The 63,091-nt window shown below is 42.6% G+C and overlaps 4 protein-coding genes across 6 annotated transcripts in view; 3 read left to right on the forward strand and 1 right to left on the reverse strand.

Annotated features, from left to right (window-relative positions):
* Positions 1-14,774, forward strand: part of pax5 (paired box 5) — a 39,853-nt gene extending 25,079 nt beyond the window's left edge. For both annotated transcript variants that reach the window (XM_028976470.1, XM_028976469.1), the window contains exons 8-11: positions 5,329-5,430; positions 9,677-9,763; positions 12,630-12,716; positions 14,293-14,774. In XM_028976470.1, the coding sequence (XP_028832303.1) occupies positions 5,329-5,430; positions 9,677-9,763; positions 12,630-12,716; positions 14,293-14,375 (359 nt within the window). In that variant the 3' untranslated portion in view covers positions 14,376-14,774. The remainder of the gene's footprint in view (positions 1-5,328; positions 5,431-9,676; positions 9,764-12,629; positions 12,717-14,292) is intronic.
* Positions 14,775-29,426: 14,652 nt separating this feature from the next.
* melk (maternal embryonic leucine zipper kinase) lies at positions 29,427-39,848 on the reverse strand. Its single transcript, XM_028977731.1, has 18 exons — positions 39,708-39,848; positions 39,400-39,478; positions 39,227-39,312; positions 38,952-39,068; positions 37,881-38,024; positions 37,743-37,811; positions 37,531-37,623; positions 36,964-37,062; positions 36,803-36,871; positions 36,506-36,604; positions 35,445-35,531; positions 34,969-35,097; positions 33,886-34,014; positions 33,447-33,702; positions 30,929-31,025; positions 30,092-30,251; positions 29,902-30,005; positions 29,427-29,821 (listed from the first exon to the last, which is right to left on the reverse strand). Exons 2-18 carry the CDS (start codon positions 39,461-39,463, stop codon positions 29,644-29,646), a joined length of 1,980 nt encoding a protein of 659 aa, XP_028833564.1. The 5' UTR covers positions 39,464-39,478; positions 39,708-39,848; the 3' UTR covers positions 29,427-29,643.
* A 258-nt stretch (positions 39,849-40,106) lies between these two features.
* Positions 40,107-46,100, forward strand: mmaa (metabolism of cobalamin associated A). The gene is made up of 7 exons (XM_028977798.1): positions 40,107-40,285; positions 40,427-40,842; positions 42,012-42,134; positions 43,436-43,606; positions 43,820-43,905; positions 44,524-44,673; positions 45,560-46,100. The coding sequence occupies exons 2-7, from the start codon at positions 40,458-40,460 to the stop codon at positions 45,845-45,847; spliced, it is 1,203 nt and encodes a 400-aa protein (XP_028833631.1). The 5' UTR covers positions 40,107-40,285; positions 40,427-40,457; the 3' UTR covers positions 45,848-46,100.
* A 5,165-nt stretch (positions 46,101-51,265) lies between these two features.
* On the forward strand, positions 51,266-60,727 carry LOC114788855 (RNA exonuclease 1 homolog). Of its 2 annotated transcripts, none has more exons than XM_028977782.1 (16): positions 51,266-51,392; positions 52,584-54,133; positions 54,222-54,332; positions 54,429-54,627; positions 54,745-54,884; positions 55,260-55,421; positions 55,539-55,653; positions 55,817-55,888; positions 56,151-56,291; positions 56,969-57,082; positions 57,895-57,968; positions 58,065-58,169; positions 58,296-58,411; positions 58,899-59,037; positions 59,144-59,264; positions 60,310-60,727. In XM_028977782.1, exons 1-16 carry the CDS (start codon positions 51,266-51,268, stop codon positions 60,399-60,401), a joined length of 3,378 nt encoding a protein of 1,125 aa, XP_028833615.1. In that variant the 3' UTR covers positions 60,402-60,727. The 2 variants fall into 2 exon arrangements, with proteins under 2 accessions (XP_028833615.1, XP_028833616.1); XM_028977783.1 differs by having other exon boundaries at positions 55,260-55,400.
* The last annotated feature ends 2,364 nt before the right edge of the window (positions 60,728-63,091 follow it).

A 63,091-nucleotide genomic window follows, 5' to 3' on the forward strand; every position in this document is an offset into this window, starting at 1 on the left:
TTCCTACAAAAGATACCAAAAGTACACGAAAGTATACTCTAAAACAGCCATTACACCAAAGGCATAGAGAATGTCAATAATATGGTCACTTACATTTCATTCTGACACAATAAAAACAACAGTCACACAAGAATTTTAATTCAAGTGCAGCGGCATTACGTATGGGTAGACATAACAGGAACTGACAAAGATTTGTATTCATTCAGATGGATGTTCAGAAAATGCATTGTAATGAGCATATTATCTCACAAGAGAGAGAGGGAGAAACATGTCTCCCTCTCTCTCTTGTGAGATAATATGCTCAGTATAAATCTTTAAAATTTTAATTTAATATAAAATTAAAGCTCACCTCACCCGCCCTGTAATTTGAACAACGACGAGCACCAACGTGAACAGTATGCAATGGACATTATCATCATGTACAAATGTACTCTGCGTATAGACATTCCGCCTCACTGGGAAATGGCATAAAGTGCGTGCACTTAAAGCTGAAAACAAACCAGACATTCTGTTCTTTCTAAAAAATCCTCTTTGGTCTTGCACCTTCATACACTGCTAATATAATTGTTAGGTCCGTTTGAGCTCGTTTGATTAACCTCTGGGTGATGCAGAAAATCCAGTTGAATGGGCCATCCATGCTGACCTCTCCCGCAGACCCCGTGCCACTTTTACTAGACGAGTAGTAAAAATGAATAAAACTGAAGAGGATTATTAACAAGCTTTCCTACTGTTGTGAAGCTCAGCCTGCCCCTGTCCATCTCCTCTTCTTCACCGTACCTTACCAAAGTCTTTCTCCCCCTTTCTCTCCTTATTTCACTCGTTCTTTTCTCCGCTGACCTGCTCTGTGACCCAGGGAGGATTAGCAGCCAGCTCACGTTAATGCTTTACTGTCATGTCACACACACTGTAAAACCCGCTTACCAGCAGATCTAGAGGGAGAGGATGAGAAAGCTTCATTTCATTCAGCTCCACACAAACCTCGGATGCTTAGCCAAACGTCCGGCCTTCTTCTCGACCGTTCCCCTCTCGGTCTGCTCTCTTTCTCTCATAACATCCCTGTTATTGGTCAGGCCGCGTGAGCCAGTGGGACTGATGCTGGGAGTGTGTTACGGGCTTATGATGACAGACTGCATGCCCTCACTCACTCAGTGTTCCTGAGTAAATGCTGAAGAATGATCCACCTGACATTTTGCCACATAGCCTAATTCCTCTATAAATCCTCTCAACGTGCTGGCAAGACAGTGGGGTGGAGACGCAAGAAAGAGAACATTTCAGCTGAAAGGGAAATTACAAGAGACACAGCAATATTAACGGAACTGCTAATTACCATTTTTCTTATTGTAACAAGTCTCATATCTTAGAAACATTGTAATATTACATGAGATATTATTATTGTTGTTAGTTGTTACTAAAGAAAAGTTTGAGAAAAAGCTGCATGTGTGTATTTGAATTTTGCCATATGTGATGAAAGCAGCTGACTTCCTATTTGTCATAGGACCGTACTTGTCTCATAATTCTGTATAAAAGAAATGCTGAACACGCAGGTTCATGATTGGATAGTGTGATAAGAACACTCTCTGCTTTCATTTTCCTGATTGCTTTGTGCACAAGACAGTGCTGAATATTTTATACAAATTCTGGAAAGCAAAATTCAATTGAATGCTAATAATGTATAAATTAACAATTGAACAGACACCTGACAATGCGCATATATATATTCATATAGCACAGTTTAAAGAAAAACAATTAAGTCAACTAAAAATACAAATAAAACAATAAATGGTGATTATGTTGCTTACATTAAACAGTAATGCAAATATTTATTTACAATTTAGAATTACAACATTTACAACAATTACATCCGTACTAGCAAATGCAGCAGAATTGATAATATGTAATCAAAATGAGAATTACACAGATCATTTGTAAATAAACAAAGAATAGATAAAATCAACTAATTAAATCATATTTAATACAAAATAAGCAATAAAATAAATATTTATTAAATTAATGTTTATACATAATATAAATGATAATATTGTGGCATTTTGGGCAAGTTACTCAGGAAAAGATTACTGTTTTACCTTGAGTAGTTTGTTACATTACTCTCTTCCTTTTGAGAATGATACAAGTCTTTACATTATTATTAATTTTATTTATTTTGCCTTTATAATTATATTTATTTTTAACTGACCTTGGGTGTCATATGCTTTAATAACTTCAACATTGTACATTTTACTGACAATTTTCTGAATGTTTATTATGAATGGTTCAAATTCAGACAAATTCAGCGTTCCTCTTTACATCATGCTCCATTTCCATAGTGTGCATACAGTCCTACTGTGTGATTCAAAACAGCCCTAAACCAGTGTTCAAAGATCAAAGTATTATTTCAACTTTTTAATGTTTTGCATGTAAATCTTATTTTTATTCACCAACAATGATACTTCTAGTACTACCAATGACAATTAGTACTAACACAACTAATGACACATTATTATTATTATTATTACTATTATTATTAATTATGATATTAACAACAACAATAATAATGAAGAGAAGGCATATAACACCTAAAAACACCTCTAAAAAGCTCTGAGAAAATAAGTGGTGGCATAGACTGATTAAACACGTGTATCAAACTGTTCCATATTTTGGTCTCATTTTGGGACAGGGATAGCAGATTATCAGATTTTACAGAGATTACAGATGTTCTGTAGGTAGACATGAGATCACTCAGGCATGCTGGAGCTAACCCATGGGTTGCATACAGTAGTACAGGCAAGAAGAAATAAAAGCATGGATGTTTGACCACAAATCTCAAAAACCATTACCAGAGACTGTTTTTTTTTGTAGCCCATGAACCCAGTCTCCTCAAGATGCAGAGACAAATAGAGGTAAATCAATCAGAAACAAGATAAGCTTGTGTGTTTCTATCACACTGACCCATTACAGTCCTGTGTGTTCAGCATTTTAGGCCTCTCACTAGAGAACATGGAATAAATGGGAATCCGAAGCCAAACGTCACAGCCGAGCCACCCACCAGCAGCCTGTTATTCATGAAAAAGTCCATTGTTCTGTACAGTGCGAGCCAGTTAATTAACTTGAGTCAAATATTCACTAGGAAGAATAATGACATCAGATGTCATATTAATGAGCAGGACACTAAGGGCTTTATTATTGTACCAGTACTGAGAGCCACCAGGAAAATGTTTGACATGTGGGACATGTTCACATCGCTACATCAACACGTCTTATGGGTTTTATGAAATAAATCATTAAACAGGAAAGAGTGGGGGCTTAAGGACAAATGACTGAAGCTTAATTGAGGGCAGGTGACTTGTAGAGACATATTGGAACAGCTCTATAAGGCAAAGTCAATAGTAAATATGTTACAGTGGGGAAAAACATATTTGTCAGCCACCAATTGTGCAAGTAGTCCCACTTAAAAAGATGAGATGATAGGTACACCTCAACTGTGAGAGACAGAATGTAAAAAAAAAATCCAGGTAATCACATTGTATTGTGTTTTAAAGATTTTTTTAATAAATGGTGCAGCTAAGTGTTAAGCATCTACAAACAAGCAACAATTTCCGCCCCCCACAGACCTCTTACTATCCTTCTATCCTTCACTCGTTACCTGTATTAATGGAGCCTGTTTGAACACTCTATCTGTATAAAAGACACCTGTCCACACCTTCAAACAGTCAGACTCCAACCTGGCCACCATGATCAAGACCAGAGAGCTGTCTAAGGACACCAGGTACAAGATTGTTCACTCGCACAAGACCGGGACGAGCCGATCTACAATCAGCAATCAGCTTGGTGAGAAGAGATCAACTGTTAGAACAATTATTCAAAAATGGAATCACTGACAATCTCCCTCAACCTGAAACTCAATGCAAGATCTCACCTTGTGGGGTACAAATGATCTTGAGGGGGGGGGGGGGGGGGGGGGTCCTAGTCAATGACCTGAAGAGAGCTGGGACCACAGTAACAAAGGTTACTATTTGTAACACACTACGTCGTCATGGATTAAAATCCTGCAAAGCTTGAAAGGTCACCCTCTTTAAACCAGCACATGTCCAGGCCCGTCTAAAGTTTGCCAGGGACCATCTGGATGACCTGGATTAGGATTGGGAGAATGTCATGTTTTCAGATGAGACCAATGGAGTTGCAAAAACTGTGAATCCAATAGAGAATCTGTGTTCAGTGACAGCCCCAAAACTTCACAGCTTGACAAGATTTGCTGGAAGAATGGACCAAAATACCAGCAGTCTGTGCAAACCTGGTGAAGACCTACAAGAAATGTTTGACCTCTGTCTTTGCCAACCAAGGTTACACTACAAAGAAGTGATGTGAACTTTTGCTATTTACCAAATACTTACAGAAATAAATTCTTTAAAAACCATACAATGTGATTTCCTGGATTTTTTTACATTCTGTCTCTCATCAGTGTACCTATGATGAGAATTACACTCCTCTCATCTTTTTAAGTGGGACAACTTGTACAATTGGTGGCTGCCAAATACATTTTGCCCCACCGTATGTGACCTGGCAATAAGAACCATGAAAAAATATATCAATCAACAAAAAATCAGTATTATGTACTTGTATGTCCTGTATGACACAATTTAAACACAAGACAATGGATTTCTATTTCTACAGCATCACACCTTCTTTAGCATTTTGAACATCTAATAGATTACCTCAAAGACAAAAAAAGATCCAAGCAGTCTTTTTATTGTTTGTACCAGTTTATTTTTTAAATATTCTTAAACTAGCTGACATTACATTAGCTAACATTCCTCATGTCATATGTCTTTTAGAATATGCCAATGCTTGAACCATTTGTTATGAATTGTAGATAATTATTAAATATTTAATTTGGACTTTTTGTTGTTGTTGTAATATTATTGCTAAAGACAGAACCAGGGGCAGTTGTGGCCTACTAGGTAAGGAAGCACACTTGTAACTGAAGGGTTGCAGGTTCAAATCCTGAACCTCCAAGGTGCCACTAAGGTCGCCTTCATGAAGGTACCATCCCCACACACAGCTCCCCGGGCGCCTTTCATGGCTGCCCACTGCTCTACCAAGGGTGCTGGGTTAAAAGCAGAGGACACATTACGTTATGTGTGCCGTGTGCTGTGTATCACAATGACAAAAACTCACTTTCACTGTTTTGAGCAAAAAAAAGTGCTGGGTGACCAAATTTTGGTTTGGGATTTACAATTGCACATTGTGTGCTACAAGTACTGCTCAACATAAACTGCACTGCTTTTCAGAGTCACATTTACACAAAGATGAATGTGGCTTTTCTGTTTGCAGGTCGCGACCTTGCCAGCACCACGTTGCCTGGTTACCCTCCTCACGTTCCTCCGACAGGACAGGGCAGCTACTCTGCCCCTTCACTCACTGGCATGGTACCTGGTGAGTCTGTCAGTGTGCACACACACACTCACACACAAATACCTTTATTCTAACTTTCATATCAGGTGAAATGTATCTTTTGGGTGCTTTTGTGCTTAATGCCTTCAGATGGTGGTGAGATGGATGTAGCTGTAAGTAGGAATGTGAAGAGGGTTTCACATTCAGGGGTCAGTTCCCTCACCTGACTTTGGACTTTAGTTTTGGACAAGGCCATGGTATCTTACAGTCAATAGAATGACATAAAGCAAGTGTGTGCATGTGTGTGTGTGTGTGTGTGTGTGTGTGTGTGTTTGAAAAGCCAGAGATAGGGATTGAGAGAAAAAGAACAGGGCTGCTTTTTCCCCATAGGAGTGAAGTGTCCATTTGAACTGTGTACCTTTCATTTAAAGCCCCTGATGGAATAGTCTGGACTGCGGAGCTGAGCTCAATCAAAGGCGCCGCTCTCCGTTTTCGAATGGGGCACAGATCAGCCTCAGATTGATAAAGATGAGGTGCAGCCGCTCCTTTCCAAACTCGCTCTCCGCCGTACCTTATTTTTATCTTTCTTTTCTCTCTCTTCATCATTGTCTCTTTCTTAATCCAGCAGTCCCCATCTCTCTCTCTCTCTCTCTCTGTGTGTCTGTCTCTCCCTCACTCCGTCTCATGACCCCCCCCCCCCTCACCTCTTTACCCCTCTTTTATTCTCTGTTTAAATCCCAGTGGGGGGTGGGTGTCTTTGCCACTTCCTCTCTTCCCCTGTCTGCCAGGTTGACAGAATTCCCAGGGGGGAGTGTGTGTGTGTGTGCGTGCATAGTGGCATATTGTTGGTGTGTATATGCAGAAGCATTGTGGCATATAGCTGGTGTGTGTGTGTGTGTGTGTGTGTGTGTGTGTGTGCGTGTCGTTAGAATGCAACTGTAGGAGCACAGCTGTCCCTTCTCAACACCAGTAATTTGTTTTTAATGAGAATCACCGCTGACCCCTGACTAATACATTCAGACACCCCCCAAACACACACACACACACACACACACACACACACACACACTAGACCTGGCCAGGATGAAGGGAAACCAGAGTTACCCTTTTTAGGGGAAATTTGATTGTCCATCTCGGGAGCATGTCCACAAGCTCCCGAGTGGAGAGGGCCACCGCACTGGTTTCCGGACGTTTCTCTCAGCTACTTAGAGCTGTAGCCAAGACTGGAACACAGGGGAGATGGCAAAGCAAAAGAAGGATAAAGAAGACGAGAGTAAAAACAAGCTGAGAATGTGTCAGGACAGCGGCGAGACCGGCCGGACCGCTCCAAACAAATCCCCCGGCGTGGCTGAATGGGAGAGTCGCGGTTGTCAGAGGCCACGGCTGTCACTGTGCGGCTGTAGTGTGTGTGTGTGCACGCGCGTGTCCCTCACTGAGGATGTGACTCTCAGGGGGTGTGTAGGAAGCGTTTCTTCAGGAAAGGAGGCGTAACCTTGTCTCTTGCTCCTGGCAAGAGCGCGCCGCGGTGTTTTCCCGAAGATTTGACAAGTATTCGTGACCTTGACATGGAGCGGCTCGCAAGGGGATCACCTTTCTATCCATCACACACACACACACACACACACACACACAAACACACACACAAACACACAGGCCCGTTCCCAAAACAACCTGACGCTCCGCAGTCACTGCAGTGATAAGATGACAAGGGAGAAAGCATTAGTGCGCTGGCATGTAACCGTGGCAACGACCCCACCTGACAAAGCACTGAAGGTTACTGGAGGGGTCTGAGGGGAGATGCAGGCACTGTCTGTTTATCCTGTTTACCACCCCCCCCCTTCTTTCTGGGCGTGGCCCCCAGAGAAGTTTCCAGAGGGGAGACCATGGAACCAGACACTTTTCGCTTGATTTTCTCGGGTACGAGGTCAGCCAGTCGTCTGCTCACTGTATTCTTATATACATCAGACACGCACACACACACACACACACACTCCTTAGCCTCCACTTTTCCTGCATTTTATCTTTCTCTCCTCCTCCTCTTTCCTTCCCAACTGTCTCCCTCTCTCGCTCCTTCTCTTTCGGCAGGGGGCCTGACACAAAGAAAAGGGGGGCCACATAAGCGCAATGGAGCAGAACCGACAGAACAGGGGAGCGGGAGGGAGGGAGGGAGGGGAGGAAGGAGAGGTCTGGGATTTGAGGTTTGTGACAGTCAGCACAAGGGAGAGACGTCCCGAGGGACAGGGAGGTTGGAGGAGGGGAGCGGGGAAAAGGCGGAAAGCGAAGTGTTTATACTTTTGATGGGTCAACTGTACATAACAGATATGACCTGTTGACGCGCAGCTGTAGAAAAGGAATAAATAAAAACAACGCAGCGAACGGATACGAGCGCTTCTTTCTCCGGGATGGTTATTCCGCGTGGAGTCATTTTGAAAGTTGAAATCTGTAGCTTTTCTCTGCCTTCTGATTAAATGATGTAAACCCCCTGAACTGAGCACCATAAATGGCTCCCTTTTATTATACATGAACTACCTGTTATTGGTGCTGTTAGTGCATGCCCGAATTTATGGATTGTGTCTTTTTCGGGACCCACCAATAGTCCTGAAGAAATGAACTTCACAAGCTTCACAACTCGTTCACACACATTCCCAATGGGACTTACTTTCATGCCATTACAATGGATGAAGTGCATGGAGAGTGTTTGGTAATGGAGCAGCAGCTATCTTCAGGATTTTTAGAAATAAACAGACAGAAACAAGAAAGATGAAAATAACCACCAACCCAGCCATTTGTGATGGGTCGTAATTATTACCCGGAAGATGAACTTTATTTTATGTTTAATACGGGAGGACCCACTAATGTTGAATTCAAAACCCTCAAGTGCCTTACCTCCTCATTCTGGACAACTGAAGCCCCCTTCTGTCAATAAATGTTTAGTGTGAGGTCACGTCTGATTCTGTTCTGTTTCCATTTCCCTCCGTTTTCTTTGCTCCTATTGCTCCAAACCAAACATGAGGAGAATCAGTGTTGAAGAATTCTCATTGGTGAACCAACCCTGGTCTTTGAGGACATCTGCCTAAAAGTCTTCATTCCAACCCTGCCTTAAATGGACTCAGGTGTTTCTTATTGGCCTGATAATGAGTGTGGCAGGTTGTGAAGACATGTGGGCAGGAACGAATACTTACCGGCAGACGTTCTTCCAGGACCAGGGTTGGGAACTAGTAAATCTGATGATCATGATGATCATACTCCCCACACAACCTTTTTTAGCACGTCTGACATTTTTGGTTTTAGACACGAGATAAGTGATCTTCATCACCTTTTCTGCCAATATTGTGTGCTAATAAATAATGAAGTATGATTGCCTGATGGAACAAGCAGCAGACCGATGAGCACAATGTCACCCCAATCAGGTCAAGACAAGCCCAGTACTGCTGATACCAATACCATTTTTTTTGCTTTTATATAGGTCTTGGTGGTCCCCTAATACTGTATCTGAAGTATGTTTCATAAATTCAGCCATGGTACAGAATTACAGCCACTTAGCAACCATCCCACAGTGAGATTTCCCCAGGAAGCGCTGTTTCAGTGTCTGTAGCTTTAAATGCTTATGACACCTTTCCCTGTATGGCGTCATAAGGGGACAAAATCCAGATCCTACCACTTCTGAATGGTGAAGCAGAATGGCCAAAGCACCTTTACACCTATCACCGTTTCTAGCCACTGCAGGACCATAGACAGAGAAGTGGAACTATTAAATATTAATGTTAAATAATCTCACAAAGTGAAATTTTCATAATAGCAGACCTAATCATCTGCGTTATAAAACATTTTAAGATTGTAAGCTTCAGACTTTTAGACTATAAAATCATGTCAACATGAAACAATGATGGCTTATGATCTGACTAGTGCTGCTGCAGTGGTGAATATTCTCAGTTTTTATCATGTAGAGCAGTAAAACATCTCCACAAGATGCTTCTGAATGGAAACATTTTTTTTATCCAATAGGAGCAATGTGTTGAACCTAGAGTAGAGAATCTGTTAGAAAATTATTGATCCCATCATGCAAGTCTTGATATTATCAATATTTGGATTGAGTCGCAGCCCTCTGTTATGTGCTTAAACATGGGCGGAGACAACAAATACAACATTGTACCTTTCTATGCACTGCTCATTTAATGTCATATCAGGGTTTACATGGCTGTTTGAAGGGATGATCACACATTTGTTTGAAAACGGGACTGAAAAGAAAGTTGTTTTTTAAACTGCATGCTTCTGTTTGTTCCTGCAGGTGGAGACTTTTCAGGCAGTCCGTATTCTCACCCTCAGTATTCTACATACAACGAGTCATGGAGATTCCCAAATCCCAGCCTGTTAGGTGAGTCTGCATCTCAGGCTGCATAAAGGTGCTGTTTATAGAGCAATTCTGTTAGTAGTAGTGCTACTTTATAATTATAGTAAAATATATTATAGTAAACAGGAGTAAGAAATATCTGAAAAATTATGGTTCAAGTAATGAGTAGCTTAGTATTTTGCAATTTATTAAACTGTATTGAATTAAAATGCAGTATTTAAAGTTAATAATACAGTCAACAGGCAAAATACAAGAACTGTCAAGATTTCAAACATCAAAACAATTTTTTTGGAATCTGAGGCTCATACCTTGTGTCAGAAACCCATTCCATATATATTGCAATATACATTGCTGTCTCCATTTCATGTAATATTTAAACATGTAGTATATAACAGTCATGATTTCAAGGTGAAATCAACATTACTTCATGTCAGTATACAATGTAGGACTATTTAGATTACAGTTACAGTATTATTGTACATGCTACTCCTCAGCAATCTGTCAAATAGCAGAGTCTGTATTTCCTTGAATCTTATGACATGGTTTGCTATGACCTTAGACCATAGCCTCTTCCTGTTGAGGAATGAACACCGGCCTGAAGTCCTATGTGCCACAGTGATTCAATTCAGTGACTGAAGACTGGATTCACAACAGTAACTTTCAGCATGCAACCAATGCATGCTAGCATGCAACTAATGAAAATGGGATTTAATACAGAAAAGCACGTACATGGGAAAATGACCAATGACCGGACAAAGATATGACAAATACATACATTTATACACATGAACACAGATGCATACAATCAGGAAATCAGGTAGACGACTTCAAGGATGTGAAACTCTGGACTTGAACGCAGAACTGGAGCATGCCCCAGAGTCGGGATTATACACCTCTCTGTGAAATGAACAATTGAGGATAATGTTGTTCTCACCAAAGATTTGGCTGAACCCTTTGACCTGCTTCAAGCATTGAAAGCCCACGATGTATAACATGGTTCACAGTTGTGGCCCTTATTTCATTAGAAACAGACCTATGTGTTGAACCTCTTCTGTTTTGTCTCCTTACACCACGCACCACTGCTTTTCTTGGTCTGGGCTGTTGACCCTGTTCATTTTCTTGAAGTTCTTTTATTTTTAGGTTGTGCTTCCTTGATGTCTTTTACATGTATATGCCATTGATTATTTTCTTGATTAATCGAAGATCTCACACATGCCCTTAATAATGTTTCACTTCAGAGCAATTGAAAAACTTTTTGTAGAAACCATTGATATAACCAAAGCCAATGATATAACACTTTTGACTGCAATGACTTCAATATTCATCTGGAGCATATGGCTATGCAATAGATGTCTAGCACAATGCATTTTGGATCATCATGACATAAGGAAACACTGATGTATGATATTGCTGGGAATTGTACATAAGCATCTGCATTAGTGTGCTAAAGCAATTGCTAGAAATTGCTGATATGATGTGCACAACTAACTAGAGGTTGTGGGAATCAAACAAGCAGCTCTGAGAACTTACATTCTCAAAAGCAACTAAAATGTAATAAAGTGATTACTGGAATGACTGAGACTTTATTATTTAGGAGGAATCCTAGTTTTTTTTTGACACTGTTTGTACATTTTGATCTGTTTGTACATGTCTTTTTGTAAATGCCTTTTGACATTTAACACTGGCTTGGTGTGTTTATGCTCATTTCTCCTCAATAGCATTTGTGAGGTCAGGCTCTGATATTAGATGAGAAGACCTGGTTCTTCATTTCTGCTATAATTCATCCCAGAAGTGTTGTACAGGGTTGTGGTCAGGGCTCTGTGCAGGCCAGTCAAGTTCTTTCACACCTAACTCACTTCACTTGCTTATCTCTGCCGTTATGGACATGGCTTTGTGCAATGGTGCACAGTCTTGTTGTAACAGAAGGAGCCGTGAGAGCATGAAATTGTCCAAAAACTGTTAATTTCACTGGAACTAACAGGCCAAGTTCAACCACTGAAAAACAAGCCATCATAATCTCTTTACACAGTCAGGCAAGTACCGTTCTCCTGGCATCCGACAAAGACAAAAAAGTGTGATTCGTCACTGCAGAGAACACGTCTCCACTGCTCTAGAGTCCAGTGGCGGTGTGCTTTAAGTCACCGCATTGAACACTTTGGATTGTACTTGATGACGTAAGGCAGTTGCATGGCCATGGAAACCCGTTATGTGAAGAAGTATACACTAATCTTTAGCTACTGTATGCAGTATGTACTACTACTGTATGCTACCCTGTCATTTTATGCAGATGAGTTACTGTTGATCCGGTTTGCTTCCTCTTGGTTATGATACCACTAGGAATTTTTAATAGTGAACAAATTGACTTGAAAAACTTTATTGTTTTTCTAGTTTCAAAAGAAACAGGACAATATATCCCAAAAAGGTGTGATTGTTTGTGTGTGTGTGAGACAGAGAGAGAGACATATTCTGTGACAAGATGACAATTCTGTCACTGCACTTCACAGTGTCCTATTTTACAATGGTATGTGTGATTTTATCCGGCAAGATCACATCCTCTTCAAAAAGCTTCATGTTGACATGGATGGACTAGTTCTTCCTACTCAGATGTAAAATAATTATTAATTTTCATTTCATTCAGTTTAATCCATTTATAGTTTTGAACGTTGTTTTTTTTTTTTTTACGCTGATTAAAAGTCATTTAATACGACAAATCCATGTATTTGTGGCATTTGAGATCTGCGTGTGTGTGTGTTCTGCAGTCCTCATATTTGTGCATTGGCTGGAAGAATGAGAAGAAGTGTGTGTAGCAGGTTTATTTGATATGTAAATGGTGTGTGTGTGAGTGTGATTGATCTGACCATGTGATTTGCATGTGTGTTTTCTTCCACAGTGTTGCAGCAGGACTACGGCTCCCTTCTGGGCTCTGAAATGGGCTGCAGCTCGGGTCTGTTCACCAGCCAGGCCACACAGATCACAGGTATGTTGACTGGTCACTAGTCATCCTTGCTTTGTGTCATTTATCATCCAACTCTACATTTAGTCAAATGCAGAACTGGATATTTTATTAAGATTTTTGAATATTTGGCAAATATTGTGTCAGTTACAAAAATCTAACCTTTATTTATATCTTAGAGTCGACAAAATATCCTCACAAAGAGAAATAAAACACATATTTCTGTCCCTCACTGGTCATCAGTTTTTTATTAACAAAAATAATGTCAACTAAATGAACTACTGAGGTTTAGCTTAGTTTAGTATAAGAAAAGTCTTCGTAAATATATAAACGTGTCAATGACATTGTGTATTTGAGGTACATGTGGTTCTAAAATGAAGCATCTCTGTCAGTGCCGCCCCGTTCCACATGTCCAGACACAAGTTTAAGCTGCAACATGAACACTGCTCTCCCCCTTTTCCCATTTTCCTTTTTTCTTTCTCCCCACAAGCCCTTTGTTATTAGAGACAGTCCCTCCCTTCTGTTCTCCTCCATTCAGTCTGCCACCACGTTTTTTCCCTCACCGTCCTTCCCACTCAAACTAATGAAGAAAAATGATCTGCTGCCGCTTTGCTGTGATACTTAAAAGGCTTTTCATCTAAAGAGACCCATGAGCACTAAATGCCAGCAGAGTGTGATCAAGATGAATCTCTGTGCAAGTGTGTGTGTGATTGCTTGGAAATGGCTTTTTCCTGCTGAAGAGAGAGAGAGATGTAATTTCAAATGACACACACCACATCATTGAAAAAGACAGCTTGAGTTCATAAAAATCTATAATGTCATCACTTCACATTTTTCTTTATAAATAGATCTATCTATCTATCTATCTATCTATCTATCTATCTATCTATCTATCTATCTATCTATCTATCTATCTATCTATCTATCTATCTATCTATCTATCTATCTATCTATCTATCTATCTATCTATCTATCTATCTATCTACCTTGTGTGACAGGTAAGCATGAATATTTGACTAAGCATCATGCATTTACGCACCTCAGGCAGATTCTATAGGCAGCATGAAACTGGCTGAATGTCAAGAACTAATGTGACTTGAAATTTTCTGGATGTGTGGGGCCTCAGGCTCACCTCAGGTAGGGTGGTTAAACAGTCAGAAGTTGTGTCAAGTTAAGAATGGACATTAGGATGTCTCTTGTCCAGTGTTACCGGACTACTTTGCTCAAAAGTCATAATATACTGTATGGAAAATGTTTTGTGCTTGTATTTAGCATACTTTTCATATAATATGTTTCTTCATAAAAAATATTATTATTATATTTAGTGGATTAATGTAATGTGCCACCAATCAAAGAGTATACAAATGTATAAACATCTCAGGCTAGATAACATCAATTGATGTAGTATATTGTTATAGTAAGGAACATTTCCAGTTCAGTAATAATGAAAATAATGAAACTTAAAATGACAACGAAATGAATTAAACATATACAAACTAAGATAACATTGCTGACGTATTGCTGAACTTTTTTATATTATTATGTTACATAAATGTATGTAAAAAAACTATGTCAATGTCACACTTGTCTGTTTTGATAGGGTCTCCGTATTACTACAGTGCAGCCACGCGAGGGGCAGGACCCGCAGCCGCAGCCACTGCCAGCGCCTACGACCGCCATTAACCAGAGTAAGACAGAGCACGTGTAGCCACACACAGTACGCCGAAATGCAACCAGAGGAAGGAGGAAGAGAGGAGGTGAAGCAGTGAGGGGCAGAAGAAGTGAAGTCTCTCTCCATCTGCAGACAGACTCGAACCATAATTCTGTGCTAAAAACACACACACACACACACACATACACACATACACACATGTACAGCCTTACATTATGAGACGTTAGTGTATTATACCACGATTGTTGCAGCATTTTGGAAGAAACAGCTTGTATAAAAGTATTTTCATACTCTGACATTTTGTTCATTATGTAATGAAGCTGTTTTTTATTTATGACACAAAAGACATATTTATTTCCCCCCCAAACCCCTTTTTCATGCAAATTCTTGTTAAATATCTTCTTTTTAAAAGACAGCTCATGTTTTTTTGTCTTTCAGACATGTCTGCTAAAAAGCAGAATGCTACATTAATGGTTTTACGTGTGTTAAACATGAAGGTAATGCTGTAATCTCCACATGGCAAATCCATCTTTGAAATGCGGTTTCAGGACAGTACGACACAAAATGTGAACTTCAAAAGGAAAAATTTATTTTGAACATTTTTGTATTTAATTGGAACAAATCGTAATTTTAAACAATTCAATTAAATAGTGAACAACTTGACCGAAATGTATTCATTACTTCATAAAGAAAACAAGGCATTTTTTGCATTGTATCAACAATAAATCAATCAATCAATCAAGAGTTAATATAAGACAATTTGAGTCAGTTGAAGCTACAGGAGATGCCAGAGACAGCAGACCTCACCTGTGATCTTACATCAAGTGGGACATTTGTACAGTGTGGCCCTCATTAGACGGCAGAAAGCCGGAGTCGGCCACTGCCATCGATTTGTTCGTCACAATGCCAGGACCCGCAGGCCCAAGGTCCATCGCAAACTGTACAGGTCACACACAAAGTGGTACTTACATATGGAAATGTGTGCAATCAGTTCTGTTCACATGTAATATTTTACTCAGGTTAGACAAACAGGCATTGTTCCCAGAACTAATCACATTGGAGGCGGAGTGCAGTAAAGGTGAGAGGAGAGAGGCGTCTGCATCACCATGCTAAAGGCCGTCTGCGTTGAACTGAAGTGTAAATCAGAGTGCCTACGAGACGAAAGCACAACATGCATATTTCACTGATGAGGCGAAGGAGTCACAGCAGGAGTCACAGTAGATGTGGACTCTATTGGCTTTTGGAATCATTGTGACAGTAGAAAGTTAAGGGGAAAAAAAGACAATATCTAGTAATATTTAACTCTTGTCGCCACGGCAAAGGTCATGTGTGTATGATAATATATGTACATTCCTATGTAGTCATGAACTTGTGTGTTTTATGCCACAACCTCTGAACTATGTGGGCATGATGGAACTGAAGTGTCAATAGTGTACAGAGATCCCCTTGCGCTTTCACTGTGTACATAGAGATGCCTATGTATCATGGGTGTGTGTGTATGTGTGTGTGTATTTGGTGTGAGTGTCAAACCACTAAGTCCACAGACAAGAGCTGATGGAATAAATCAAAGATATTTATTGGAGGAGAGAGAGATTAATATATGCTGTATAGGGTCAACACTGCCAAACAACCCCGTTCTGAGACAGGCTGACCAACTGATGGCCTGACCGATTTGATTAGGTGCTGTTTCAGGATCAGCTGATTCAACATTGACAGTGACTACAATTTGGCGTCAATGTTAATAAAGTTATGATTAAAATAATACATTAATGTGAAGCATTTTAACTGAAATTCTTAAAAAAACATCAGCCGGATGTGTATTACAATGACAAAACAACCACTTTTTAAAGGTCCCCTATTATGATTTATTTTTTTTGTTTTTAGATCAGTCTGAGTCGTCCCCTAATACTGTATCTGAAGTCTCTTTACGAAATTCAGCCGTGGTGCAGAATTACAGCCACTTTGATCCAGTCCCACAATGAGATTTCCCCAGGACGCGCCGTTTCGGTGTGTGTAGCTTTAAATGCTAGGAGGAGAGAGGCGGGACGAGGACGAGAGTGGCCTATAGAAGTGATCAATACCATTCACCAACCACAATGTTTGAAGTCATGTTGTCATCCGACCGTCTGAACTAGTCAATTCTAGAGACTCAGTAATATTTAAAATTAGAATTTGTTGTACCATTTTTAAATATTCACGCGTTCACTATCCTTTACCCGTTGTTCCTATTCAGGGTGGGGGCTGTCAGAGGGCCTGGCATCCTGGGGCCCTGGGTGTAGGGCAGGCCCCCTCTTACCCAAGGCGGGGCACACACACAGAAAGTTCACTCACTCACACACCTAGTGGGCATGTTTGTGAACATCGGGAGGAAACTGGAGAACCCGGAGGAGAGCATGCAAACACCACACACACAAGGTTCGAGATCGGATTCAAACTCACAACCTTCAGGTGTGAGGCCACGGCACTAATCAGCGCACCACCAAGTGTACACTTGTCAAACATTATTGAAAATGTCCAGTCTGCAGGTCAATCGATTGCTGTCAATGTTGATTCCATATTCAATGCTGATCCTGTCTCAGATGCCTCACCCAGGAAGTGATGTGTCCCCCTGGCCCAAAGCCCCCGTCTCCCCATGCCCCCAAAGACCACTCTTGCAAAGCACAATGAGACGCAATCAACTCTTACTTTTTTAAATTGTAATTTCACTCTACGTCCTTTGAGTGTTCACTAATTTGTCGTCCGCAATGCGCTGAGACAATGAATGAGGTGGTGGAGGCCTTACCAAACTGTTTGTGTGTCTCTGTGTGTGTGTGTGTGTGTGTGTGTGTGTGTGTGTGTGTGTGTGTGTGTGTGTATTTGTGTTATGCTTGTGTTGCAACAATCTTGCAACAATATTTTTTTGACAAACACTGTACAGTTACCACGATCAGTTTTCCTTTTTAATTCTGTATCAATCCCAATATTAAAGTCTACTGTAGATGCTAGTGAATGGAGGCTGAGGAACTTTAGCTGTTGTCTGTGAGTGTAATGAGCTCTTCTCTTTCTTGGTTTGTTTTGATACACTGTGGAAAGAAAATTGTAGTTTTAGTAGCGAATCAACGCACCAAAACTTCGACATGAAAATTAAAAAAAAAAGAAAAGAAATAAGGTCAAATATATGACTATGTCTAATAATCTTTTTTCTAGTTGTAATAGAATTACTTCCTGCATTTGTAGACTTCAGTTGCTCCTTATGCAACTCTAAAGAAACCCTTAATAAAAAAATTCACCGTAGTGCTACTGGTGATGTTTGTCCTTATGAACATTTGTAGTCCGAGGCATTATGAACCTGAGGTACACCAGCTGAAATTGAGGACAGTGCCTTTATTTTTCTACTGAGTTCTCCAGTCCTGACAGTGCGGCACTAAAAACTAATGTCTGTATGTCTGCGGTAGGTCGTGACCCCACAGACCAATCAATGCCACCAACCAGGACCAAGGCCAAACCAATCGATGACAGAACCTACAGTCTTTCTTAGAAAAAAAAAAAAAAAAAAAAAAAAGATACAGAAAAATGAATAAAAGAAATGATAAAGCAGTCTAGGCCAACAACCCGCGTAGCAGTCCAGACGTATCACCACAATCATCCAGACACCTCCATGCCCAAATGTGATGCAATCGAACAGCAAGGTTGCAATAGTTCTGTACAAAAAACACACAATAGAACAAGCCGAAACAGATGATCTCTGTAGAGAGACACGATGTACTAGGTGCACAAACATTAATAACGTTTCATAGATCTTAAAAATTCAAGATAAACTTTGTGAGCATTTGAGCACTGACACACACACACAATGTGAATTTCTCTTTGAATATTTTTTTTTGTGTATGTGTGTGTGAGTGTGTGCATGTTCAGCCAAAAGTACAAAATGTCAAAATGATCCAATTTCTCTTCATGCATATTTATTTTACATTAAGGGGAATTCTTTGTCAGTGAAATGACCTCATTGGTTAAGAGACGAATTTGATTTTGGAGATCTGTGATTCTGGCACCCGCTTTAACACACACACACACACACACACACACACACACTGTAAGAATATTGGTGCCTTTGTCCTCTGGGGGTACAGTCATCCCAGCCGCTAGTTGGTGAAGGGGATCAAACCTGCTGTGCCATCAGAATCCCCTCCCACCTCCTCCTCCACTATTAATCTCATCAGAAGACCAGCTTCTCTCTCCCACACTCCCTACACTCTTTACCATTTGGGAGTGGGAATATTAAAACTCGGCTCCATTGATCGCATTCCCTGACCTTCTGCAGAAATCCTCTCCTCTGTGAGCAGAATTACCTTTCAGTATCAAGATTGTTGAGGTCATTTCAATGCCAAAACACAAAGACCGTTCCCTTACCTTCTCTAGAACAAGCTAACAGTACATTTCAGTCTTATTCACATTCAGTTTATACTCGTGTGTAGTGTGTAGTGATTCCAAATTCCAGGCTCTCTGGACAGTATATTGATAATCAGTCTTTTCAACCTAATTTCTCAATGTATTTTATTATACATTTCACACACACACACACACACACACACACACACACACACACACACAAATGAACTGTGACTTAAACATAAAATGTCTATTCAAATCTAATCTTTTGAAAATTGTCACTGACCAGTGTTTAATCAAAAGCCTCTTCTAGTCTTATTAACACCCATCACATCAATACACCATAATTCCGAAAATGCCTTTTTATAATTTACAGGTTCATAAAAAAAAGTTGGTATTAATAGCTGTTTAATTAGGTTCCAGTGTCTACTGCACTTCAGACATGCCTTCGTTTAGCGCTCCTGTAAAGAATATTCCGGCAAGATCTTTGACCTTCCAGTGCCGTACCACGGCTCCCTTTACTAGATGCAATGCACTGGACTTTCCTGAACGTACTTCAGACTGTGTCATTCTTTATATAATCCAAATGTAGATGCAAAAATTGTACAGCTCTCATGATGCAATGCAAATCAAAATGCAGCATTTGAAAGAGGTTTTCCGTCAGGTCTGTGATGACTGTTTGAGAATCTGGACGTTTTTAAAACGACTGTCAGTGACTAAGTATGAGGATGCGGCAGTTGCCCTTTAGTGGCCTTCTGAGCACATGTGCAGTGTCCTTTGCCCTCAGTTTTCTTTTTTAAACAGTAAATTTGGAATATAAAAGTGCTCAGAGCTGCTACCAACACATTCCCTTCCCTAAGAACCGACTGAAATGAAAGGTACATATCTACAGCATCCACCAAAGCCTGTGATGCCCATAAACAAACACACCCAACAGCCCAAATAATGCCAGATCTTAAACAATAAAATATAAAATACAAAGTAAATTACTAAATGAAAGAAATACTTCTTTATGAAATGTGTATGTTTTTTATTCAATTTTCTAGTAGTTCTACACAGATCTTGGTGTATTTTATGTGTGTGTGTGTGTGTGTGTGTGTGTGCGTGTGTGTGTGTTGCGTGTCGTCTTAATATTTGAATGTATCTACTGCAGTGCCGATTTGCCAAAGATATCATGTCAGTTGATTTCAATCTTATTTTATTTTTGTTTTATTTAATTAAAATTTTTTATTATTATTTTTAATTGGTTCACAACTGGAAATAAATGTGACTTTGATATAATGCTTATGGAATTTTCTACGTCTGCTGTTGTAATTAATATAATTATTGTTTTATTTTTATTATGAGGGTTATTATAATTATGACACTTTTCAGGGCTTTTTTTCTTTTGTTGTTTGCATTCGCTGATGGCATCTCCACAGCCCTGCGGCGGACAGGGTCTGATGGATAATCAGTCTATGTGCATCTGTTCTGAGAGTGACTGTCCCTTTGTGAATTATCCTTCTCTGTACTTGTAATGTGAAACTTAAGAAGTAAGTATTTGTAAATATTTACCATAATTTTATTGGTTCTTCAGAATAAAAGTAATTTTTTAAGTTCAAAGTATTTTGCATCTTTTCTTTCCGCATTTCAGGAACTTTACTTTATTAAGCTTGATGACATTTTGATTGAAAACATCTGGATAGATTGTTGTTGAGTGACTACAACCCTCAAATCTGGCTCCGCCCAACCCCACCCACCGACCCTCAGGGATGCAGTCATCTCACTGAACCCACAGCTCTTCTGGGGAGAGTGGACTTGGCTGGGACTGTTGTTTGGCTGCTGCCCAACGCATACGGGTCATGCTGGGGGAGGGGAGGGGCGGGGGTATTTGTGGGGGTGATAATGGGACACAAGCGGTGACACGATGACTACACACCACACACATGGAAAAGGGCTCATGCCCAGCGTGCAACCTGCCCAGCCAGAATTCTTGGGCTGGTGCCCAGGCTGCCATGCACACGGTGTTCCCCCTGCTCTGGATCTCTGGCCTGACCCCAGATTGGCAGACCTGTACGGGACGGTGGCATTTCCAGGTTTTGGGTAGATGCCCAGTCACGGGTGGAACAGGGATGCGGGTCCTGGAATATTGCCAACAAGTGGCATGTCGCCTGTGGTTGGTATGAAAATGATACCTCCGGGTGTGTAGGCCAGTGCCCACGCTCACACAACCAAACCTTCTGCTGATAGCTACCGGGAGGCTCCGGTTGGAGGCGTAGTGTTGCGGGAAAGTGATTCTGGTGGCGCTGGTTTTGAGCCTCACTGGTACCCTAACAAGTAAACACACCAGTCTTATTCTAATAACGGCTGTAAGCCAGAAACTCTATAATTCAAATCAAACAAAGCCAAGCACTTATGTGGGCACTGGGGAAATTAAACAAATACACAATGCTGATTAGACTTCTAGAGGTCATGAAAATGAACTCAGGCTCAGAGCCAAGAGCCGTGCAGAAAGAGTAAAAACTCACCTCAGAAATGTGTGGTGCCCATTACGCCTTGAAAAAAGAAGCACCCCTGGGACCGGCAAGAGTTCTTGCCAAATGAGCACTCACCAATTGCTTCATTGTGTCAGTCTCTTATGTTAATCAGAGGAAGAAAAACATATAGGAACAAACTTTATAACAGATGAAAATCCTTATCAAAATGATGAGGCTGCAGATTGACAAACGCGTATGAGAAAGCACATTAGATGCTGTCTGATGACATCTAAGTAGCATTGTGTGGAATTTATAAGGACTAGAGGGGACTAGTATGGAGGCACTTATGTAGTGAACTAATGGCACGTGCTGGTAGAAGGTTCAGGAAGAGATAACCATTAGACGGAATATAGGTGCTATTATGTTCTGAGAGGTAAGGCCTAGTTTTGCAAGTGAGGGAGACAGTATGGAATCTAATCTTGAACGTTCCCAAACTAGACAGAGACAAATGAGAAAGGTGTGAGGTGCTCTCCTCAGATGAATTGTTAGCAATGCTACAAGTAATATGAAAAAAATATATATTAATAAAATGGCCACTATTCAACACTGTTCCAATAAGTTTATGTATTTATCTGTCTGTAAGTATTTTTCCTCTTTCATGGAGAGAGGGAAAGAAGAGAGTGTGTGGAGAAAGCAATCTAGTTATCCAGGGGGCAGGAAGTCATGCAAATTAGCGTCACTCACAGCAATGCAGCCTTAGCCACCCAGATCGCCCCCACTTCACCTCCCAACACACAGCGCACACACACTCACGCACTCACACACTCGTATTTGAGCTGAAGAAGGCGTGCCTGTGTGACGATTTGGTGGATGGTCATTAAGACAGGTGAAGGACGTGGTGAACAGGGTACATATACACATACCGACCCTGAACACCACACATGTGCATATATATACAGTACAGGCCAAAAGTTTGGACACGCCTTCTCATTCAATGCGTTTTCTTTATTGTCATGGCCATTTACATTGGAAGATTCTCACTGAAGGCATCAGAACTATGAATGAACACCTGTGGAGTTATGTACTTAACAAAAAAAGGTGAAATAACTGAAAACATGTTTTATATTCTAGTTTCTTTGCTCTGATTACTGCTTTGCACACTCTTGGCATTCTCTCGATGAGCTTCAAGAGGTCGTCACCTAAAATGCTTTTCCAACAGTCTTGAAGGAGTTCCCGGAGGTGTTTAGCACTTGTTGGCCCCTTTGCCTTCACTCTGCGGTCCAGCTCACCCCAAACCATCTCGATTGGGTTCAGGTCCGGTGACTGTGGAGGCCAGGTCTCCACTTTTTGTTAAGTACATAACTCCACATGTGTTCATTCATAGTTTTGATGCCTTCAGTGAGAATCTACCAATGTAAATGCTCATGAAAATAAAGAAAACACATTGAATGAGAAGGTGTGTCCAAACTTTTGGCCTGTACACACACACACACACACACTCACATACACACACTTTACAGCAAAGTTCTCTCTTGAAAGACAATGACATTTATTTTTTAAAACATAAGTTCTGAATTTAATTGATGTAAAATGTTTATGGGTAAAAAGTAAGTGGCACATTCCTTAACAGAAGAAAACAGTGATAGTGTTAGCATCAATAAACCTGATATCATTTTAACTCCCATGTACTAGTGGACCCCTTTACTCCTGTAAGTGGGGTCTTCATGCATTGGGTTTATTTTTTCTGCACATCCCACAAATCAGACTGGAGATCTGGTGAGTTTGGAGGATCAGTTACAATTGAACAGTGTGGCAGGAAAGCGGGCACAGCTATTGGGGAACACTGTCTTCCTAGATGTGTGTAGGTGGTACATGTCAAAATTACATATCAAGCCAGAAATGTTGACCTGAATGTTGTCACAATGCCTCTGCCAGATTATTTTCTTCAGATAGAGAATCTTGTTGCATGTCTTCCCCAGGTATGACTAAGGCATGTTCATTTTTTTTACTGTATTTTAGTAGATTTGATACTAGCTCTTGCCAATGAGCTAATTTCCTCTCCTTAATGTTTTTGTTACCCTAAAATTCTTCTTTTCAGAAGCTACAATACACTGATGGCCCAGAGCATCATGATAATAGACTAAACCAAACGTCACAGGCTCAAGCCCCGCTCACTACCGTTGTGTCCCTGTGCAAGACACTTAACCCTGAATGTCTCCAGGGGGGGACTGTCCCTGTCACTATGTGTTGTAAGGCACTCTGGATAAGGGTGTCTGGTAAATGCTGTAAATTTAAATGTTAGCATTTTGTGTTATGCTTGATACCGTGGTAACCCAGAACTAGAAAAGTGGAACGTTTCTTGAGAGAATGTTCAGGTGTACTGAACAGAAGAATTTCCAGAGACAACTGAGACAGGAGACATATCTGAGATGTTTGAATTAGCAGCTTAGGCAGAAGAAAATCAGACTGTTTTGCCAGTTTTGCATGCGTTTCATCACTTGTTTTGGGCTGATATAATCAGGTATTTGGCAACATGCTTGAAATGCACGCTCTGCAACGACAGTTTGAAAGTGAAAGTGAAGTGATTGTGAAACACTGCAGCACAGCACACGGTGGCACAACGAAATTTGTCCTCTGCTTTTAACCATCACCCTTGGTGAGCAGTCGGCAGCCGTGACAGGCGCCCAGGGAGCAGCACGTGGGGACGAGATTCGAACCGGCAACCTTCTGGTTACAGGGCCGCTTCCTTAAGCACTAGGCCACCACTGCAAAGGTTGACATTTTGCTGAGACACTTGACTTGATACAAAATATTTAAGATTAAATTATTCCCCTCACTGTAGAACTACCATTCTACTTGAGGAGTTCAGTGACAGGAATCGGGAAACCAAAAATTCAGCAACGTTCCAGCAATGCCGTGACGTCCTCAGTGTGTGTGTGTGTGTGTGTGTGTGTGTGTGATGAGGAGTTGGATTGAATAGTGGAGTACATTAGACACATGTTCACTACAGCTCATTCAACATTAAACCCATCAGATCAGCAGCATCCCCTCCCGCTTTCCTTCCTTCCTCTTAACCACTGAACACACTCAGCATGTCATGTTAGGGGTGTGTGTGTGTGTGTGTGTGTGTGTGTGTGTGTGTGTGTGTGTCTGTGTGTGTGTGTGTGTGTGTGTGTCCATTAAACAGTGGCAGGCATATATCACGGGTGTTGAACTAATAGCCTAACTAATGCTCCGATGTGTCCAACACGCCGGCCCTCCCCCACGCCGCTTTACTCCGGACGAAACTGACACTCATGAGGAGAGTAGAAATACGGAAAAAACCGAGGCAAAGAGCGAGTTGACAGGGTCTCGCCCAGCCATCTCCTCCCTCCCTCCTTCCTTCCTCTCCCAGCGGGTTTGTCACTCCAGATTCGCCATGATGAATTGGCCCTGTCTGAAGAAACTCATCCAAGAGCCAATTAGAGACGGAGGTGGAGGGAGGGAGAGGAGGGGGGGGAGAAAGAATCCAACTCTCTCGCCCACTTGCTACTTTCCTGAAGTGTTTACAGATCAAACACACACTTCTGTCTCATAAACCCCCTCGTTCCCCCGCCCACACACACACACACACACACACACACACACACACACACAGATCAGAGGAACGCTTTTATTTTTATTTGTTTTTTGGGTTTTTTTTTTCCTTTGTGGATTTCCCACTCCGAGCAGAGTGTTTATCAGTAGACTGTCACTCCACTGGGACGGAGACACCGAGGGGGTCTGGGGCCTTAACCTCGTCAGCTGATGCTGCGAATGTTCTGACAGGAAGGACAAACACACAGCGAGACACAACGACCTGCTCCCGACACACACATGCACACCAAAAACACACACTCGCGTTCACTCTTCTCCCCTTCGCGTTTTAATTTCATTAGATCAATCTTTTCTTTCGTCTCCAGCTCTGAACTGTTGTCCGCTGTGCCCGGCCGCCGGAGGAAGAGGAGCAGGGTGAGGGTCTGCCACAACTTCAGCAAAAGGAGATAAGAGCCATGGGAAAGTAAAAGAATAAGCGAGGGAGGGACGGAGGGCTAGAGAGGTGACAGCACAATTAAGGTTTTTAATTCTCTGCTTGAGTGAGTTAGTCCCGTCTTTATGAAAATTAGTAGCCCTCCAATGTCATAAATCGGACTCTTCCTTTCATTCACTTTCTCTGCTGTATTCCCCCTCGCACACATACACACCACTGAAGAAAAAGTGAAAATGAACATTCTATTAGTAGAATCTCTCACACTTCAGCCCCGCGTCATCGTCATTACGGTAAAAATGTGCGTCAGAAACGAGCACGGATCAATAATGCCGACAGTTTCATCAACGATCGCTTCTGCTCCAACAAATGAAGCTGTGAGCGACGCCGCTTCTGCGCCGGGTTCTAGAGAAGCGTCCTGGCTGCCGGTAATGAGCAGGAACCTGGTAATTGGCCTGGAGAACTCCATCAGCATGGCAGCGTTAAAAGGTCACTAATAAAGAGAGACTCGTGCCCCATATTCAGAGCGAAGGAACGCATCTCTGTGACACCTGCAGCACGCGCGCACACACACACACACACACACACACGTAAAGACTCAACCTGCTTTTAGTCCTCCGTTGTAGCTGCCTTCATTGCTGTAACCCTGCTGGTCTTCAGCACGTCCTCATTGAGCTCTGATGACTCAGGCATGACTGTGTAGTTTATCACAATTTATTAAATGACCAAGCAAACAGATAAAATGTCACAACAGTTGTCCAGTAAACACATCACGATCGGGACCTCGGGTGCTTTAAGCCAGCTTGATTTTGCTGTTGGACATGAACTTCAGAAGTGGTCGTTCTGGACTGTCTCCAGACCAGCACCGTGAGAACACACACTGCCAAACCCATGTGGGACAGGTAGACCAGGCTTTGAACCAAGAACCCGGCCACAGAAAGGAACAGGCTTATGGAATACCAGTAGAACCCAAGGAGCAGACAGAAGGCAGAACTCAGGATGAACCACGGAGAGATAAGGAGGAACTTGAGGAGGCCGAACAGCTGGGAGAGGCAGCAGAAGATGAGGGCAGAGAGCGAGGGGGACCACTTCTGGTGTGAACAGAACACAAGGTTAGCACATCTACACTGCCGTAAAAAAAACCTGCAGCCCAGACACTGTTGATGTTGTAAATATGCAGAACATCTGCCTACATGTACCAGCAACAAATAGCCTAGAACTCCAATGGAATGCAGTGTTCCACTTTAAAAGCTTTGTTCATTATCAGAAGACCCTTTTCATGTATTTAATGGAAAAGATCTTCTGAATGGTAGGGAGTCTCTACACTACCACTTGAATGTTTTGTCTTTGAGCTCCACCCACCCACATAAAGATTAAAATGGGCAGGAATTGAGTGTCACACAAGGGTCTCCACTTATTAGAGAATCTGCTCCATTACCTTCACAGACTTCCTGCTCCCACTCCTCCAATGCTAACCGATCTGGCCATGCAATGTTGTGCAAAAGTTGTAAAGGTTCTACACAACCATATTTTCATCATGATCATTGTTATAATAGTTTACCCATAAAATGTTTAACCCTGTCCCTCACCCAGAATCTAAAAAGTCAACTCTTAGCATGAATATCAAGCTTCTCAGGTCAGGTATTATATAAATTTGAATAATGGTGTGACGTTTTCCATTCACGTACAGTACAGGCCAAAAGTTTGGACAGACCTTCTCATTCAATGTGTTTTCTTTATTTTCATGACCATTTACATTGATAGATTCTCACTGAAGGCATCAAAACTATAAATGAACACATGTGGAGTTATGTACTTAACAAAAAGTGGAGACCTGGCCTCCACAGTCACTGGACCTGAACCCAGTCGAGATGGTTTGGGGTGAGCTGGACCGCAGAGTGAAGGCAAAGGGGCCAACAAGTGCTAAACACCTCTGGGGACTCCTTCAAGACTGTTGGAAAACCATTTCAGGTGACGACTTCTTGAAGCTCATCGAGAGAAGGCCGAGAGTGTGCAAAGCAGTAATAAACTAGAATATAAAACATGTTAAGTTATTTCACATTTTTTTGTTAAGTACATAACTCCACATATGTTCATTCATAGTTTTGATGCCTTCAGTGAGAATCTACCAACGTAAATGGTCATGAAAATAAAGAAAACACATTGAATGAGAAGGTGTCCAAACTTTTGGCCTGTAATGTACATGCAGTGTTAGCTCAAACTAACATGTTGAAGTGTTGAGAATCACTTTAGTTTTTTTTCAGTTACAAACCCACTGTTTCTCTGTCTTCTGGTGCTTTCCAGTCCAGCCGTACATCAGACTTCCATGTCTCACAGAGCACTGAGGGACAAAAGAAATGTGAAATGCTGCTTTCTCTGGGTGTTTTTACCAAACTGGGCCCTGTGATGCACTGTGAACGTCTTAACTGGTGATGCCAGGGAGAAGCAGAATTGGCAGGTTTGGACAACCAAATGCTTTCATTGAAACAAAACGAACGACTGCATCAACGAACACACAACGCAAGAAATCAAAATATTCCTCATGCTTCTCCACAGTTTCTGCTCTCTGAGGCCATGAGAGCTCAGAGTTCCTAAAACGTTCAGTCATCACAGTTACTTTTTTAAACGGGACAATTTTCACTTAATAAATAAGAGTGGTGTAGAAACTCACGAAGGTAGATCATGAAGGAGAGGAGGACGGATAACAGCAGCTTCAGTTCAGCGTCCCTGCATGATGGGGAGAGAACGTTCATCTTTGTTTTTTTAGAGCAGCTCACTGGAAACAGGCCAGAAGGGCCACACCTAACTGCCATGTCTGTGGAGTTCAGCTTCCTTCAGGTCACCTGATTAAACCCAAAGCCTTCTGGGTAACCTCAGGCAGGCAGATTTATGCCTTTTTTCTGTTTTGGGTAAAAGAGGATGTCTGTAACTGAATGATCTCAGATGTTTGGCTGTTTTTGGAGAAGATACTTCCTGATGTGTGAGCTGCTGGACAGCGGGTGTGGTCAACGCTGGCCTCTGCTCTCCGCTGTCACTGTGACAAAGTGTCGGGATCAGTCTGAAGCGGACGCTGGAGACGAGGGGAGCTGGAATCCAGCGGAGGGTGGGGGCGCGAGGACGGGCAGCGGTGACAGGTAGCGTCTGTTCCTGCAGCTGGCCCGTGTTGACCCCCCCACCCTGGTCAGCAGGAGTCATTATTACTGCTGGAACAGCGGGGAGGAGGAGTGGCTAGTTCGCCCCCCACCATTACCCAAATACTCGCACACACTCATTAGTGCCACTTCATTAATTGCAGCACATTTAGAGCTTTGTGTGCATCGTGGTCAGATTTTAATGTAAAAAAAAAGGAAAAAAAACAAAAACTTTAATTTCATCATTGCTTTCGTTTCAGCAAAAATATCCGTATTGATTGTCCTCTTGTGTGTAATTGCAGTAAAGATCATTAGCTATTAAAAATAATCTTATTATAAACAGGAATGTTAAATGAACAAGAGATAAAAGCAGGATCAGCTTTCAAGAGTAAAAACATTTCATTATGCAAAGTACATTTTAAATAAGCCCAACTAAACCAGATGAGAATTAACAGTCAATTCCAGCTCTGCCACAGTTTCCTCAGCTGCTGGAGGAAGTGCGTTCTCAGCTGAGCCTCCTTATTTCTCCATATGCTTTTATTAAAATCATGGAATCATCTCCCACATCCAGAGAAACAGCACGTTATTTGAAGTTCATCACATTTACATTTACATCATTTATCAGACGCCCTTATCCAGAGCAACTTACAGTCAGTAGTGACAGGGACAGTCCCCCCCTGTAGCAACTTAGGGTTAAGTGTCTTGCTCATGGACACAATGGTAGTAAGTGGGATTTGAACCTGGGATTTGAACCACAATGACAGAGGTTCCACTTATTTGAACTGAACTCTTAATGCTGGACACACTGTTAGACACAAGGAAATAGAAATAAAAACATTTTTATTTGATGTGTTACAAAAAAATAATTCAGACATTTAAACTCCCATGTAAACACAGAACCAAAAAAAAAAAACCATCAGAACAGGTTTGTGAATGAACAAGTGAGAACGTAAAGGGTTAAAATATAAACACATTATTAACCACAACAAGTAGAAACACACACACACACTTAAATGCTGCACCATTTGTACAGGAACGTGAGGCACACAGGACGCCACATTTGTTTAGTTTGTGCAAGAACACACTGTGGTATTTGAAACATTTAAAAACGATTCCTTCATGAGCTCGTGTCTGGTAATCTGGATCAGGAAGCCGCTCATTAGTGTTTGTTCCCTGCTCTCGTCCATCGATGGAGGAGGAATTGCACAAGTCGGGGTGAACGGTGAGGCCCGCCTTATTGTAGACGGGATGTAAATCAAGGGACCAAGTGTAAACGACCAAGCTGGGCAGGAAGTGGTTTGAGCTGGGAGTGGTGGGCTCATACGCTGTAGGTGGAGAGGATGTCCTCCACCAGGTGCTTGTAGACCCAGGCGTCACCCTTAAGCCTCTGCCGGCGGATGCCCACCACCTCGGGCTTCTGCAGGATACACACCTCCAGCTCAAACTGCAGGGTCACCTTGCCATAGTCAGAGTGTGTTTTGCACTTCAGAGTGTACCTGCAGGGGTGACAAAAAAAATTACAATTTACTAAATAAATAAATAAATAATAAAAAGAATTGCCTTAAACGAGTCTCACCCTTTTTGCACAAAGTCCACATTCTTCTCAGGTAAGATGCTGAGAATGTGGTTGAGCACCTGGTCTGCGTTGGTCTGGCTGGTCAGAGTCACATTATACTGGGCCTGGAGAGGAAAAGACGCAACGGCAAGCATGGCGGGATGGAGACCTCCGGAGAATGCGGGGGCCGGACAGAGGGGCCAGTGCTCACCTTGATCTTGCGTGGGCCGTCGCGGACGCCCCTCTTCCTGTTGGGGGTGAGCATGGTGATGACTTTATCTATGCCCCTCTCCAGACTCCCGAAGACTTTGCCTCCCTTGCGCTTCTGTGCGCTGTCACCCTGGCAACCTGCCATGTCGAGAGAGCGGGACCTAGAGGAAGAGAAGCTGTGCTTAATTCAAGAATATGAATGAAGCCCCGTGGCTAGGGGCAGGATCCTGTTTTAAAGGAGAATGAAGGGACGGATCCTGAGGGAAATCAGAAATTTTGTATTTTGTGAGCGTGGACAGACCCTCCGGAGAGCGTGAAGATCCTGTGTATTTAAAAGTTCAGCATCACCCCACAGTATGGGCCAGATATTGCTGGTGGTATAACAGATACAGCGCACCGGGAGTAGGTCTTTCTAGTAACCTTTCTTTGGGAGAGGAGGAGATGAGTTGCCAAGTTTTTATCAATTACAAGGGGGAGGAGCAAAACAGGATGACTGAGAGCTCATGTACGCCCCCTCATTGATGCATCTCACGCTCTGTTCTCTTAGTTCCTAACCCCCCTTGTACAGAGGAACGTCTGTGTATATATCAAACTTGTTCTCTCCTACAGACATCCCAGGACCATGCCCACTATCAGCATTGTATATTCATTTTGATGAATAGAACAATATCAAACACTCCATACAAATGGCCCCTTATTTAGCATCTCAAGCAACTGCAGCACCTGAATTCAGAATCATGTACATTGGCAAAAAATGCTAATCCTCGAATCTTGAAACACAATATCAGCAATTTGTGGTAGATGAACTGTGTGTGTGTGTGTGTGTGTGTGTGTGTACCTTCTCTCCGGACTCAAGGCAAGGACCTCCAGGTCAGCCTGTGTGTGAGGCTGGTGCTCTGCTGCCCTCCTATGGGATGGCTCTCTAGGGGTGCCACCTACAGATACACACACATTGGATAAGGAACACCGTAAAAAAAACAGCATCGCATTGACTTCAGAAGAGAACGGAGATACCACTCCCCACTGAACATCGACAGATCTTGTGTGGTGATAGTCAAGAACACAAAGTTCCTCTGTTCATCTAGAGGAGAACCTCTCCTGGAATACCACCACCAGCTCAACAGCCAAGAAAATCCCACTTCTAACAGATAATCCTGTGTGCAGTGGTGGCCTAGCGGTTAAGGTGCCACTGAGCAAAGCATCATCCCCACATACTGCTCCCCGGGCGCCTGTCATGGCTGCCCACTGCTCACTCAGGGTGATGGGTTAAATGCAGAGGACAAATTTCACTTTGTGCACCGCATGCTGTGCTGCTGTGTATCACATGTGACAATCACTTCACTAGTCCAGCGGCGTCTCTACTTCCTGCGGAGGCTGAGGAAAGCGAATCTACCACAACCCTCAATATATTTATTTTGATAATTAACATTTCCTATCCATTTCACTAGTTTAGCGCTGTCTGTCTTCATTGTTGTCTACGTGCTTTTTTCCTGCACTGTCTGTGTCCTCTGTTTGCACTTCATGTAGCCGGTCTGTCTGTTGCACACGTACACTTTATGTCAGTGTGTAACTTTGGTTAAATGTCACACGTAGCACCAGGTTCTGGAGAAACGTTGTTTCGGTTCACTATACTGAAATACTTCAAAAACGCAGTATAGGGCAGGGAGATGAAGTCATTTAGTCCTTTTTGCACGCGCAGTTCAGACCAAGCTGCGCTTGGCGGCAGCACGTTGTGCTAATGTTTGGGTGATAGCGCAGGGTGTTGCACTGGACAGCATTTTCACACTTGTGTCCTCTGCGGTAGAGTTTCCACTAAAAACCTGCCAGTAAAGCAACATGCTTCTAACAACAGCACTCACATCTCAATTAAGTGAAGGACTCATCAGGAGGACATTAATTGACTGCTCATCACCGGCAAATACGAGTATGTCTGCATGTGTGCGAAAGACGTGTGATGTGCTGGTTCATCTACTCCGTTATGCATTGCTCCACAACAAAATCACATTTGCTGTGAAAAAAATATACCGCTCGAAAGTGTGAGGCCATAGAACACAATTATCATAACATTCTACGTGTTTTACACCTTTGTGCGACAAGTGGACTTCCTTTGACTCGCCGTGAGAGTGATCAGGTAAAAGCAAGCAGACCACAAAGAGAAGAAGAGTGTGGGCTGGTGGCTGGGGATTAGTGGGCCTATTGTATCGTTTATGGTGCAAATGGTCTCCGGTGGAACAAAATAGTGGACGAAATGGTCCAAGAATGAGGGGGGGAAAAAAAAAAAAAAAAAAAAAAAAAAGAACAGTAAAGTAGTGACGGGGGTAACGGCTTGCCATGGCTCACTGATACAACCTGTCCGATCCAATAGAAGATCTAATGCAGTTTGAATTACAGGGAACAAAAAATAAAATAAGTCATGCCGGTTCGGATACAAGGCATCAGAACACACAGGGCATCCTAGTTTGTTGTGTATGGGACTGCGTAGCTGTAGACTGGCCAGGGTCAAGTTCATCCAGTGGGCACACGAGCATCAGAACTGACCACTGATGAATCCGCCAGCATATTGCCCAGCCCCAACATGGTAAATATGCAGCATTTCATATCCTGGGTCTTGAACCACACATGACTGCGCGGCTCAGAAGTGAATTTGGTCAGTGCATTATCAGGATATTTTTGATTTTCTCTCTTGCCAACGTAGATTTCCTACCTTCATCACAATCAGACCATCGTTAATAGGTCCATTATGACTGAGACTCCAAGTAGTAAGCAATTCCTGGCTGGAATTAAACTTTCTGACAAGGAAGAGGAGGTACTACTAGCTCCATGGGGTGAACGAACCTCAACATGCATGTAAAACCCAAATCAAGTCGATCTAAACCCCCGATTCAAGTCAGTTGTGCCCCGAGAACCTTCATCAGTTCAGTGCGGAGTGTGTGACGCAGTCAGGTTATCTTCTCTCTCACTACACTCTATTGTCAAAGGGGTCGAGAATCTCTCTCCACCTCCAACAGCTTTGGTGAGACACGACATTACCTCTGGAGGAAAAGCTTATCTGGGGTCAAATTAAACAAGTCATTACACATTTCCCCATTTGGAGATAAAAGAGCACAATTGCTTTTTACCTCCTGCATTATGCCGCCCATTATGGCTTCGGAAAGCCCTCACCTGAGGTGTGTGGCGGCGATAATTATCACAAACAGCCGGCTAATGAGCACCAAATCAGGAAATGTGAGGAAATATCACTCTGTTCCTCAGAGAAGCACTCGCTTTAATCACCAGCATTATGAAAATGATGTACAAATGCATGAGAGACCGAAGTCACGATCCGACTAGGTGGGGGAATTTTATGTTCCACTCACCCTTCTGCGCATCTGGAGCTCCATTAGTGACATGGACATTTTTGGGTGTGACCGGGGCAGCCTTATTGGGTCTGTTTCTCTTACTGATGATCGGGGTTCTGGGGGCGGGAAGAGCAAACACGTCCCCACCGGGAGTGGGTGTTCCAAGGTTTTCTTTATTTTCCTTGGACCTGTCACGTCGTTCCGGGAGCCTGTTCGGGTATAGGGAGTGGCCCGTTTCATCCCGCCCCTTTTCTACCGACTGACCAACTGGTTTCTGCAGGGATTGGCAAAGGAAGAAAATATGACTTGAGGAAATATGTCTGATGTAATGAAAAAAATTGCAATTTAATTAGAGCAGAATGAGAACTAATCTACTGAGCACCGTTTCCACTTCAGTGAAGAGACAGACAGGAAGTTCACAGAAGGCAGCACAGCTAGGAAGGAGAAGCACACACACCATGTTTTCAGCCAGCGTTTGCCGGGGCATTTTGGGAGTGAGGGGTATCCACTGGTTCTCCTCTTCATGGCAGTTGGTAGGAAAGTCCAGGGATCCCACAACCATGGATTCAGGGCGAGCTGGCCTGGTCTGCAGGGAACACACACACACCAATTTATTATTAATGCATTGTATTATTTATTTATTTTCACATAATACATATAATTGATAAAAACAACAACAAAAAAAAGATCTCTTTCTTGCTATATGAGGTGCTATTCCATTTTACTACGCTGAAATCCATTAACTGATGAACAAATAGCTGTTGGTGTTCAATACACGAACCATGACCCATTTTTAAATCACATGACTGACATTTTCACCACACTGACATATTACCTGACAATGGACATTAAGCAAGCACACAAGTAAAGCCACTACAGACTGAAAAGTAATGCAGATGCACTGAACAATTATTCTGTCTCTAAGCACTACTGAACCACTCCAGCTGAGCCAGAATGCTGCACAACAACTGGTTTACAACCTTCCCAAATTCTCTCACACTACGCCATTGCCACGTTCCCTCCACTGGTTTCCTATGGCGGCCCGCATCAGATTCAAAATACTGATGCTTGCCTACAAAGCCAAGGAGGGGTCAGTAAAATCCTACCTCAGTGAATGAGGGATTTCTATAATGGACATTTTAGAGCACAGATGTACAATGCTCTGGATACGCGAGTCTGCCAAATGTTGCAAACATGTTACGTTAGTTTTAAATTGTACTGTTATTTTATTACTGTTGAAATAGAAAAATTGTATTTTGGGCTATTAAGGACAGGAAGTCTTTTTTTTGTTCGCTTTAAATAGCCTAAGTAGCACATGCTTTAGAAAATTTTCATATAATCCGATATAAACAGAGAAAACTAAGAAAGGTCACGCTTTCTTCTCGCTAATGTGTCAAACAAATGAAAACCAATAGTGTCACACTTGAATATAAACTGGAGTAATAATCAGGTTGTACAGGAACAGTCAACAGTTACCCGACTGATTGTATGGTTGTTGGTGAGTGTGTGAGATGTGCGTGTGTGTGCATTTGTGGCCAACCGTGCTGTCCAGTAGAGCGGAGCAGGTGATCTCAGGGGTCATCAGCTCCGGTCGTAGGCGAACAGGTTTGCCCCGCTGCTTTTTCAACAACAGCAGCAAATACGTGGCTGTGGTCTGGTCATATTTCCACTGTACAGAGACACAAGTGTCTACATGATTAACCAGCACCGTATGTTACTCTTTATTTTACACAGTTATTAACATATTCATAGTTACAGGTACCTTACAGCAATTAAATAGTATTGCAGCATTGCATATAGTTTAATGGATTTTTTTTGTTTAGTATTTTATGTATTTTATTCTGCACATAAGAACAGAAAAATAACGAAAAACGCAACATGTTAATAGAGATTACGGGTATAAGTGAGAACTCTGCTGCCATCTAGTGTCCAACTAAGTTAAGTTCCAAAAAAAAATGTTTAACTAAACTGACAAATGTCAATTAAAAAAGGGTTAAACAAACAAATAAATAATACCTCTGACACCAATTGAACTGTACTGTGCTTGGATCGCTTCATGTTAACAGCCATCTCTGTGATGCAGTCTTCATCGATATGGCCCAACTAACATACACAAAGCAGATTTACATTTACAGCATTTATCAGACGCCCTTATCCAGAGCGACTTACAATCAGTAGTTACAGGGACAGTCCCCCCCCTGGAGCAACTTAGGGTTAAGTGTCTTGCTCAGGGACACAATGGTAGTAATCGGGATTTGAACCTGGGTCTTCTGGTTCATAGGCGACTAGGCTACTACCACCAGATCAGACAGCAGCACATTTCATGGTGGTATCAAACTTTAGAAATGTTGTTATGTGTGTGTGTGTGTGTGTGTGTGTGTGTGTGTGTGTGTGTGTGTGTGTGTATAATGAAATAAAAATGTGTGCCAAATATTTTTGCTAGAGTTGGAAAAAAGCAATACAATTTGTTTAAAAGATCTAACAGTTAATATTAACAAGTAGCACAATTCAGTCCCTCCAGTATTTTGCTAGATTTATGGAAATGGTAGTGGCCTAAAATGTGGGAACTTTTTTTCTGCATAGAAATTGTAGCAGAGTATTTTTCTTTTTTTTTTGCTTGGCATAATTCAATTGTTCCAGTAAGAAAAAAACATTGTATTAACCAGTCATTTTGTTAGAAAATAACAGACATTGAAGTAAAAAATATAGACCGCCAATTTGCAATACCTGTGATTTGTATCCTGACTGTGTCCAAATACGGAAGCATGCATAAAATGTTCAACTCTTTCAATAAAACATTTTTGCTATTGCAGTGAAAAAAAAAAAAAAAGGAATTCTTCCTTCTGTTCTGTGTCTATATGCACACCTGTGTAGTATAGGAAGCAGAATTGTAATCAAAATATTGGTAGTAATTGATGAGAGAAACTTACAAGAAATAGAATTGCTTGAAATTGCATTAATTGTTGCAACTGCAATATCACAATATCCTGGAGGGACTGAACATTGTATATATTGAATCCATCAATTCCAACTTCATTTTATTAGATTAAGACACAAAATATCTTTTAAATTCTTACGGGACGTTTGCTGTGCCACTCTACCGGACTGCTGTAGCCCTTCATCATCCAGGGGTGATCCAGCATCTGCCAGACACTAAGGCGGCGCTTTGGCTCCACCTGCAGGAGAACCAGGAAACAACACTTGACACCATCTCATTGACATTCTGAGGAGGGATAAGGTGAATAAAATAAAACTAATAATAAGTCAGCTCCACAGAAATTATAGTCACATGCCAATGTGTCCAACATTACAAACAAATAAAAATTGACTCCCTAAATGTTGTTAAAAGTCAAGTCCGAATGCTTACAACTTACCTGCATCATCTGGTTGAGAAGCAGAACACTAGCAGGAGAAATCCAGGGAGGATTGTCATATTTTCCTCTCTAGACAAATAAGATTGAGTATCTTATTAACAAAAGCACATGTTTGCTAATGCAGTAATTAGTTGAGCATCTTATAGTATCTATAGTCTTACAGTGATCTTTCTGTAGAGAACCATGCAATTATCATCGTCAAAGGGAAGATACCCACAAAGCAGGGCAAAGAGCAGGACACCCATACTCCACACGTCAGCCTGAATAAACAAGTAAATATAAAATGTTAAATTCTGAATAAAAGTACAATTAGCAGGATGCATAAATGTGTTGAACCTTTGATTTAATTACAGCATTCAGTCATCTTAGATTGGAGCGGAAATCCATTGGGGTTTCCCTACACAGATTGGGGCAGTGGTGGCCTAGCAGTTAAGCAAGCAACCCCGTAACCCCGTAAACCATGAAAAAGTTCATGGTTCACAATTACAGATCATCAAAGGGACCTCATTGTTGAAATCCCACCCAAGTTGCTCAAGGGGGACTGTCTCTGTAACTACTGATTTTAAGACTCGCTGGTGTACAATATAAGACAAAAGAGGTAAAAGAGGCTGACTACAGACCTACAGCAACCCTGAAGAAGCTGGAAGAATTTCTGGTTGTGTGACACTCATCCCAAGGGCATGACTAGTGCAATAGATCCCTATTTAGTGCAACCTACAAATACTCACCTCTGAACCAATGTATGCTTTGCCCTGAATAAGTTCAGGAGCGGCGTAGGCAGGACTTCCACAGCATGTCATCAACTCATAATTCAGTCCCCCCTAAAAACCAGAACTTCATTAACATCCCACCATGAGAAATTAGAAACAGTCAAAGAGGAGCAGTTAAGAAGAAAGTGCAGTAGATCTCTGCATAAAATCGATGTATAGATGTGAAGTACCTTAGGTTTGGCACAGAGGCCAAAGTCAATCAGCTTTAGGTTGTGGTCCTCATCAATCAGCAGGTTTTCCTAAAAGCCCACAGAAAGGTGAGACGCCAGAGCTCAGACCGCCGAGATAATGTTTAGCTGCTCACTCACTGGTTTAAGATCCCTGTGGGCATAACCCTGGCTGTGCACATACGCCAGGGCAGAGACGATCTGTCTGAAGAACATGCGGGTCTCTTCCTCAGACAGACGGTCCTTGGCAATGATGTAATCAAAAAGCTCCCCGCCTGGACAGTACTGTGATGGGTACAAGAAAGGTAGAAAATAGCAACATAAAAATATTGTCTGCTTCTTAAAGTAGTAATATTATTAAGACATGTGGCAAAATTACGAGTTAGGCCGACATCCAGCATCAGGGTTCTTACACATTATTACAAAAGATTTTCCATGACTTTTCAGTCACTCTAAGGACATTTTTCATGACCATGTGTGCTCTGAAATTTACGCGCAAATGTGAAAGAAAGAACACAAAAAGTCTAATTTACCAGAAAACTAAACTTATGACAACCATGAAAAGCTTAACTTAAATGACTTTCCTTCCTCAAAGTTCACGCAGCCCAAGCCCAAGTAAAATGAACTCCATCATGTTCCGGCATAAAAAAGACTCTATTAAAGGGAGATACATGGCTGAAAAAGAGACGTGACGTGGTTCACTACAAAAAGCCAGGAAAGATACTATAGAGCTGCGCTAGTTTTAAATGTTGTAGTTGTAAACGTATAGAAACATTTCTTGCGCAGCCTTACAGGAACCGTCTACTTCGCAATTCATTCATGTGTCTATCAGATTTTCCAGAAAAAAATATTTTGTATTCCAAAACTTTTTCAAGGCCTGGAAGATTATCTTTGCAAATTCTATGACTTTTCCAGTTTTTTAATGATGTAGGAACCCTGCAGTATATAAGAATAGTAGAAGAACAAAGGAAGGATTTCCTCGGGAGCGCAGTGATATTATTCACTAGAAATGTTGGGATTTCTAATCAAAATCTGTTTTTTTTTTTTTTTTAGGAATTATACTTTCATGGATTTTATTCTTCTTCAGAACTCACGAAATATCACTGAATTGACAGTATTGTGATAAGGCTGTATTTCAATGAATAATGGAGTCTCTATGATTTCCGTAGTTCGTTTTCTGTTGAAAAGAAGAACAGAAATATAAGCACATACCTCCAGCACCATGTAGATTTTGCTGTGGGTCTCAATGACGTGATAGAGACGACACACGTGCTGATGGCTCAGATTCTTCATGGCCTCAATTTCGGTCTTCACACGGGGCAGGTCATCCTAGACCGCACACACAAGGAGTGGTAAAAAAAAATTGAGCAGATTACCAAATATAATATTTCATAAGCACACAACAGCCGGTCACAAAGTCCACAGCAGGTTCGAGTCCGTACAGATCTGTGCTAAATTACAATTTGGTGGTGTGTTTTGGCACCTACCCCAAGGTCTTTCTTCACCATAATTTTAATGGCCACTTTCTCTCCGGTCAAGATATGGCGGCCAAGCTTAACTTTCGCAAACCCACCTTCAAGGAAAGGTTAAAAAAGTAGATTTTTTGTTAAATAGACAGGTTACATCACACACCATTTTTTGGGGTCGCAGATGTTCTTACCTGATCCAATAGTTTCATACACCTCATAATACTTTAACAGCTCAGTCTCGCTGTCTGATGGCATTCTTCTGATTCGAATCTGTGAAAACAATAACGTGAGGCGTTTTAGATAAAATTGCATCAAACAACGTATCCAGTTGGCACTTTGGGGTCTTTGCCATAAAGCTAAATATATAAATCATTATTAAAAGCAGTGGAATGAACTACAGAAACACAACCAGGCTCTCAGCACTGAAAAAATACACATTTGTGCATTTTGTAACCAAATACGTCGTAACACATCTCCGTGGCAAAAGAATATGAGTTACCTTTTCTGCGTTTTCAGCTAAAAGAGAATGAGTAAAATAAAAAAAACATTAAAATAACACAGAGCAAAAAAGACTCTTCACAGGTTTTGTTAGCAGCAGAGCTCTGACGTTTGTGTCGCTACGCTAGTCTGTTGAAAGAGTTTGAATTTGCCACTTCACAACGACACTTCCGGTTTCATTCGGATTGTCGAACGCAGAAAGAGCGGCAGGTCTTTTCAAAATAAGGTGTGTCGTCGCAAAAGTAAATTGTGAAAACAGATATTTGCATCGATGTACTTAACACACACTTTTGCACAAACCTGAAGAATCAAAAACATCAGAAATAAAACAAAATTGGGCCGAAACCCAACAAATTCTCCCAACGGCAGGACTTTTATTTTGACCTCAGCGAGTGAATGAAGCCCGGAAAATGTCGCCTGTCGAGTCACGTCGAACCTGTTCAAGGTTGCCTGCAGAAACGCCTCGTCGCCCGCAGGCAACCCCGAATTTTGAATAAGCGCCGTGCTTTTGGGCTCCGAGGTGTCAGCGTTTGTGTCGGCGGACTGTCTGCACTAGGCTTTGGCTTCTTGCGAGACGTGGTAAGGACGCCCCGCACGCCCATCATTTCTCTCGTACGATGGCAGCACCGCGAGTAAACAGTATCGTGGGAGCCTGAGTGTTCGTAACGTTGCCGTGCGGGCCAGACTGACGCTGTTTAAACCCCCCCTTTGACTTTTCAGCGTCGACTCGGGAGCCACGCTGCGCCTCAGCATGGGCTCCTTTAGGCTTTTCTCGTTCATGGAACGTCCCCTGCCCACCCTGGACCGCAGCCGGACATGGAGAGGACGACGCGCCGCCACTGTCACCATGGGGCTCCGTTGTGGCCCGTGCCGTCCGACCCAGATGAACGACAGAGACTTCTCAGCGGAAACTGTCATTAGCCGCCGCGCTGTGGACCTGACGGACAGGGAGAAGCGTGTTTTAGACAGGCTCTATGATGGCCTTGTGGGCGGCCAGAGGGCTTCTTTGGCCGAGTCAATAACTCTGGTGGAGACTCTGCATCCCAGGAAGAAGGAGCTGGCCCAGGCGCTGCTTCAGAGGGTGCTGGCGTACCGGCAGGAGCAGGACAAAGGGCAGCCAGCGGCCTTCAGAGTTGGTCAGTGCATTGCTGCCCGTGTAGTCATGTCAACTTTATTTCTAAAGCACTTTAACAGCAGTTCCACTGCACCAATGTGCTGTACAGGCAGAAGAGGGCACAAAAAGGCTGCCCACTGCTCACCAAGGGTGATGGGTTAAATGCAGAGGACACATTTTGTACTGTCACCGTGTGCTGTGCTGCAGTGTTTCACAATGACAATCACTTCACTTTTCTTTTGACTGGATTACACTTAATAGAAAATATTGAAATATGTCATATATTGATTTTCAGCCTCAAAGTATTGAACTATATGATATTTGGATATATTTTGTACATATCACTGTCTCTATGGCCTACCAATAAAATCAGGTTTGAGAATAAACCTGAATTGAGCAGTTAATGCAAGTTGAAATTAATAAAATGTTTAGGCTGGATAGTAATCTACAATAAATATCAGTATTTTATATGCATTGTAACCCAGCATGATGATCTGTGGCTGTAAAACCTTCTTAAATCTATAGTTCTGAAGGACGAGTGGATTTTCTAAATTTGGCAATACAGAATCAAAGCCTAACAAAGCCATCTGATCTACATACCTCAGGTTAGGAAGTTTCACAGAGGGAGAGGAGGAAGATGTGTTTTATAGTGAACATCAAATGACATAAATGATATAGCATGATACCAAATTGTTTTTTATATAATATTTTTATATAGATATGTAGTGCACAGTAGACTAAGTGTCCCCACTAGTTCCTGGTTTGTTCTGTGTTGTGTCTTATGGACACAAAAATACTGAAGAAAACCTTTAAATGTTAAATTATTACTGAGTAATAAAACTCAGGATACAGCTGTACAGTATGTGTTGTGCCTCTCTGATGGCATTAATAATGACTACTCATCCTTGTCAATAAGACCAGTGTCTGAGCTGCTTGTGCTATTCAGTTTTCAAACAAATAGTGAAAATGCACCATAGGTTATTGTCTTTTTCTTCATTCTAATTTCTTCATTCTTCCAGTACCAACAACATCGGAATATATCGGTTTGCCTCTCTTTAAACATTTTGCCACAGGGCCCATTTAATACTGTTTTTCAGTGCCCATCCCTAGAGCTGTGCATATAATCCAGTATGTAGGGGTGAAATAAATGTTTATGACACATCTTGAAATGGTTGTCCTATGTGATTGCAGGACTCTCAGGTCCCCCTGGGGCAGGAAAGTCATCCTTCATCGAGGTTGTGGGCAAGATGCTTACTGGAAAAGGGCACAAAGTGTCTGTTCTCGCTGTTGACCCATCATCCTGCACAACTGGAGGTGAGAAGCTGCCCCAAAAATCTGTGCAATGTCAATCAGGATTTTCAATCAGAGCACATCAAAGTGGGAGGTGACCGTGAGCGGGGAGTGGGATGTGGAGCTGGTGGACATTTCAAGGTTTTCTTCAGTATTTTTGTGTCCATAAGACACAACTCAGAACAAACCAGGAACTAGTGGGGACAATATGGCCAATAGTGACTAGGCCTTAATTCAAGGAGGTCAAGAAATTGGGCACAGGGACAAAATGTTGCACAGAACAACCGGGAGCTGATTGGATGAATTTAATGGACTTGGATGAGGAGTAGTAGTCCACGTGAGACCATGCTTAGGAAATGCCTGAAACATACCTCTTGTTTTTGTACATAAAGGGAACATAAACGAAGATTGTAAAATTCCTTTACAAGAAAAGGTATTGGGAAACCCAATATGTTACTGTAAGCAGCATTTTTTTTTTTTTAGAATTTGGGTTGAAACACTTGGTTCTGCTGTGTTCTTGCTGTTGCACTTAATCCTGGTCCCTGGTTTAATGGCATTTTAAAAAAGGGCCTTTTGTATTGCACATTTCTAAAACACTTAAATAACATTAAAATACTGCACCACTGACTTCAGACATGTTTTTTTGTTGATGCGAGGTGGAAAAATGCAGGTCCCCTAGTCATAGTTTCTTAAAAGGGTAAGTGATTAATGTGTATTATACAGAATCTAGAAGAGCAGTTGCATAAAATGTAACATTTTGCAATGAAGTAGATTCATTAAGAACAGTTTACTAACATCGATGTAAAAAAGGAGCAAGAAAAATCACGAAGGGTTTGAATATCTCATCATCAACAGTACACAGTATCACAATATCAAATATTATGGGAATCTGGGCAAAATCAATATTGGATGCCACTCATCTTCAGGTCCTCAGGGACAACTGCAGCATCTGCAGCACTGCAAAAAAAAAAAAAAATATGTGAACTTGATCCAGAAATGCTGCCATCTTCTCTTGGCCAAGGTTCAATTATCATGGACTGGGGCAAAGTGGGAAATTATTCTGGAGTTGGCCAGAGCAAAATTTGATATTTGTTTTTGAAATTGAACTAAAGACCATGGGATCATTTCCCAAAAATCCAGCATCTAGTTTCCTCAGTTCCCAGATGTTTACAAGCTGTTGTCTAAAGATGAGTGGATGCTACACTGTGGTGAACACATTAAATGATGCAGGGCATCTCTATTTTATTTTTTACAGTAATTACTTCATCAAACGAACAAAGTGAGTAGTTACTATATACACTTCCTGTTACCTCTTATCACTTCAGGTTCATTGATGGGAGACAAAACTCGCATGACGGAACTTTCCAGGGACATGAACGCTTTTATTCGTCCAAGCCCAACCTCCGGGACCCTTGGAGGGGTCACAAGGACCACAAACGAGGCCATTGTTTTGTGTGAAGGAGCGGGATATGACATAGTGCTGGTTGAAACAGTTGGTAAGAGACTCATCATACTGTTTCAGAAAACCAGTTTATAAAGAGACATTTATCCTTGTGAACCTTGATGTAAACAGGTATTGGCAATGGATTACGTATGTGAGCATTTGAGTGTTTCTGACACATAATTGATTACAGAATTCTATAGATCGTGTGTGTGTGGCTTCTTCACGTGGGCATAGAGTAGAAGACCAACCTTTGTGTCCTGTTCAGGTGTTGGTCAGTCCGAGTTTGCAGTGGCTGACATGGTGGACATGTTTGTGTTACTCATCCCACCAGCAGGGGGCGATGAACTCCAGGTTGGTCTGAAGCTTCAGGAGTTGTTTTAGAAAATAATTAGTCCCACATGACAAATGCACATTATATATTTTAAAAAGTCACATTTTCAGAAAATAGTATAGAGTGATCTGGGGTGACTAAAATAACTTTTTAAGAGTTTTTTACATTTCACCTCCACTTTAAAGGTGTACCATCACAGACCATAATGCATTCTCTGCTGTGCAGTTCGACAGCAACCTCTTCACCATTCATCAGTGGAACACAGTTATGAACCAGATATTATTTAACCTGTATAATATTACAATGTATATATTTAATTTACAATAAGCCTTAGAAATTAAGTCTTAGAGTTGTTAGAAGTGCTTCAGCCACATCATATCTGGGTTGATGTGATTTTTACGTGAGAGGTATGAACTTGATTAAACTTCAAAAACCTCCAGCAGGTTGACAAACCTTTTGTCAAAAACTTATTGTGAAGCTTTCAATCACAGACTGTATCAGGTAGATGGTAAAAACTATCAATGCTTTTGGCAAGGATAAAATAATTCTTGTTGGAGAACATACCGTATCTATGGTTTGATGATGACCTTAGGTATTAATTGTAACACTGACTGTGCTTTCTGTCTCTGTGCTGACAGGGGATCAAACGGGGCATAATTGAAATGGCCGATCTGGTGGTGGTTACGAAGTCAGACGGTGACCTCCTGGTTCCTGCCCGTAGGATTCAGGCAGAGTACACGAGTGCCCTGAAACTCCTCAGGAAAAAGTCAAAATCTTGGAAACCAAGGGTACAAATTTCATAATTAGACATCACTATATAAAGAAGTGTCCCAATAAGAATTCTGGTGTCGTGCCCTATTTTTGAAGGATTAAAAAAAAAAATTCACCCAATCAGTGAGAAAAGACTAAATGCAATATCCCTTTAAAATACACTACTCACAATAAGTTATTGTTATTTATATGAGGGCTTTTTCTGTATGTGAACTGGACGGTAGACCACCGCTGCATTGTCCAGGTCACATGGTCTTGTGCCCACTGCAAACGTTCACAGCGGTGTCTTGGTGTCAGTGGAGTTACCTGCGACAGTCTACTGCAACTTACAATCAGTAGTTACAGGGACAGTCGTCCCCCCCTGGAGACACTCAGGGTTAAGTGTCTTGCTCAGGGACACGATGGTAGTAAGTGGGATTTGAACCTGGGTCTTCTGGTTCATAGGCAAGTGTGTTACCCACTAGGCTACTACTACACCCCATCATGAACTCTGCCAGTAGTTCTGTGTCTTGATGCACGTCTGCTGATGGCACTGAGACACACCAAGTTCACGAGCAACATCTGACTGCCTGCCACCCACCTGAAGGCGCGCCATGGCCAGGTGATGCTGCTCGTCCGTTAAGTGACGTTGTGTGTTCGTGGCTGTTTGAACGTTGAACTTGGAATGACTTTTTTTTGATGCCACATTGAGAAGGTTTGTCTCTTGGTATTGGCCCCAATATAAGGCACACCTGTACCATTCCATGGAAAACACATAATGAGGTGTGTCTATCACCCCAATACAATTGCCTCCCTTTCCCAAAAAGTAAAACATCCAGTCTCTCACAATATCCCCAACTTATTGTGAGAATTGTATACCTGTATAACCTTTTCTCCTCTTCCTGCTCTCTGGTTTTTGTTCAGGTGATGCGCGTGTCATCTCAGACAGGCGAGGGGGTAGCTGAGCTCTGGGAAACCATGCTGGCGTTTCGGGACTCGGGACTCCACAGCGGGGAGCTGCAGTTGCGCAGATGCAGCCAGCAGAGGGTCTGGATGTGGAACCTGATCCAAGAGAATGCCCTCAGGCATTTCAAGGAGCATCCTGCCGTTCGATCCCAGCTGCCTGTGCTGGAGAGCAGGGTGACCAGAGGAGACATCTCCCCAGGGTTGGCCGCAGACCTACTGCTCAAAGCCTTCAGCACTGGTCAGTGAAGCGCTAGTTGGTGGACCACCGGCCTCAACTTCCAGGTCAAGACCTCCTATGGAGCTGCACACCTGTAGGCTGCGGCACAGACTCAGTTCGGACTGTCTGGGTCATCAGCAGCATCTGCTGGACCTACGTTTTCCAGGAAGAAGTGTTTTTTGAACCGCAGACAATGACACAATGACAAATGCGTGGTCTTTTGCAAACAGGAAGAAGCCTTTTTATTGCTGCCAAAATAAATCATATTTAGTGCATCTGTGATCTCTTGGAACGTTTGCTATAATTGAATGAGATTTGTCATTTCTGACATTACCAGGCTTTTGTAATTCACGCTTGTGTTGTGCCTCATGACACTATACATGCGACAGACAAAGTGGAATATCTGTGCTGAGTTGTGCTCATGTCATGTTTTTACACTAAGGTCATAGGGGTGACTGTACCACTTCCAGCACTAGATGGCACCACAGCGAAGCAGAGAGCTGTGCATATTATGTAAAAGCTGTCTGTGTGTTTATTAAAAGATGTGCTGGAATGGTGCAGACACGGTGAGGCCTTGTGTTTCCAGATCGCTCAGATGTCAGCGCTTGCTCTTCACCGCTCCTTGCTGGAACGCGGATGAATGGGTGCTAGGAGGTGAGCGCCCTTGTTGGCTGTTCTGGCCCTGATGCACGTAGCGGCGCATACATCTGACCACCGACCTGGCCTCCCTCAGCCATCGATTACCTCTGTATGCCCGTGCGCATTATGTGCAAAGCGTGTGCTCAGACTGCTGAGACTGAGGAGCAGTCGAGTTCATGTCGTTTGCTGTAGTCTACAACTTGGCGCGGCGACGCTTTCTGAATACTGATGGGTTCATTAGGTCTGGAGCCCCAACCCCCTCCATCCATATCCTTCTTGTTCTGTAGTCGATGGCCTGATTGGCCAATGAATAGCACCACCTATACACACACACACAGTTCCAGCATCTGGGCTGGTTCATGGCCACCTCCTGCAGATCCTGTATACAGCGTGGGGCATTCTGGGTTGAATTAAGACCATTCATGTACGAACAATAAAGGCTGAGGGAAGGGTCGTGATTGAGCTGAAAGGTTTTTAATTTCAGTCTTTTCCTTCCCAGACACACCCATGCATACATACAGTCCAAGTCACCCTTCATTTTATTTAGCCATTTTTAACGAAAGCCCCAATGTAATGACTGTGAGTGGACATGCGTGTGCAGGCGCCGTGGACGTGTGCTGTTATTTGGCAGCGTAAGTGTGTTTGTTTCCATTGTAACGCGAATGGATTTCTGTTGAGTGAAATGTCACCATGGCCTCCCAAATCGCCAGCATGCTGTGTGTTCGCCGAGAGGCTGCCGGTCACGCTCTGTGGCCTAACAAAGGCCCCCTCTCTCCCCACAGCGTTTGCTCTGCTTGTCTCTCCTTACACACACACATAAACACACACACACACACACACACCCAACTCCCGGCGACTGCTCAGATGGCCGCCCTTCCATTCCGCTCCCTATTTCTGTGCCTCCCTTCCGGCCTCGAGACACATAAGCACGGCCACCAGGGGCTCCGGGCCGGTGGCTGTGAACGCGGCCCTGTGGGTGACATGCAGGCGTGTGGACGGGTAACTCCGTCATTAACACTTTCTTCATGGGCAGCCCTGAGGCAGTGTGCTCTTTGAAAGCTCAGCGTGGTGATGGTGGCGTCACCCGTTTACAAGGTGCATCTTGGTGACCGCTCGAGGCCTAAGTACTGGAAATGGGACAATTTATTTTGTCTAATCAGTTTAAAATGTGTGCTGCTATGGTCTACTAGAAAAAGAAAGTTGTTTGGTAGCACAGAATGGTATCTGGCAGAACCAACCTTACGTAATGGAGCTGAAGGGACAATAATTGGTATTTACACTCGAGAGATGTGATCCTCACACATCTCTCGAGATGCTTGTATTGTGGAGGATGGTTCCCATCTAATCCCTGCTGCTGACCAGATCGCAGCCCGCGCCTTTATGGGCCAATCATCCACTTCCATCTTCATTACCACATCGCCCTACAACACTGGTGCGGGGAGGTAAGCAGAGCCTTACAACATTTCCAGCAGCACCCTGTAGGTCTGGCCTTGTTGGTTTCCATGACAATAAGGTGGCAGCTAGTTCCCCCGCAGGCAAGAAAATGCAACCAGACTTAATCCAGGTTCTAATTGATCTCACCCTGCTTGTTAATTCCTCAGGGCCAGCAGTATCGCCAGCAAGGAACAAAGACCAAAAAAAAAAAAAAAGCATACGGCGAGCGGTCATGAGTGACAGAGGTGGACACTCCTGCCCCCACACAGTGTTAGTGCTTAATGTTCACTGGGTTTAAAAAAAAACCCAGCAGCACCACTCCACCTCTCTGCTTCACATACACACACAAACACCCCCCTCCACAGCTCTTTCTCTCTCTCTCTCTCTCTCTCTCTCTCTCGAGAGAGAGGCTGTCAAAGATAAGTCGACCGAAGGGAGAGAAGCATCCGCCCCCGTCTCTCTGCCTTTCCTCGCTCGTTCATCCCCATCCTGTCATTCTGCTTCGTTTCTCAGCTTTTTGCCGCTCTCTCTCACCCCACTTTCACTGGCCTCCAGACCAGTGCCAGTGTCCATTACCGGGACTTTGTTTACGATTGGGAGCTACGGGTGAAATCCCTCGGCACGGGTCAATTTACTGTACCTGACCAGAGGTCAGCGTTACCCCCAGATCTGCACCCCTTAAGGACAGAACCAGGAACGTGGTTAAAGGAGAAGAAAATGATTGGATGAACATTCAATTTCAAGTGTATTCCATTTGGTGTATCAGTGATTGCTTCCCTAAAAGTTCATTTACTTCCATCTCCATGCATTTACAGCACACCACCAGCCTTATTCCAAAATTGATTAAATTTGTCAGAATTCTATACACAACACACCATAATGTAAAAATGAAAAACCTTTATTTGAGGTTTTTGCTAATTTATTAAACAATGAACAGACTATAGTATATTTTTGAACCACATTGTATGTTTGTGGGCCTTTGCAGTCTGTGCAAGGTGTGACCCTTCACACAGTTACAGTCTGAACTTTATATGCCCTTTCAGTGAGATCATGCACTCACATGCACTCCTGCAGGAGACTCTGTGAAGGTCGAAGGCCAACCAAGGCTTGGGAGGTATGGGAAGAACCGAGATAAGACCAGCAAGGCCAAATAAATTATGGGGAGGTTCGGAATGCCCCGAAGAAGGCCTGACTTTCACAGCTGGGTGTAAAATGCTTAATTGTAGACTGTTTATGGCCTGAATTATGACAGATGTTCAATTACATTCACTGAACTCACACACTTAAACTTACTATGGTTTACTATGGGTCTAACTTTTTGTATGCGTGAAGGAGCGCAGATAATTTAAAGTGAAAGTGAAGTGCTTGTCATTGTGATGTGACCAAACCTGCAAACCAGGCACCGCTCATCATCAGGCCAATACCATCCCTACAGTGAAGCATGGTAGTGGCAGCATCATGCTGTAGGGACGTTTTGCAGGAACTGGGAGACTAGTCTAGCTCCCAAGAGCCAAACACCGCCAGCATCCTCTGAGCCATCTTCTGGATGTTTGGGAATTTGCCTGATCTTAATGAAGCCTAAAACATGTCCAGTTTAAGAAAACTGAGTTTCGCCTTTAAGATAGTTGTTCCAACTCATTTTGTTTGAATATTTCAATGCTTGAAACCAGAGCACCAACGGCAGAATTCTGCATGCCGGTTGTCCAGAGATTTCCTGTATTTTTTCACACATCTCTTTGGGGAAATAAGCAAATTATTTGTTTGACATTTGCTTTGAGAATGAAGCAGGCTTGGTTTTGAAGGCTCTGACATTTGTGTACATTTCAATGCACAGACTGGTCTTTACCTTGTAGTTTCACATTCGTCTCATTCTCGTGTAAGTACGTCCACAGCAAAAGCGAAATCACAAAGCCAATCTCAGCTCAGGAGTCACTCAGCTCAGGAAAATAGTCGGCTTTCTCAAGCAGCTCCAAAAATGAGATAATCTCCGGTTTGAACTGCCACACACTGGTTGACATCCTTTCCCCAAGCTTGATCAGCGGATGTGGTCCAGATGAATGCTTTCCTAATATGCTGAGAGATATGGGTGGCCTGTGTTGGTTAAAAATTGCCAAATCCTTCTAACGTTGAAGAGAAGGAATCAGCATGAGCAAGAAGGATTGGCAATGTGAGATGAGTAGAGGGAATTGTAGTCTTAGTTTGAGTTACCTTGTTTGCATTCAAATTTTTTGAGGGAATTTAACTCTTTTTTTTTTTTTTTACTGTTATTACCTACCAGCAACATCCCTTGGGGTTGGCTTGTCAGTGAATTTCTCAAAGCTGGTTACCTCGGGGCGATCTGGTGCAGTAAGGGCACGTGAATACGTGCCTGCATGCATCCACCATTACCACAAGACAACACTGACATGATGAACGATTTCATGCAACTGAAATATATAACGCGAAATATATAATCACGTCACTGCCTCGCCGCAGTGGATTATCCTGTAAGAAAACTATTTGTTCATTCTGTTTGTGTGCAAGTTTTTTTCATTTGTAACAAACTGTAACTAAACTAAAATGAACTTAATTTATATCTTCCTGAAAGTGCACTGAAAACCACAGATGCCTTTGAACTTAATTAACTTAGAACTATATGCAAGGTCTCCCTCAGTAGGACAGTAATGACAGAATATTCCTCAGAGAGGGTCTGTCAGCCACGGCACAGTGCTGTTAAGGCCACGTCACCATCACCGACAAAAGCCAATGCAATCACTTTAATTTGGAATATTACCCAAGATAGCCTTGGAAACCCCAGAAGTCAGTGCCAGTAGCTGGGATTACATCAATGAATTTCCATGCACGGTTTAGTTATAGAATATTTAATCCTATTGTCTATATCCCATTATAAATGCATGGGAAGGAAATTGAATTATTGGCTGATGGGCAGTTGTTTGCGTCTTAGAACTTTATTGGTTCAGCATTTAAATAATATCTATTATACCTATAATAATGGCACAAATGACAAAACATATATATTTAATAAAGTGAGGTTAAATGTTTATTAGGTAAAATGTATATTGAACAAAAAATAAAAAATAATGTAAAAAAAAACTATTCTTAGCAACATTTTCTAATTTCTTGGTGTCTGTAGCAGTAAATGCGGGAATTTACAACCTCTTTCTGTTATTTCTTCCTACCTTAAGGTAAAGTTTAATACCCACCATAAAAGCCCCGCCTTAATCGTGTCTAGGAAGCCCCCCCCCCCCAGTCAATTCGGAATTAATTGCGCTAATTAATCGCCACGCGAGCGCAACGTCACGTGAGCGCGGCAGCAGACGCGGACGTTCGGCGCTATAATAAACCGCGTGGACGCGCCGCCACGCCCACCCGGGATGCTGCCCTCCGCCGCGCTCTTCTCGCAGCTCGACTGCCCGCTCCGCCAGCGCGGCCGCTGCGACCGGCCCTTCTGCCAGTACCGCCACGGGCAGGACGCGGCCGAGCCGCCGCCGAGCGCGCAAGGTAGGCCGGTCCGCTCGCTTCCCGTGGCTCCCCGACATGATGCGTAACGTGATGCTTAAGGGTTGTAGTAGCCTAGTGGGTAACACACTCGCCTGTGAATCAGAAGACCCCACTTACTACCATTGTGTCCCTGAGCAAGACACTTAACCCTAAGTTGCTCCAGGGGGGACTGTCCCTGTAACTACTGATTGTAAGTCGCTCTGGATAAGGGCGTCTGGTAAATGCTGTAAATGTAAACACGCAGCTTATTTCCACGCTTATGGTCCGCGTCCCATTATACGCATGGGCAGGAAGGAAGGAAGGCGATTTATTGGCTGGCCAGTGCTCATTTGTTTTTTTTTTTTTTTTTTTTTTTTAAATTTTATAATTGTACTATAAACTAACAGGCCAAAAAGGAGTTAAAACAACTACCTAACGTGGAGTCTGAAACGATTTATTGTTCTGTAAATTGTGAAAGTGAAGTGATTGTCATTGTGAAACAATGAAATGTGTCCTCTGCTTTTAACCATAACTCTTATTGAGCAGCCATGACAGGCGCCCGGTGAGCAGTGTGTGAGGACTGTGCTTTGCTCAGTGGCACCTTGGCGGATCAGAACCGGCAACCTTCTGATTACAGGGGCCGCCTCCTTAACCGCTAGGCCACCATTGCGTGTGCAATGTTTTACATTGCAGTGTTCTCCAATGGCTTCTGGGTCAGATCCTGGAGAATGCACATAGCATCTAGGTCAATCTTGACTATTGATTTAGGGGCAGTGGTGGCTGCTTAACTGCTGTTAAGGAAGCGCCATAGTCGGAAGGTTGCTGGTTCGAATCCCCATCCGCCAAGGTGCCACTGAGCAAAGCACCGTCCCCACTCACTGCTCCCCGTGTGCCTGTCATGGCTGCCCACTGCTCACCAGGGGTGATAGCAAAATGTGTCCTCTGCATTTAGCCGTGTGCACGGTGAGCTTTGCTGCAGTGTTTCACAATCACTTCACTTTCACTATTGTCTTTCGATTTAGTTTACAGTTTTAAGTCTGGTTTTAGTTGGACTGGCATGAAAACTTGATTTTCTCTGACCTTGTGTATCCCCACATCAATCATTTTATTTATATGTAACCTTTTTGACCATAAAACCATGTACTCATAACATCATGAGCCTTTTTAACGTGTCCAAGCAATCTCTTGGTTTTTGTGTTCTGATTCCATTAGGGTTTACAAAACCCATTGCATCTGTCCTCAATGGAGGGCAATCCAGCAAGGGGGAGAAGGACTCTTGCTATCTGGAGCTGGAGAGGATCAACAAGCAAATTGAAACAGTCAAGTGTGAAGTAGAGAAGGAACAAAAGAAACTGTCCCGTTACCACACAGCCCAAGTGGATTCTGTTCCCACGTACTCCGATAAATATCAGTCCAAGTACAGTATTAACAAAGCTGGGAAGGACTTTAATTCCAAGTATGTGCTGGACCTCTCCAGGCCGAGGACGGACTTGGAATATGACCCGTACTCCAATTTTTCAGCTGACTTGCGGTGTAGCAATCAGCCAAAATCCGACAAGGCTCATCAAGAATGTGAAACTACTTTGGAGCCGGGTGTTAAAAAAACTGAAGACAATAGTTGTGGTCCTCTTATTGCACCTCTTCATGAATCTGAAGACTCTGATGATGGAGCGCTCATCATTGACATTCCATCGTTGGAGGAAGACCCGAAGTGTGTAAAACCATCAAAACAGTGTAAGGTTACTTTGACATGTGAATCCAAAAACCATGTCCCAAGAGAAACAAGGTGTAGGACCGTTTCTTCTAAACTGGTCCCCTCCAAAGATGCAGTAAAAGTGTCAGGAGGTAAGAGCACCCAAAAGAAGCTCACCAGCTCTGCACTGGAAAACTCAAAGAACCTAACACTCTGTAATTCCAAGATTACAGTAGCTCAATCCCAGAAGAAGGAGACCGAAATAACTACTTCAGCTGAGAAGGTCCCAGAGAAAGTACCATCTCCAAAAAGGGCTGCTGACCTTCCTACCAGACCCTTGCTAATGAGTTCGCAGCAAATTGATGAAAGCCACGGCAGTATTGAGACTGTTGTGGATGATATCGCAGTTTGCCTGGACAACATGAGGAATGAGAGTGAGAGAATTAGTTGCATGAACAGAGCAGATCCTGCTGTGATGAACAGCGATGACTTGGTTGCCGATTGGAACGTTAAGGCCGGTTTTCTTTCTGCTCATCAGGAGTTATCTTCAGGGGACACGGAGTTGCCTACTGTGGTTTCTTTTGAAAAAGCGGACCCCTCAGGCCAAGCCCAGCCAACAGTCCACTCCTCCACTACTCCAGCACGTTTGAGTGCCTTAATGGGCAATAATCAGGTTGGTCTGCAGGGTGGGTGTTTAGGTCCGATGCATCTACACCCTTCACAGAATGTTCCAGTTGCTGAGCTTGGGCAGAATCTGCAAAGTCCGTCAACCACCCAGGTTTCTGGAGCAGTGTGTCTAAGTGCTGGGCAACTGGAAAATGCAGCAAGCTTCACCCAGTGTCCGACTCTGTCGGCTCCATTGTCTGCTGACCCATGTGTTGAGCATTGTGGGCAAGACCCCACTGTGACAAAGCCGGAGCTGCCGGAGAACCAGGCTGATTCCAGCTCTGAGAATGAGCTCCGCTACTCAGACTTGGAGTTGTCTGAAACAGACCCGATGGAAGAGTGCTACAACATCTTCATGGAGGCCAACAAAGATGAAGATCCCAGCCTACAAGATGCTCCTATGGTATGTTTCGTTCACCCACCAATTCTCAGAAGCAAGGTAGGTTGCAGGTTTTACTTTTTGTGTTTGATGTGCATGTTTTTGCATGAAGGTTGATCTTGACTCTGTAGAAGAACAGTCTACGTCTACTGTGGGGACGGAGACCAAATCCAACTTGGTCAACGCACAGAAAAAGCGTGTTGCACATGTCGCGAAATTTGAGGTGAGCTCATCAATCTAATGTCAGTATTTGAAATTTGGGTTTACGATGTGAAATCTTGACTAGTCCTTGTTTTGCTTGCCTCCGCTTGTAAACCAGGGTGCAAGCAGCAAACCCAAAGCGCAGGTGATCATTCCATATCGAGGTGGAGCTTCTCAGCTACCCTCAGTGCTCCCTAGAGGGCAGCTGTGCCAGAGACCAGCATCTTTGGTGACTGCCGTGGAAAAACTATACCAGACCGCAAACATGAACAGAAAACCGCCACTTTCCGCTCCTCAAGCTGCTCCCATAAAGAATGGTAGGAGCACTTATGGTCCCAAAGTGGGCTTGTGACCACATGAGAGGTTACCGGTTAAACGCATGCTCAGGTCTGTCTGAGTTCATATCTAAAAATGTCATTCATTTCTGGCTTTAGCGTGTGTGAAAATAATCCCTACGGTGCAGCTGGCACCCAACGTTCATTTCATCCTACCTGAAGGCACCTGCGCCGTGCCCGTAACTCTGCTCCCCGGCCCCGTCACGTTGCCGCAGCCACCACAGCTCACGCCTGCAAAGGTGAAAAATAGGATTTTGGGCCTGTGATGGTTGAAAAGTAGCCATTTTACTCAGCGTCCATTATGTTTTTGTGTTTCTGTACTCTTGGTTTGTGAACATTCCATTCCAGTTTGGTACAAATGTTCACTCAGTTTTTAAGATGAGCTGGTTTAGATCATGTTGGTCAAAGGTCAAGATCACAGTGTCCTTAGTGTGACTACTAAGAGGAATTTCTTTACATTTGGCACACATGTTTGCTTCTTCTCACGGATAAACTGATCAAATGTTGGTCAACGTCAATGTCCTCAGTGTGCGTTTGTGGTTTTCTCAAACTGGCTCAAACTGATTTGCCGTGGCATAAAACCACAATTTCTGCATCTCCAATTGCTTTTACAGCCACTTCCCATCAAACGCAAAGCAAAAGTGAAGCCAGATGTTGGTGCCAAGGTTCCTCATGATGTCAGACAACGCTACGTCAACCTCTTTGTTGAAGAGTTTTTAAAAACCTCAGCCACGGTGCAGGAAGCATTTGAGAAGGTCAGCAGCATAACTAAGAAGGTTAATGATTTGCTTCTTAAAGGATTGAAGTGTTTGCTAGTTGTTGTTGCTGGATAAGATGTCTTCTGATCAAGACGTTGTGTCCTATTACGATCACAGCATTACTGTCCGTTGCAGGCTTTAGTTGAGGAGAAGGTGGTGTACGATCGCAGCATTAACAGACTGAAGTATCTGAGTGTGGCTGTGAATTCACTGAAACGTCTGAAGAGCCAGAGCAGTCTTCCAGTGAAAGGTCAGCCCCGCCGCTCTCGCGCGTCAGCTGAATTTTGTGAAGTTGCTGGTATTACGGTCACCGCATCAAAACTTGTTTTAGTGCTTGAAGCTACAGATTACTAAGGGGTGTCCTTCATGGTGTAAGTGCTGCGAGGAAGTGGTTTGTCTATTCTATCTTTCAGCTGGAGCTGATAAGAGTGTGCAGCGATCAAAGGGCAAGATTGCACTTGATTCTGGTGCCTTACATGGAGCTGGTAAGGGTCCCTTTCTCTCACACACTCGTACACAGGATTGAGTTTTTTTTTTTTTTTTTTTTGTGTTATATCCTAAACAATTGTTTCTCATTGTGGAACCGTAGTATTTTATTAAACTGGCTGTTTGCAGCGCCATACGATATTGCACTAGTGGATGTGCTTGGTCAGTCCCCGTGTTTACTTCTTGGCATGCAAATGATAGACTGGTCAACGCCACTCATAGTAAGATCACAGATAAACACCTTTGTCTTTTGTTCCGAAGGGGATTCTTCTCTCTATGAAAGTCTGAAAGAGCATGTTTTGTCTGAAGAAATGCTCAAGGAGAACAGCTATCCCATGAAGCATCCCCACAAAGCTGGATGTGCCATCCAGTATGGAGATGTGAAAAAAAGTGGTCCGGACTGTAAGTCTAAAGTGTCAGTTTTGTGTGTTGTAATGAATTTATTTATTTCTAAAACTATTGTACACTAGTCATCCCTAATGTTATGGCCACTTACCTAATAGTGAGACCCCCTTCCTTTGCCAAACAAAACTGCCCTGACATTTTGAGTCATGGACTTTGAGTCATTAGCTCTCTGAAGGGCGTTTGTACCAGATCTTTTAAGTTCTATAAACTGCTAGGTGGCACCTCCATGGATTGGCCTCTGTTTTTCCCAGCATATCCCACAGAGGTGCAGTTGAAAACTTGGAGGCTGAGTCAACACCTTGGCTTGTGTTCCTCAAACCATTCTTGGGCCATTTTTGCAGTGCACAAGGGTTCATTCAGTTTTCCTTCCATTTTGTTGCCGTGTCTTCCCCAAGAAAGTGACACACATGCCATCAGCTGTACCCATGATTTAAATGAAACCTCCTTCCTCCATTGCTCCATGGTCCAGCTCTGATGCGTTTTGTTGCTTACTCATATTAGCAGGGCCACCCAACCAGTCTGCAGCTGTGCAGACCCTTTCACTACCATACACTGGAGCTTCAGCAGCTCTATTAGATCAGACTGTTTGGGCCAGCTTGTGCTCCCCATGTGCATCAGTGAGTTGTGGTTCTCTGCTATTCTCTTCCAGTGTTATAACTGGTGTATATTTTCAGCTCTAAAGAGAATTTGTTGCCGGTGTGGAGCTACATTCTCTGTGAGCCAGACTGGTAAACACACCCGAAAGGAGGAGTGCAACTACCACTACGGCAGAGTTGTTGAAAAGAAAGGTGAGCTGCATTATTTACCTGGCTACAAATAAATGTTCAATTGAGAATTTTTTTTTAAATTTATTTATTTTTTTTTGTAGGGACAAACAGGGCCCAGTTAACAATGAGTAATATGTGTACTGGTGCTGGAAAAAATACATGAGACTAGGGTCTCATTGGGATATTGAATTTTTCAAATTAAATTATTTTTTTAATGTTCATCTAATAATTTATCAATTAAAAGTAATTTTTTTTTTTACCAAATCAGTACAGAAAGAATGAGTGAATTGTTCTTAAGACATTTAGACCATTGTGGTTCATACCATACAGGTTGGGCTATCCACTAATCATTGAGGAGGAGTTTGACTATCTTCTCACCTCAGACAAGGAAACCCTGTTAGGAGAATCAGAGGTCTGTGAACCACACCACCAAGAGGAGGGAAATGAGGTTTCTTCACAGGGCTGCTGGAGTTACTTTCAGTGATCCAGGAGAGCGTCGGAGCTGAGCCGCTGCTCTTCCACATTGAGCAGGACCACCTGATTCCTCCCAACTTGTCTCATTTAGGCATGTCTCAAAATGGTTGAGACCCTGGTGACCATGTACCATGGACCTTTGGATGTCAGATCTTACCAGCTGTCAAATTTTTTTATTTTTTTTTCTTCACAAAAATTAAAGTCTAAACAGTGTTTATTTGACCAGAGGGGCATTGTATAGGCAAGATGGGGGCCAATGTGTGACTCTGGGCTGGAGATCCAAACGGCTGTCGGTCGCCCTATTCAGTGTACTGCTGGGTAGCTGCTCCTGAGCGCTCTCTCTCTTTCTCCCGCTTTAGTTCCAGGTGGGGTGGAGTCTCACTACAGCTGCTGCGAAGGAGCGGTTGGGACGCCTGGCTGCCACATATTCAAGGTCTCTTTCACCTCCTGTGCCGGTGCGGTCTCTCGCCACCAGCTCTTTGCTCGGTGTAGTGATTTTTAATTGGCTCTGTTAATGTGCCGGCTGCAGTTGCACGTTCACGACGCCGTCGATCTCTCCGGCTTTGTGAGCTCCCAGCCTCTGAGCCCAGCCGAGCGCTGCTGCCCTGGGGTGTACGCCATGGACTGCGAGATGGTGAGTACTGATTGCAACGGCAGCTATTTCCCCGAATATATGAATAGACTTTCTCATTTTCCAATTATTGACCCTGCTGGGTTTTTTTTTTTTTTTTTCCTTCTCATTGTTCCTCTGGCACCTCAGTGTTACACAACTCGAGGTCTTGAACTGGCTAGAGTGACTGTTGTCAACTCCAGTTTACGTGTCATATATGATGCTTTTGTGCGACCTGACTGTGAGGTCGTTGACTACAACACCAGGTAAGGGATTTTCTATTTTAAAGCGGTCACTACTCATGGTACTTTAAGAATGATTTTATTTTATTTTCCATAAACCGGTCTTATTTCTGCCTATTGCTGTCTTTTACAGCAGATGTGTAATAAATCCTGATTGGAATTACACTTACAACAAATTAAATTAGCCGTGAACTTCCTTTTATTTAGATTGTTGCTGGACTGCCTGGATGTCATGACCCTCATGGCGCGGAGAAAATATGAGCTTTCTGTACATTTGTTTTTATGCAGCTGCTGCCAACCATGTTTAATATCAGGCCAGTGTGCCGCCGCTCGTGCAGCAGTTTGTGTTTCCAGCAGATTCCAGCGGAGATGTCAGAGATTCACATTTGAGCATTTTTAATTCAGCATTATTGCAATCGGGACTTGCTTGAGCATGTCTGTTAAACATTGCATTCACTCTTGATCTGTTTAGTGCATTTAGTTTTTCTGGTTTGATCTCCACCCCACTAAGGTTTACAGGTGTGAGTGAGGAGGATGTTAAGGGGGCCAGTGCCAATCTGCATGAAGTACAAGCTACGCTCCTGAGCTTCATCAACAAGGACACTATTCTCATCGGCCACAGCCTGGAGAGTGACCTCTGTGCCCTCAAAGTGAGTTGGATTGGGGAAGGAGGGGGAAAAAAAAACTTAGGGTACCTGGTCAATCAATACGTGTGCGTCGTGTAACTTGGATGATTGCAGTCGGTGCCTCTTTCAGCTTCTTCACAGCACAGTTGTGGACACGTCCGTGGTGTTTCCTCATCGTCTGGGACTGCCGCACAAGCGAGCACTGCACAGCCTGACCGCAGACTACCTCCGGAGGATCATTCAAGAGAGCGGTATGTTGAGCCACAATACAATTATTTCAGAATACAAAATGATCAGCCTACATTACTCTGTGGATAATACAGAATATTTACTTTGATAGTTAATGCCTGCACATTCTGAAATGCAAAAACGGTGGTGAATTTTGAGGTTCCAAAAAAATATAAAAAAGGCAAGGCATTAAGATTCTTGACAAAGTCGTGTCCCCATGTGCTTTTAAATAAATGTAATGTTTGGATTCTCAACTACAAAAAAAAAAAAAAAAAAAGTGCATCCAACATGTATAAAGTATAATTTCTGTGTTTTTAAAGCATTGTGAAGACTGAAATTTCCTGTAGCCTTGATGCCACATCTGGAGAATAGTATGCAAATGTTCACTACAATACAAAAATGATCAATTACTTTATATTTGTGCTTTTCTGCACCTGTTGCTTTATTGCGCTGATCAGGAATCTATCTGAAGAAGCGAGATGGATGTTGCTCCTTCCTGTACCTGTACAACAAAGAATACACGTACATCTGTATATGTTCTCACATTCCAGTACTCAAGAACACAAATCCAAAGGACCATAAAGATAACCTGATGTCCTTGGACTGGCCCAGATTTCAAGGATTCATTGTCTGTGTCCTTTCTAAAGGGAACAAGTCCATAATTTTAATGTTTGTCCTTCTGACATTTGCCCTAAATGTTTCCACTTATCTTAAGGAAATGTCTGCTATTCATTGTGCGGTCTGTAAATGTGTTTTAAATTCCCAGATGTTTTGACCATAGTTTTTTTTTTTTTTTTTTTTTTTTTAATATATATATATATAAATATAATATCCTGCACCTTATTTCTGGTTCTGCTAAGTAATGGTTTTCTGTGGTGGTTTTGCAGTCATGCAATATTAATATCTGAAAATTGTTTTTACAATCTTTGTTTGGTTCAAAATGTTCCATCTACTTTGTGAATTAGATAAATCTGTATGAAGTAGAGGCAACAGACAAGTGAAGGATGTAGAGTGAACTGGCAAACTGGGATGTTTTACCGCCTTCAATTCCTTTAACCCCTGTTTCAGCTGAAGACCATGATACTGGGGACGATGCTGCAGCCTGCATGGAGCTGATTCTCTGGAGGGTGAAGGAAGATTCCAAAATCAGAAGATTCTAATGACTGCTTAGTTTCCAAATCATATGAAACTGAAGTGAGAGGAGTGTTTTGTATGATTAGGCGTGTGTATATATGTGACCATGCAGAGAAAAATATCTATCTAATATATGTGTTTGTTTTGCTTCCTTTTCCCCTTCTAATAAAACTTTTGCTTTTTGTTCCACCGTCCTTAAACCCTGTTGTGGACTGTAAGGACTGGTCCTGCATTTTGTTTCTTTTCGATTGGTTTCCTTTTCACGGTGAGGCACATATGAGTGTTCCATCTCACTAAAGATCAATGCAGTTCATGCGATGCTGAACTGAGCTGGAGTTGCACTTATGGAATGTAAGGGAAGTAAATGCATTAACGAGAAACCCCTGTCTCATTTGTGTTCATTAACCACCAGTGGTTCAGTGCGGGGTGGAGCTGAAAGCTTTCCATTGGTCTGCTGGCAATTCATCGCACCTGTTCTGGTTCTCCATAAGTACGTCCTCTGGCCGTCTTTTTGCTTTTGCCAATATCGCCAGGGCATTAAAAAAATGTAAGATGTGAAGTTTATTTTTTTTAATGGGGGTAAGTATAATATTACATACTTGTTGTTTGTTGGGCACTAGGCAGTCCTAAATCATGCTGATTAGAACACTGACGTGAAATATCTAAATGTATCCTGATAACAAGAAAGGATTTCAAAAGCACCAGAAACCCTATTAAAACCCCTTCATCGCAATCTGGATATTTACAGGCTGATTAGTGAGCGTGAATGTTTTGTGATGTGGAGATATATCAAATGTCAATTCCAGCGCTGGATGGTTTAGTTGCATGCTTATTCCATGCATCGTTCTTATCTTTTAATGCTAAAGGTTGTGAGAATTTCTGTTGAGTTTTTGCAGTCTGCTGCACTTTTTATTTAGATGATGAATCGATTTCATGTCTGGTTAGAGTGAAGACGTAATGGCATTTATTTGAAAACCACTGAACTGGTGGAATTTGGAAAATTTCTGATTTCATGTCAGGGGTCTGCCCTGCTTTATGTGCATCTATACACACCTCCTTCCGGGTATATGTTGGTAGATCATAAGGTTGCCCCTGTTCTCTGAATTGTGGCCTCCGGCGTGTTCCTCCTCATTCCCACCCTGAGGTGCAGGTGAACTAAGCGTTTCCTGCCTTTTCTCCGTGTGATATGTAGGGCACGGGCGCAGCGCTGGGTGGTGTGTGGACAGAGCTGTATTGTTGTTTCAGGTTGATGTGTCCGGGCCTGGGGCCAGGCCTTGGCTGGGGTGCCTACTGCTTTCTTGCTGGACAAGAGAAGTGCAAATACTCCCACCAGAGCTGGCAGATGGGCGACTCCAGCGCCAGCTGAGCCACGGGTTCCATCATCCAGACAGGGCCTGCTGTTCCTGAACATGGCTCTCCCACCTCCACTCTCTACCTGTGTAGTGTTTGTGTGTTTGAATATAGAGCGAGGAAGTATTATTTATTTATTTGAATTGTTAAAGCACCGCCCCTGCTCTGTTCTGATTAGTTCTGACCAGCATGGAAGGAAAATATTAAAAACCTCATTTATTTTTGTTTTAGTAGCTCATGCTGTGAAGTCTTTTAAGAGTATCAGAGCTGTGTTTTGCTTTATTTATTAAAAAATGTCATAGAGCGGTTACAGAAGGAAAGGTATTTTGTCATTAATAAAGTACCACAATGAAAATTGTGTTATAATCAGGCAAGTGTTAAGCCCATAAATCACATACAAAATACACAAATTAATATCCCTCAACTAAACTAACAAGGACTGCAGATGGTCCTGGTTTTCTTTAATGTTAGCCACACGGTCCCTTTAGCCCTTGGCTAAATTGGAAAAGATTTTATTTTTCATCTGCTTAGAAATATTAGGGTGCATTAGGAAGTCCTTGTGAGAAATTCAGCGCACATCGACTTGGATTTTGGTGGTCAGTGGGCATGTTATAGTCACTGATGTTGACTGCTTTGCTGTTTCTTGCCTTGGTGGCTTTGTTTTGAAGACCTTTTCTCAGGTCAGGGCAGGAGAAACCGTGATCCTGAGATGAGGCTGGCAGCTTAGTCTCCTGTATTCTCGTTTGTCCTGGAGTGGCTCTCAGTTGCTTTTTGCACACATCCTCAGTAATTAGTTGCAATCAAAATTACTGGTCAATTACTTACTTGGTAGAAGGACGTCTGTGATCTAGTGATTGAATTAGGACAGGATTTTATGTACTGCAACTCATGAAGTCAAAGAAAGTGTGATTGGGAGTGAACATCTTCAATCCATCTTTTTTGCTTTTACATCTAAAATCAATTTCAAAATTTACAGAAGATGAAGAACCTGGCAAATGGCAGAACTCACCAGGCAAATTAGAAAAAACATTTTTTATAATTTTCTGGTGTCATTCATGTAATTTTACAACAATAGATTGGCAGATTTGTGGTGGCTCAATACTAATTCTACTGACCTGTCTCCCAGAGAAGGGCCTGTGTGGGTGATTTCTGAATTAATTTCTCACCCATTAAATGATTGTTTAATGGTAAAAAACAAGGATGCTGCTTACGTATCCATGGAGACCTACTGACCCTGTGATTGGTTTGTGGACCTTGGTGCTATGGTTACACTGAGACTGGCCGAGGTTCAGTGTCAAATCCATCCAAGCCATTGTTCTTTACACAAACTTACTTACACACAGACGGCCTGTCTGGACCGTTCAAG

This window comes from Denticeps clupeoides, chromosome 4 (genome assembly GCF_900700375.1).
Source record: "Denticeps clupeoides chromosome 4, fDenClu1.1, whole genome shotgun sequence".
Lineage (NCBI taxonomy): Eukaryota > Metazoa > Chordata > Actinopteri > Clupeiformes > Denticipitidae > Denticeps > Denticeps clupeoides.

What these genes read in the sequence shown, in the direction of transcription:
- LOC114788855 (XM_028977782.1), top strand. Translation starts at nt 51,266, where the DNA reads ATGCTGCCCTCCGCCGCGCTCTTCTCGCAGCTCGACTGCCCGCTCCGC. An exon ending in GCCTACAAGATGCTCCTATG is followed by an intron (nt 54,134 to 54,221) that starts GTATGTTTCGTT and finishes TTTTGCATGAAG; the next exon opens with GTTGATCTTGACTCTGTAGA. An exon ending in CACATGTCGCGAAATTTGAG is followed by an intron (nt 54,333 to 54,428) that starts GTGAGCTCATCA and finishes CTTGTAAACCAG; the next exon opens with GGTGCAAGCAGCAAACCCAA.
- mmaa (XM_028977798.1), top strand. Translation starts at nt 40,458, where the DNA reads ATGGGCTCCTTTAGGCTTTTCTCGTTCATGGAACGTCCCCTGCCCACC. An exon ending in GCCAGCGGCCTTCAGAGTTG is followed by an intron (nt 40,843 to 42,011) that starts GTCAGTGCATTG and finishes ATGTGATTGCAG; the next exon opens with GACTCTCAGGTCCCCCTGGG. An exon ending in AGTGCTGGTTGAAACAGTTG is followed by an intron (nt 43,607 to 43,819) that starts GTAAGAGACTCA and finishes TGTCCTGTTCAG; the next exon opens with GTGTTGGTCAGTCCGAGTTT.
- melk (XM_028977731.1), bottom strand. Translation starts at nt 39,463, where the DNA reads ATGCCATCAGACAGCGAGACTGAGCTGTTAAAGTATTATGAGGTGTAT. An exon ending in AAGCATACATTGGTTCAGAG is followed by an intron (nt 37,063 to 37,530) that starts GTGAGTATTTGT and finishes TTGTTTATTCAG; the next exon opens with GCTGACGTGTGGAGTATGGG. An exon ending in AGTGGCACAGCAAACGTCCC is followed by an intron (nt 35,532 to 36,505) that starts GTAAGAATTTAA and finishes TGTGTATGTTAG; the next exon opens with TTGGGCCATATCGATGAAGA.